The following is a 72,089-nucleotide window of genomic DNA, read 5'->3' as shown; positions in this document are numbered from 1 at the left end:
TCACTTGCATACAAGGTGTTTGGTCCAATGTGTTAGAAATAACTTTGTAGTTAGAATTTCAGATTTTCATTAGTGTTACATTTCGGCTGATCAGATAATAGTAGACTGATTTATTATTAGTAGTTGCTACATAAATCATCGTGGGACGATACTCTACTCACTACTCTATTACTTGAGCGGCTAGTGCACTTGCTAGTGTCACAATGAGCCACAGATCAAGTTTTTGGCGCCGTTGCCGGGGATTTATTGTAGCAATATTAGGAACCATTGGTCATTCTTAATATGATTTATAGCTTTGCATTCATTGCTGGTTTTCAATTCTACATCTTAAATTTCAATTTTGAATGCAATGGCTTCATTGATGGAGCCGGTTTCCTCTCTTAATACTTGATTGCTCCATCTTTAATTTCAGTTTTAGTTGAGTTTATGTAGATCTGATCAATTTTTTTTTAGCTTCATTATCTCAAAAAGGGTACAGATCTGATTGCATTACTTGTTGTTTCTTGAACTCAACAATCAGATCTGCACTCACATAAAAAGATTTTGGTTAGTTTACTTTCTTTTCTTTTAGTTTTCTTCCAGCTTAAAAGAAAAAAAAAATGGTATGTCTGCTTTCAAATCTGAGCTTCAAATCTGATCTCAGATCTGAAATTCAGATCTGAAAATGGTGTGTGTACAGGTCTGATTTCAGATCTGTAACTCACCCTCATTCGAAGATTCATCAGGACTGATGAGAAGCAAGCTAGAACAACTATTGTGCAGACCTAAGATCAGTGGTATTGCTTGATTTCAGACCTGATATACTGATCTCAGATCTGTATACACCAATACACCTTGCTGAATTCTCATATCAGCCCTGATAATTGTGGTTCTAGCTACTGAACTTAGCATCAATAGCTGCTGAAATGAAGGAGACTCTTAATCAGATTAGGAGATAAGCTCTTTAAGATCTATTTAAATAGAGGAGGGCAAATTGCAAAAAGGTTCCACACTGCTTTCAGTTCTCCCTCTCCTTCTGCTCTTTAAGATCTATCTTGATTCTAGTTTTTGCAAGAAAAATCATATATGAATTTGTGCTCATCTTCCTTGCTTGATCCTTGCTGAAGGATTGTAGTTCTTGCTGAAGGATTGCATTGTTGATCCTGCTTCATCTCAAGCTGTGCCATCTTCAGTGGAGGCAGGATTTGGTACCCTCTTTGGGCGTGAACACCTACTTTGGGAGTTACACATGTAGATTCCGTATAAGGTATAACTCTCCCTTTATTTTGGTTCCAGATTTGATCTAGTTTGTTTTGAGAACGATTCTTGAAAAATGCAATTTTTCTAAATCTGGGAATACAATTCCTGGAAGGGAGAAAATAAATTTTTTAAATTTCGCCCAACCACCCTGCATGGTTTAGCCATCCATATGATGGATCTCCCTTTCCTTCAGTGGTATCAGAGCTAGGTTCAAGTCTTGAACCAAATTTAGAATAGATCTGAAGCTGCACAAATTGGCAGAAACTATTCTACCTGATTTGCGCAAATTTGCAGTTTTTCTGAGAATTCGGTTCTCAGATTTGGGCGTTTGATCTGGAATTAATTCTTTATTATTCTGCAATAATTATGGAATGGTTTTGTTATTATTTCTTGAATTTTTGGACTGTTTGTGTGATGGAGATCGAATTCTTTTATGGCGCAAATATCTGTGCACCTTGCCATCTTTATTCTATTCTTTTGGTCTATAAATAATTTTTTTTAGTTTTAGACAAAATATATAGGATTCAATCTGATGTAATTAATAGAAAATTAGATTTTTCTATTTTTTTTACATTGCAAGACTTGTTGGAGTGCGCAGAGGAGAAGAAGAAATTTTGTAGAAAAGAAATTTGTAATCCGTGATTTGCAAAAAACAAATCTGCAATCTACAATTAACCCTTTTCTTGGAGGTTTGCAGTTTGCCCGAATCATCACACTTACAACCCCATGATTATGTTTTCTTGCTGTTCTTGATTGTCAATTTTGGCTATAATTAATTTCAGATCATAATCTTGATAATTACATCATGTATAGGACACCAAATCCTAGGCCGAATTAACCTAGTTTGGTTCAAATTGGTTGGACCGAAGCCATGGTTCGATGGGGTCTATTCTCAGCCCCATGGGTCACGTTTTAGGTCACCCAAATTTGGTTATGGGCCAAGGGTTTGATGGCCCATCACATGCAATTTGGCCCACCCCTATAAAACCCTATTTTGCTTTGTTAAAGCAGCATCAACCCATTTTCAGCATAACATCTGTATGGGCCGAACTGCTTTTTGCAGTTTAGCCCATATACCTAGATGATATTATTTGATAATAGATGGGCCTTAATGGGCTTATAATGTGTTAACTTTAATTAATTAGGGTTTTATAGATTATTTAATTGATTGGATCAATTTATGCATGTGGATGTATGTGATGTGTTGAATGTGATTCATACATGGGCCATAAGTACTTGGCCCATGTTTAATCGTTAGTGGCTCTCTACAAACACCATGGATGAATGCAAATCATTGCCATGGTGCCCTAAAGATCATTGGATTATCTCCCTTCTCAAAGAGCCCCATATCAGCTTCTTCCCCAAGAGGAACCGTGCAGAACCCTAACCCGTTTTTGGCCCATTTGAATATGACTTTATGAAAGTCAATGGGAGTCACTTTGGTTTGACCTAAATCAGATCTACGTACGTTTTAATTTGTTCCCTCTAGTTAATATAAGTGCAAGTGAAAGGGAATTTCATAAGATGAATTCTCTAAAGGCCTTCCATCATTAGCATGAAGATGGGCCATATTAGCAATGAGGAGATGCACCATAAAATTGGGCTTATCCATTTGCTGGTCTAGTTTGTTGGATGGCTTCATAAGATAATAGGGGCGTCATAGGCCGATGTGGGAGGGGCCCATCCTAAAATGGAAGGCTCTCTCATGGTACCTTGGGGTCCATGATATAATGGGTCAGCACTTACTGGACAGAAAGGTTTAACCTAAAATGGCAACGAACCTTGTCTGATAGAGGCCAAAGGGAAAGCTCATTTGATGAGTAGATAAGATCCTTCACAGAAAGTGGTGGGGTTTTGCAGCTGAAACAGTTGGCTCCATGCACTTATGTGATTTTCCACATTTCCAGAGACATAACCGAGTCTCTGTCACTGAGATAGGAGGGAAATCTCAGAGATGAAGAAATTGAAATGGAACATAGATAAAAGAGCTTTTTATGTAAATAACATGAATCAACTTTGGTCGTGGACTAATTTATGTTGCCTTTTATCAGAAATGGCAAACGAACAATTTTCCAAATTGTTGGATGACAATAAACTTAAGGAACCTAATTATGCTGACTGGTTCCATAACCTTATGTTGCTTTTGATGTCCAAAAAATTGGACAAGGTAGCTAAAAACCCTACACCAGAACGTTCGGGTGACAGGGCTTCCAAGGCCTGTAAGAAAGAGTATCATGAATGGGAGGAGAAGAACTCTCTTGCTTGGTATTTCATCATAGCATCCTTAGACAATCCGATACAGAGACAGTTCGATAAGATCGAAGTATCCAAGGATATCATGGATAGTTGGAGGACATTGTATGAAGAGAAGAATCATTCTATTCAACAGAAGGTCCTCAAATTGTTGATGACCACATAGATGTCTGAGAGCTAACTAGTTCATGACCATTGTCTTAAGATGATGGGCTACATTAACTAACTGGAGGCTCTCGGCTCTGGGCTAGATGATGACACTAAAATTGATGCCATCTTAAACTTTATGCCTCCCTCCTTCAATCGGTTTATTATGAACTATAACATGAATAAGCTAAAGGTTACCCTTCAAGAACTCAACAATATGTTGCAGAGAGCTGAAGAATTGATAAAGAATGATAAGTTAATAGCCATGCTTGTTGAAGTTGGCAAGTCAAACAAGAAAAAGAGGAAGGCTAGGAAGAAGCCTCAGAAGAAAGCTAGCAAGCCTAAAAAGCAGAAGAAAAACAAAGCATCGGATGCATGTCACTTTTGCAGGCAGACCAGACACTAGAAGAGGAACTGTCCTCAGTATCTAGAAACCAAGAAGAAAGAAGGTAATTTCGAATCTTTTGTCATAGAGACCAATATATTGGTCACTTCTGCTTCCTAGTGTATTGACTCTGAGGCTTCTACTCATGCATGTAACACATTGCAGGGGTTCAAAATAAGCAGAAGGCTGAGTATCGATGAAGTGATGCTTTACTTGGGGACTTCTTCAACAGTTGCAGCTACAGCCATAAGAACTGTAAATTTGTATTTCAGAGAAGGAATTGTTGGGCTTAAAGATTGTCTTTATGTACCTACTTTGAGAAGAAATCTAATTTCTATTTCCAAATTGTGCAAGGATGGTTATTCTATTTTGTTTACTAATACGATTACTATTAAACTGAATAACAAATTCTTCACTTATGAAGAACTTTAGAATGGTCTCTATGTCCTTCGTCCTTCTCTGAAAACAAACATAACCAAAACAACATCGGAAATTATCACCAAGAAAACATCACGTGATATAGTTAATCCCACGTGCTTGTGGCATTCCCGATTTGGCCAAATTAATATAGATCATATCACAAGGTTGGTAAAGGATGGTCCTTTGGATTTAATAATTGTAGAAGATCTTCCAACTTGTGAACGTTGCTTTCAGGGTAAGATGACGAAATGGTCATTTGCGGGAAAGCCTGAAAGATCTAAGGGCACACTTGACCTGATACATTCTAATGTATGTGGTCCCCTGAATGTTGGGGTACACAACCAGCACGTTTATTTTATAACTTTCACCGATGATCATTCTTGGTATGGTTACGTGTACCTAATGAGACATAAGTCTGAATCATTTGAAATGTTCAAAGAGTTCAGACAAAAGGTTGAGAAATAGTTGGGGAGACAAATTAAAGCCCTTCGATCAAATCGAGGAGGCAAAATATCTCTCTGATGAATTTAGGGACTACTTAAAGGACAATGGAATTGTATCATAGTTAGCTCCTCTTGCTACACCACAATCAAACGGTGTATTGGAGAGGAGAAACTGGACTCTATTGGATATGGTCCATTCACTTCTCATCCACTTAGAACTATCTATATCGTTTTAGGGATACGCATTAGAGACTGCGATATACGTGTTGAACCAGGTTCCAACCAAATTTGTTCCTAAGAATCCATTTGAGCTTTGGACCGATAAGAAACCAAGTGTAAGATACTTCAAGATTTGGGGTTGTCTGGCACATGTTAGAAGAACAAGTGTTGATAAATTGAAATCCAAGACCAGTTGTTGAGTATTCGTAGGCTACCCCAAAAGCTTTGTAGGATATTTCTTCAATGACCTAGGAGAGCAAAAGCTGTTTTGCAGTCGAAATGCCTACTTCTTGGAAGCAGATTACATTCTAGACAATCATCGTCAAGAAATTGTTCTTGATGAGGAGAGCCCAGAAGTAGTGGCAGATGTCCCAAAGGCTCCAGATAACATCCAACTGAGAAGATCTACCTGCGTTTCTGAAGGGATGAGAGATTCATCCCATGGACGCCCAAAGATTGCGAAATAAGGGGTGAATTTCAAAAAAATTTTTCTCTCCCTTCAACTGGGAATCGCATTCCCTATTTAGAAAATCATATTTTCAAGGATCATTTTTGAACCATAAACTGAACCAGATCTGAACCAAAAGGAGTAGGGGAGGATTATACCTGATACGGAGAAATAATATCCCCCAACGAAGGTGTTCACGCCCAAGGAAGGATCCAAAGACTACTCCCAATGAAGATGGTGCAGTGTAGGATGGAGCAGAATCAACAGTGTTCTTCTCCAAGAACTCTGTCCTTCGCAAGAAACAGCAGGATGGTATGTGAGCACAGCTTCATTTCAATCCTTTCACAAAGAACTGATGTCAAGATCAAATCTTGACTTCTCCCACAACTGGAGATCGAACTGGCAAATAGGGCGGCAAGAACAGGGAGGCGGCAAGAGAGTATTCGCAGAGTGCGGAATTCTCTCTTCTTGTGATTTCAGCACTGAAGAAAATCAGATGTGTGTATTCTAAAGGCGGTCGCCCCTTTCTTCTTTTGTTAACCTAAAAGACAATCAGATGTGTGTATTTGGATCAGCCTTCCCTTCAGGAGATAAGGATAAACCCTTATCTTATCTGCAGATTAGATTAGCTTTCTCCTAATCCTATTAGGAGGTTTCTAGATCTGAATCACATTTAGATATGGAATCTTTGAGTAGATAGGGTCAAGACCCTATCCTATCTACTAATCCATCTCAGAATTCACCCCATTATTAACTAAATAAATAGCCTAGTTCGAAAAGGGCTTTAAGCCCATTAAGCTTATGTACTCACTTAACCTTCCTAACTGCTACCCAGTTGGGCTTCCTTGTATGGCGTGGGACCCAAGCATTGATCTACACATCAGCCACATGGGTTCGGCCCAGCCTTTGTTACAAGACCTGGCCGAATACACTATTAAGGACAGTGCACCCCCTGAAACCCATCAAATGGGCTCTATGGGCCCAACACTTACCCTAAGTGGTCCTTGGGCCAAGCCACCTTGCAACACCCAGGGACTGTGGGCAGATGCAAGATTAGCCGATCAGGTATTATCCTCAATGGTCTTACACTTAACCTCTCAGGCAATAATGATCATACACTGCCCGACAAGAGAGGGCCTCTCCCTTGGCTGCAAGTAGGGAGTGGTCTCCTACTTCCTCTTGAAGTTTATCTTACAAGAATAGTAAGTCCTATTCTAATCCTACTCTTATCTCTTTATCTAATGAACTCAATCCCTTTATCGTTCTAAGATTACATCAAGAATTTAGATCTGGAATGACTCCTCTCAGTTTCTTGTTCTTGGATTCGTATTAAACCTCCTCTGTGAATTGGGCTTCAGCTAGGCTTTTCTGCAAGTTGGGCTTCAGCTGCGGATTGGGCTTTCCTACGAATTTGCCCCAACTTCGGGCCCGGATTTGACTTTGATAAAGGCCGAATCTGCGAAAGCCTAAAATGTAAAAGTTGTGGCTTTTTCTCTCATCTTTCCAGTGGGTCTTGAGTAAGCCCAATCGGAGTTCGGATACGCGAGTTAGGCCCAGCTTACTGAACGATGTTGAAATTGTGAAAAATCATCCGATTTGTCTTTCTTTGCTCCTGATGCCTTCTTTCATGCCCTGAACCAAAATACAAGAAATATGAGTCTATTTAAGTACTAATTCAGTATAAAAGATAGAATATTAGGGGATAAAATATGATAGATTTTATTCTCATCAAAAAGTAAAAAAATAAATAAAAATACAGAAATAATAAAAAATTTAAATAATATTTAAAAATTTTTGCATTTGCATTCCAACATTTAGGGTTTGATACTCTAGAGCATACATCATATAGGATTATTTAATTGTTGAAATTATCTTGTTAGTTGTGAATGTTTTAGGTTTTCTTTTTTTTATTTTTATTGTTCCTTTTGCTGAATTAGTTTTATTTTATTATTTTATGTTGAATTGCTGATTTGCATTTTAGAAATAATTGTTCGTGCGTTGTAATTAGTTGCATTTATTTTGTTTATTGTGTTTTTCTGTTAATCCATTTAAGGGCAATCCAATTTAAATAAGATAAGGTGGGGATTTCATCACCCTTCCATGGCCCAAAAACCACCATCCTTTCATGTGCGGTTCACCCTAAACCCTAATTTGAAATCTGTATAGTAAGATCCTTTAGGGAGCCTCACATTTGGTTCAAAAGTGTGTTGAATTTTAGGGAAGCTTGTAATTACTTTCCATAACCGGCGGTTGGTGTCTAAGGAAAGAGGTTAAACGGCTAAGCCTAAGCGGGTTTTGTGGTTGCTTAATTAGGTCCTTGCAAAAGCAAGGGGAGCTTCCCACATCCCCACCTCTTACCTGGGCTAACCAAAGGAAGTGGCATAATTCCAAGTGAACCTAAGAGGATTCACATTGGTTGAGCCACTAGTTTAGGAAACCTTAATTTAGCTTGTAGGTCATGTGTTTGAATTGCTTTCATTTTTTTATATTTAAAAATTCAAATTTGAATTTAAATTTCAAAATCTGAATTTGAATTTAAATTTAAAAAATAAATAAATTTCAAATTTAAAAAAAAAAGAAGAAAAAGGTTGTTAAAACAAAAAAAGATAAAATGAATTCAATGGGCAGTGTTTGTGGAATGAGAGACTACTTCCAACCTGAGCCATGGATAGATTGGAACCAGGTGTCTCAACAACTGGATAAGATTAATGGGATGGCCCAAAGACTTGATCAAGTCCTTGCATTTCATCAACAAAGTGGCCCATACCCACCCTTGTCATCTTATCCAACATGTTCCATCTGTGCAAGCCGAACCCATCATATTAGCCAATGCCCTTGGCGGACCCATGTCAACCAGTCATTCAAAACCAAGTACATGCGCCCAACAAATTTTTCCAACCCAATGCTAACCCGTTCTTTCACCCATATAACCTTAGATGGGAAAATCAACCCAACTTCACTTATAGGGCCCAAATCCAAGAAACCACCTTGCCAGATATTCACTCTTAATGGTCTGAAGCCTAAACTCACTGTGTGTACAATGATTACCCTGGGACTCAATTGGCTCAACCATGTCAAACATACACACAGTCCCAACAACACCATCCATCTAACTCCATGGCCCAACAATTTCAGAGGCCACAAGTGTAGAGCCAATTCCAGCAGATGTACCCTAGGAATCAACCGGTTCAACCTTGTCAGGCTTACCCACAGCCTCCTCAGATCCATACAGTTGATGACCAATTCATGCAGCTTCAGCAACTGATTTTAACTCAGCAGCAGTCCATCAATAGATTAGAGAGCCAAATAGGACAGCTAGCTGAAGCTAAGGCGAGGAGAGAAGTAGGGAAACTATGAGTCAACCGGTTGTGGATCCTAGAAATCAGCCATCGGGTTTTCCTCCATATTAGATTCAACCACCTCCTAAGAACCCCCATTTTGAAATTACCAAGGCTATTACAACCTTAAGATGTGGGAGGATTTTAGATGACCCATATGAGAAAAAGAAAGTTGAAAACATCAGTGAAGAAGAAAAGGAACAAGAAGACCATAAGTTGGGGGGGGGGAAGGAAAAAGGAAAGGAAAATTTAGAAGAAGAGCCTATAGTGAACCAACTTGTAGTTCCCTTTTCAACTGCACTCACAATCGGGTCGGTGCAAAAGACGAAAGAGACTCACAACAAGGAGATCAGGGAGTTATTCAAGCAAGTCCATATTAGCATCCCTCTCCTCGACGCGATCCAACATGTCCTGGCCTATGCCAAGTTCTTGAAAGAGCTATGTACTCAAAAGAGGGAGCCACGATTGACCCCACAAAAAGTGAGGCTCTCGGTAGATAGTACGGTTCTCCTAAACCAACTTCCTCGAAAAATGAAAGACCCTGATGCTCCTCTCATATGCTGTGTAATCTCTAGAATCACTTTCAATCAGGCCCTATTGGATCTTGGGGCCAGTGTAAATCTACTTCCCTCTCAATGAGTTAAAACCTACCCCGGTAATTCTACAACTCGCTGATCGATCAGTCAAAACTCCTCGAGGTGTCATTGTTAGGATAGATGATTGTTACTTCCCAATAGATTTTGTTGTCCTAGACATGACCCCAACAGAGGAACTGAACCATAACCTGATAATCTTAAGACGTCCATTTCTAGCAATGGCCAATGCAAACATCAACTGTAAATCAAGAGAAATGGACATTTCATTTGGGGAGCAGAAAGTTCAGCTAAATGTATTTAGTGCCACTAAGTATCCAAACCTAGGGGAAGATGAGTTCAAGGTAGATGTAGTGGATGATCTTTTAGATGCCCTGTTTGACCCTTGGTTAGCCCAATATGAGCCCTGTCTGTGTGAAGAAGAAAACGAGTTTGGGAGTGTAGATAAGAGAAGTGCATGAATGTGTCCGGCTAAAGACGTTAAACTTAGCGTTGGTTGGGAGGCAACCCAATGTAGTTTTTATTTGCTTTTAGGATTAAAGTTTTTCTTTTCTTGATTCGAGACCAGTTGGCAGCCTTTGAACCCCTTGGGAAAACCCTCTTGATTGTTCCCTTTGGCTCAATTCCTTTGCAACATCCTAGTCATGCCATTAGGGACAATGGGACTTAAGTTGGGGGTGAGGAAAGAGAGAGAGAAAAATCATAAAAAAAAAGAAAAAAAATTTGAAGCTAAGCCTTTAGAAATGTAGAACTAAAAATTTCACTGAAAATTTTAAAAATTCTTTCCATTAAAAGAGATTCCCAAACAGAAAAAGTTGAGGAAACTAATAGAAGAATATTGAATTTTGTATAAATTAGTTGCAAGTGATAGGAGTCAAAATTGGTCTTATTTGAACATTGTCAAAACCATTTAGAAATTGGAAAATACTCCCAAGTTTGCCCCTGTAAAGATAAGAAGAGAAAGTTTGAGAAATTAAACAAAAAAATTCTTCAAATTGTTAGAGATAGTGGACTACCCTAAGTAGTGTTTCAAAAAAAAAGAGAAAAAAAAAGTGGTCAATTGACATCCTAGACCAAGTAACCGGGTCTCTTCACCTAAGTTAAGTGTTGAGATTCGTGTCAAACGGAAAGGGAATGCGAAAGAGAATCACCTAACACTTAATAATCGGGTCTCTTCACCTAAGGCAAGTGTCATGATTTGCGTCAAACGGTGGAAGGTAGAAATAAAAAATAAGTGTGCATCTCAAGTTCAAAGGTAGAAATCCACTGTCAGAAATGATAAGAAGAATACCCGCCTGATTTTAAAATCAATCTCAGCTTATCGAGATAGTTTGCAAATGGAAGGGTATATAAGATTTTTATACCAAGTTTCTGTAATGTTCAATGTAAGACAGTTTTACCCCCTTAAGCCCAATACTGATTTATACAAAGTTTGAGAATTCCGAAAACAGGATACTTGGCTAATTTTGTCAAGGATGATCTTGCAATGGAATGATCTCTTTACTTAGTGTAATTTTAAGGTTGCATTGCTAAGGGACAAGCAATGGTTAAGTTGGGGGGGTGTGATAACTCTGTAGTTGATGCCTTAAGTGCATCATTTCAGGGTTATTTTAGGCCTTAGAATAGTCAAAATGCCCCCTTTTCCGAGTTAAATTCAATATTGTGACCTCTAAGGGTCTCTGTGCAAATCTTTAGAAAAATTGGGGAAGTTTTAAGGCTAAAATGCAGTTTTTGGGAAGCTAGTGTGAAGTCCAGCAGAGAGAGGGGGTGTTTTTGTGAAAAACTGAGCACAGGAGGGCGCCTCCTACCTGCTAAACCTAGAATGGCGCCCCTCTTACTGTATTAGCATACTCCCCTCTCCCTAGCAAACCCTAGGGCTGAAACCAAATTAAGGGAGGGATATACCAGATACGGAATCCACGCAAGAATGCTCCTCCCAACATAGGTGTTCACGCCCAAAGAGTGTACCAAATGCTCCTTCCACTGAAGATGACACAACTTAGGATGAGGCAGGATCAGCAGGTAGTTCTTCAACAAGAACTTTTAATTCTTTAAAAAGAATCAAATGGGACATTGAGCACAACTTCTAAATTGTTTCTTCTGGAAAAAACAATATCAAGATCTAATCTTGATCAAATCCAAGAACTAGAGATCGAATAGGGTAGGGCGGCAAGAGCAGGAAGAAGAAGAGCAGAATGCAAGAACAGTCTAACTAAGTTGTCTTCTTCCTGTATTGAGTGAGTGTATATTCAAGGTTCACCCTACTCTCTTATTTATAGCCTTAAAGAGAATTTCCTAACCTCATTAGGAGTTTAGATTTGAATCTAGACTCCTTAAGTGATAAGGATAATCCCTTATCTCATCTATAGATAAAGAATAGCCCTCCTAATCAAATTAGGAGTTCCTTTGATCCAAATCTTTATTTGGATCCGAACTCTTTAAGTGGATAAGGATAATCCCTTATCTGCTGATCCAAATACCAAATCCACCTCTATTTAATAAATCTAATTAACCCAGTTCGTAATGGTCTTTTAGGCCCATTAAGCTTCTAGGCTCACTTCCTCTTTAATGCTGGCTAGTTTGGCTCTTTGTATGGCCTGGGACCCTATCATTGATCTACACATCAGCTACATGGGTTCAGCCTAGCCTCTGTTACAAGGCCTGGCTGAATTCACTGCTGAATATAGTGAACCCCTGAGTTCATCACTATGGGCTCTTAATGGGCCCCACATTTACACTAAATGGTCCTTGGGTCTAGCCATCTTATGAAGGCCCAAGGATTGTGGGCAGATGCTAGATTAGCCCATCAAGTATAATCCTCAATGGTCTTACACTTAACCTCTCAGCCCTTAATGATCAAACACTGCTTGACAAGAGAGGACCTCTCCCTCGATTGCAAGGTACAGCGTTGCACTCTCTACTCACATGAATCCCGGGAATTAAAACCTTTTGCAAACATTTTGAAACCATAATATATATATGTATATCTCTATATAAATATATTTTGCAAAAACAAATTTCAATAATTGAACTCAATTGCCGGCAGTTTAGGTTTCCATCAGAGAGAGTGCACCCCCGACCATTCACTTTATCCGACAAAGGGGCTGATCCTGTCTCTATGATCACCCACTCAGATGAATTCTCGGACTGTCCCACCATGCCCAAGTTTTGATACACTCTAAGGATTTCTCTGATTGGCTTATCAAAGACAGCCCAATCTGACATATAGTGCAGTATCATAATCGAGTCTAGGGGTTAGGTGTAATATTCCATTTTTTCCCATCTATCTCCAAGGTCTAGGACAATACTGGAATTTTGGTCCGGTTAAGGGTTTCAAGAAAAACCCACACCGCATGTACCTCAGATCTCACCCTGGCAACTAAGACAAGCCACCACAACCAACTTGGCAGTACATTAGTGTCAGCCTTGGCAGGATAAATCAGCCAAGATCTATCCAACAGCTATGATGATTCTAAACTAACACGAGTCTCATATGTGTCCTGTTTAAGGGTATTACACAGAAACACACCATAATAACATGAATCAAATATGTACTTTATTCATTTACAATAAATGTCATAATGTACATCATGCTGATTGGAGCTAAGGGCATACACTGTTTAACAGTTTCAATAGTTTTCAAATCATTGTCTTAGTTTGTTTATTAGTCTTTTGTTGACTTAGTCCTTTTTCTTGCAATTTGGAAATTGTTTGGATCATTAGCTTAGTTAAATATTTTATTTTATCCATCCTTTTCTTAATTGATTTTCTCCTTTCTAGCATTATCTTGTTGTTTATGGCTAAACCTTTTTTTTTATATTAGTTAGCTAATTTATTTTCTTAAGCCCCAATTTATTATGTCTTCCTTGGAATATTGGTTAAGTAGAGGCCGGTTCAACCGGGCATGTGTGGGGTGCCTAACACCTTCCCACACCATACCTTGGTCCCCATACCCTAAGAATCTCATCTCCCTTGGGTAATGAGTCACTAAGAAAACCAAAATGTTTTCTTGAAAAATCCCAAGTTTTCCTAAATTCCCAATTCCAAAAATTTAGGTAGCGACTCCAAACTCCATACTCATAATCCATCCCCCCCACCGGGTCGGGTAGCCACATCATATAGTGCATGGAGCCAACTGTTTCAACTGCATAACCCTACCACCTTTTGTGAAGGATCATATCCACTCATCTTATGAGCTTTCGCTTTGGCCTCTATCAGACAAGGTTCATTGCCATTTTAGGTTAAACCTTTCTGTCTAGTAAGTACTTACCCATCATATTCGTGAATGCCAAGGTATCGTGAGAGAGTCTTCCATTTTAGGATAGCCCCCTCCCACAACGGTTTATGACGCCCTTATCATCTTATGAAACAATCCTACAGATCCAGCAGCAAATGGATAGCCCAATTTTATGGTGCATCTCCTCATTATTGAAGGACCCATCTTCATGCTAATGATGGAAGGCCTTTAGAGAGTTCATCATATGAATCTTCCTATCACATGTACTTATATTTTCAGGAGGGAACAAATAATTACGCCCTAGTTTATTTCGGTCAAACCAAAGTGGCTTGCACCAACTTTCTCAAAGTCAGATTTAGATGGGCCCTAAACGGCTAGGGTTCCGCACGGTTCCTCTTAGGGAGGAAGCTGATGTGGGGCCCATCATGTAGGGAGATCAACCAATGATCTTGTGGACACTGTGGCAATGATGTGCATTCAGCCATGGTGTGCGAAAGAGTCACAAACGTATTTACATGGGCCAAATGCTTATGGCCCATGTTCGTAGCACATCGCATCACATCACATACATCACATGTATGAACATCCATAATTGATACACAATCAATTAATAACTATAAAACCCACAATTAAAGCCCATTTAAAACCCATAATATTACTAATTAATATTATCTAGGTATATGGGCTAAACTGCAAAGAGCAGTTCAGCCCTTATAGCTTTTATGTTGTATTGGGCTTATGTAGTTATAGCAAATTAAAACTGGGTTTTACAGATATGGGTCGAATTGCATCTTGCAATTAGCCATCAAACCCTTGGCCCATATATGGAATTTTAGGACTGCTAACAGCCCTAATCGAACCATAGGATCGGTCCAACTAGTTTGGTCCAATTTGTGTCGAATAGGTCTAGGGTTTGATGTTTAATTCAAGATCCAATTCTTAAAACATGATTTGAAATTAAAAATTGATACATGGCAATCAAGAATCAGTAAACAATAGAAAGAGGACTGTTCGTAAGGCTGCAACCCTACAAAACATAAGTTAGTTCACAGTTTGCAGTTTCCAAAACTGCAAATCACAGATTGCCGAACCCAAATCTACAAAGTTTCTCCTTCGCGCTTCCAGTAGTTTCTTCTGATGAAAAATAAAAGAAAAAACCTAATTTCTCTATTAATTACATCAGAATCAAATTCCTATACATTCCGTCTAGAAAAACAAAAAAAATGTAATTATTTACAGACCCATAATGAATAGAATAAAGTAGTAGATGCGTAGATTCACAACGCCTAAAGAAATTCGATCTCCACCGTACAAATAGCCCAGATTTCAAGAAATATAAATAGAACAATTCTAAATATATTGCAGAAAATAAATAATCTAACTTCAGATCAATCGCCCATAGATGAGAACCGAATTCTTAGAAAAAAAAACTTAATATGTGCAAATCGAGTAGAACTGATTCTGCCTATTTGCGCAGGTCCAGATTAGATCTGATTTTGGTTCAAGAATGTGAACCTGGCTCTGATACCACTACCGGGATGAGAGATCTATCATATGGATGGTCGAACCCTATAGGAAGGTTGGGCAAAATTTCAAAAGTTTCTCTCTCTCCCATCTGGAAATCGCATTCCCTATTTTAGAAAACTACATTTTCAATGATCATTCTTGAATCCAAAACTGAACCAGATCTGAAACCAAAAGGGTGGAAAGGGATATACCTGATACGAAGTAACAGTAACTCCCAATGAAGGTGTTCACACCCAAGGAGAAGACCAAAACCTGCCTCTACTGAACATGACATAGTCTGTGGTGAAGTAGGATCAATAGGACGGCTCTTTAGCAAGAACCAAAATTCTTCAGCAAGAATGAAACAAGGGCTGGTGAGCACGACTTTAGAATGTTTCTTCAACCAAGAAATAATATCATGAACCTTTCTTGATCAGATCCACAAGTGGAGATCGAATTGGGGAGGGATGGCAAGAACAGGAGAGAACTCTGCAGATTATTGTGTGTAAAACTGAGGAATTCGCCCCCTATTTATAGTCTTCTTTGGATCAGCCTCCTAATCTAATTAGGAGAGAGTTTCTTGATCCAAATATGATATTTGGATCTGGAATCTTAAATGGATAAGACTTATCTTATCCTTTAGCTAATCCTAATTAGATTATAAATAAGATCTTGCCTCTTTTAATTAACTAACTTAAGCCCCAGTTTGAATTGGGCTTTAGGCCCATTAAGCTTATGTGCTCACTTACTCTTTAACTTGCTGCCCAGTTGGCTCTCTTTGTATGTCGTGGAACCCTAACATTGATCTACACATCAGCCACATGGGTTTAGCCCAGCCTTTGTTACAACGCCGGGCCAAATTCACCATAAGAGACAGTGAACCCCTGAGTCCATCACCATGGGCTCTTAATGGGCCCAACATTTACACAAAATGGTTCATAGATCCAGCCACCTTATGAAAACCCAAGAATTGTGGGTAGATGCAAGATTAGCCCATCAGGTATTACCCTCAATGGTCTTACACTTAACCTCTCAGCCCATAATGATCAAGCAATGCCCGACAAGAGAGGACATTTCCCTCGGCTGCAAGGTATGGTGTTGCACTCTCTACTCACATGGATCCTGGGAATTAAAATCCTTTTGCAAACATTTTGTGAAAACATAATATATAAGTATATCTCTATATAAATATATTTTGCAAAACCAAATTTCAAACATATTTGAAATCCACTACCGGCATTTTAAGCTTCCATCAGAGAGAGTGCACTTCCCCAATCATTCACTTTGTCCGACAAAGGGGCTGATCCTATCACTATGATCACACATTTAGATGAATTCTCGAACTGTCCCAGCATACCCAGGTTTTGACCCCCTCTAAGGATCTCACTGATTGGCACATCAAAGACAGCCCAATCCGATACCTAGTACAGTATCATAATCGAGTCTAGGGGTCAGGTGTAACATTCCAGTTTTTCCTATCTATCTCCAAGGTCTAGGGCAATACTGGAATTTGGTTCGGTTCAGGGTTTCAAGAAAACTCACACTGCATGTACCTCAGGTCTCACCCTAGCAGCTGAGACAAGCCACCCTAACCAACTTGGTGGTACATCAGTGTCAGCCTTGGCAGGATAAATCCCCCCAGATCTATCCAACAGCTGTGAAGATTCTAAACTAACACTAGTCTCATATGTGTCCAGTTTAAGGGTATTATACAGAAACACACCACAATAACATGAATCAGTATATTGTACATCATGCTGATTTTTCCTTTTAATTCAAGAATCTTTGGAAAATTATGGGTTTTTTCAAAGAAATGTTTAGATGAAAGGCTTAAATGGGCTGACTATCGTTTGAATGAATGATAAGGGACCGAGGGAAATGATCGATTGAAAATGGCCTCCAGTCCTTTCTTTGATCAATGAGCAATTGACAGTGGTTTTGATGCCTTGATTTATGCTAACTTAGGAGTAGCTGCTGCAAAGTCGATTTAACATCCTATTGCCTTTAGTGCCTGTGTTGCCTAGGGTTGCCCCCTTCTCCGAAAATTTCATTTTTTTGAATTTTCATTCAACAATCAACTTTTCTCAAGAACATATTGATGAGACTTGTTGCAAGTTTTCAATCATCACATTTGGGTACACTAAAAGGATAAGTTGGGCTCAGTTGAATTCGTTGTTTTGTTAGGAGTAAGCATTGGGACACAAACATAGATTGATAAAAGACGCAGAGCAAGATTTCATTAAGTAAAAAGAATGAGTACACTAAGCTTTAAGGCACAAAGAAAAACAATGTTTAATGCAAATGTGCTTTAGGTGGCAGCATGTCCATAAGCTTGAGCTCAGGGTTGTATTGCCCATCATCAATGAGGCGTTGGATAGCATACTTCAATTGCCAGCATTCATTGGTCCCATGTCCTAGTCCTTGATGGTAGGTACAGTAAGCCTTTTGGTTGAAATTCTTTGGATCTATAGGAGGCTTCCAAGGCAGTAAATGAAGATATCCTTTCTTGACCAAGATGGGCAAAAGTTGGGAAGGTTGGAAAGGTAACAGACTGAACTTCTTCACTTCTTTCTTGGATGGTTGAGGCGGTGGTGTAGGATTCGAAACAAAAACTAGTGGTGTTGCCCCTGTACGGAAGATTAGCTGATCAACTTTCAAAGTTAACATGTTCACTACTTTTCGAAATTCTTTAATCTCTTGTTGGATATTAACTTGATCTCCGGTGGTGTGGTCATCTTTCCTATTGGAAGCATTAGACTTTAAATGAAATGCACCATGCATGGAATGAATGCATAATATGTGTGCATGTGATACAGAGATGATGCAAGCAATGCCTAGACTATAAGGGTTAGTACGTAGAGGGTGTCTGTGTAGAAATCTTAGGGTTTTTAGGGGAAAAAATTGTTTATTTGAGAATCCTAAGGTTTTATTTTTATTTGATTATCCGAGTCACACCCAAGCGCCACTGCCCAGGTTGCCTATGTACCCCTTGTGAGGGATCAAACTAGTCATAGTTTTTGAAAATGTTACAAATTTGATTACACATTTTAGTTAGGTTTTAAGGGATATTGTTCAGCAATGATTAGATCTTGGATGTTGACTTTGAGAACTGTGTGATTATTTGTCGATTGCCCTGGTCCTAGGTGATAAGCACAATACTTGCCCAACTTGAAGCTCTTAGGTAGGGGATTTGGGAATTGGTTTAGGTGACAAAGGTGTTAGATATCCGCTCTCGATCGGGTGAGGAAGAAATTGAGACTATGGAGGGAGGGAAGCGAAACATCTCTTGACTCTTTCTTTTAAAATGATTAGTTAAAGTTCGATGTTTCTGTGTTGAAGAGGAGGGTTGACGTATGGTGGCAACTACAGTAGGTTCTTTGATCTCAACTAGTGGATTTTTGGATGCTATGTGGATTTTCTTGTCCTTGACTCCCCATTTGATGTGCGCATCAGCCTTGATAAAAGTCTTGGAATGCTTGTCCTATAAGTATATCTCTATATAAATATATTTTGGAAAACAAATTTCAAATACATTTGAAATCCACTACCGACAATTTAGGTTTCCATCAGAGAGAGTGCATTCCCTGATCATTTACTTTGTCCAACAAAGGGGCTGATCCTGTCACTATGATCACCCACTCAGGTGAATTCTCGGACAGTCCCAACATACCCAGGTTTTGATCCCCTCTAAGGATCTCACTAATTGTTATATCAAAGGCAGCCCAATCTGACACCTAGTGTAGTATTATAATCATGTCTAGGGGTCAGGTGTAACATTCCAGTTTTGTCCATCTATCTCCAAGGTCCAGGGAAATACGGTGCGATAGGTGGGTTCCAAGGTGCGATGAGAAAGTTCTAAGGTGCGATGCGCAGGTTCTAATTTGCGATGAGATTGAACTAATTTGTGATTTTAAGCTCCTGGGTTGCAATGAGATTAGGTTGAGTTGCGATGAAATTCTGGGTTGCGATGTGATTGGGTTGACTTGGAATGAGCTTCTGGGATGCGATGAACTTCTGAGTTGCAATGAGCTTCTAGATTGTGATTAACTTCTAGGTTGTGATGGGCTTCTGGGTTGTGATGAACTTCTGGGTTGTGATGAGATTCTAGGTTGCAATGATCTTTTGGATTGCGATGAACTTCTTGGTTGCGATAAGCTTCTGGGTTGCGATGAACTTCTGGGTTGTGATGAGCTTCTGGGTTGCGATGAACTTTTGGGTTGCGAAAAGCTTCTAGGTTGTGATGAGCTTCTGGGTTGCGATGAACTTCTGGGTTGCAATAAACTTTTGAGAAGATGCTATTTGGATTTTTGAACTACAATGAAACTGAGGAAAGGTGTGGTTTTGGACTTTTAGTACAATGAAACTGGGAGGGGTTTTGTGTGAGATGGAGGTAGAGATGCATTATGAGTTGTAATTTCAAAAGAATCTGGCTCAGAAGTCAAATTTTGCAAGTTGATTTCAGTACATACTTCTGCTCTGCTTGTTGCAATTGATTATTGTTACATTCAACTTCCAGCGTGTCTTCTGATTTAGATGTATCAATGCCTTCAATTGCATAGATTTCATGTTCAAATGTGTTGGGACATTTCATGTTTTTAAATACATTAAACACCACTTCCTCACCATTGATTCTAAGAGTAAGTAGACCTTCTTTCACATCAATTAAAGCATTACCCGTAGCAAGAAAGGGTCTCCCTAGAATCAATGGCATTGTCTTATCTTCCTCCATATCCAACACAATGAAATCAGCAGGAATGATGAAATTACCCACTTTGACAAAAACATCTTCTACTATTCACCTAGGATATTTAATACTTTGATCAGCTAATTGCAGATAACAGTTGTAGATGTTAGTTCATGCAGTCCAAGTTTTTCAAAAATAGAATAAGGCATTAAATTTACACTAGCACCTAAATCGCATAAAGCTTTTTCAAATTTTGTATTCCCTATGGTGCAAGGTATAGAAAAACTCCCTGGATCCTTAAGCTTTGGGGCCAATTTCTTTTGAAGAATGGCTGAACATTCTTCATTTAGTTTTACCATCTCACCATTCTCCCACCTTCTTTTATTAGTGACGGGTTTGTCGAAGCCCTCAAAATTAGTACTAGTCCCACAATAAGATATTTGCAGTAAAAGTGGTGCTAGCTCGAATCCCACAGGGAGTAAATCAGTAATCTCTTAGCCGAATGGATAAAGTAATTGAGTGGAAAATTTAATAACTAAAATTTAAAAGAATAAGAAAGCAATAACAAACTAAACAAACAAGAAAAAATCAGTCTTACCGAATTCTGGTTCAAGGGTTCGGGTTGAATCGATTGGCTATCGATCCTAGGTACATTTCAGCATTCTTGCAATTCAAGCATTTAACATTCGATTTATTAGGATAGCCATAATAAACCTTGTGTTTTCCTAATTTAGTTGATCAAACCCAACATTCGATCAACACTTATCACCACTCAACTGGGTACGATAGCATCCATGTTAAATAGTGATAGCATTAAAATTTGTGAAAACAGTTAAACCAAAATAACAATAATTGAGATAGCTGCAATTACTGAATCTTGTTCCATCGATTCCTTTAGGTTGAACCATGTTAAAACATTGGTCAAAGGTTGTCACGAATAATTGACCCAAAAAGATATCAATCTAATTGCTACTTGTACCATTATTCGTGACAATTACAGATCACCGAAATCATGGATAGCAGTAGGAAAATCAACATTAATTCAGTTTGTCAAACTAATTAACATCATCATCCAATAAAAATATGTACAAGAATCAATGAATACTTGAATTAAAAAACAAGAAAATAAATTAACTACAGAACCTCACAATGACACAATCGAACCTCCCCCCTTGAACCAGAAAAAGAAGCTTAGCTGCTCATGATCTGCGCAATCTCCATGCCTTGCTTCTCCATAGCCGAATTGCTTTCTTGAGCTTCTTGGTCTTCTTGATGATCTCTTGGATCTGGGAGTGAGTGATGCTAGAGTTGGTTCGCCCCCCTCTTTATATAGCTAAAGGAGAGGGCTATTTTCCAACTCATTCTAGGAGATCATCTTATCTTTAGGGAGTCTTGATCTTCTTTGAACTAATCCTATCATATCTCTTATCTAATGATCTAATCTAAATCTTCTTATCCCTCTAGGATTACATTCAAGACTTTAGATCTGATAAGACTCTGTCCTTGGAGATTACATTCGAGATTTGGACTCTTGACTCTTGAATTCGAGTTGGGCTGCTTTAAAACTTGGGCTGCTTCAAGGTACTTCTGCGAGTTGGACTTAAGTTGTGAAATGGGCTTGACTACGAACTTGCTCCAACTTCGGGCTCATTTTCGTACTCAATTTGGGCCGAATATGTCCAAATCCAAAACCTAAAGGTTTTGGGCCTTCCTTTCATCTTTCTAATGCTTCTTGAATTGTCCAATTCGGAGTCCGGAATTGAGAGTTAGGCCCAGATTACTGACTGTCTCCGAAATTGTGCAAAATCACCCGATTTGCCCTGTTTTCTTCCAATTGCCTTCTTTATTGCCCTGAATCGAAATACAAGTGTAATGAGTCCATTTAAGTGCTAAAGTAATGTAAAAAGATGAAAATTAGGGGACAAAAATAGGGTTCTTTTCAGTCTCATCAAATCCCCCCACACTTAAACTTTGCCCGTCCTCGAGCAAGGCAAAAACTCATGTAACACAAAAGAAACCAACTACTGATTTTCAATCTTTCTTTTTCTCTACATGAGGCCTGGTTCATTGCATGCTTAGTCCAGACTTGGTAACCTTCCCTCTTTATATCTCTTTCTCCCCTTCTTCTCGTCCAAGAGTGATTGCAAATCACCATTCCCCATGGTCCCAGGTTAAATCGATAATCTAGGAGACTAGCCTTCCCGGCTGAAGCATCCTTGGCTGAATGGGTACTCGTTGCTTTAACAAACCAATACAACCAGATTCACTTACCTTTCTTTGTTTCTTAAGCCAAAACAAGGTGTGCTTATTGCCATAAGTTTGCTATGTATCACATCTCCACCACTTAGTATGAATTCCTAGGATCTGAAGGTGAGAATGGGGTTGGGGTTCTAGGGTGAGTGCATTTTATGCTACATCTCACCCTTGCCTTTGTTTCAAGATGTGAGTGTATTTTATGCTCCATTTCACACTTGTTTTTGTTTCTATATGTGAGTGCATTTTATACTCCATCTCACACTTGCTTTCGTTTCTAGATGTGAGTGCATTTTATGCTCCATCTCACATTAGTCATGATTTTAATTTCAAACAATTTTTTTTTTCACAAGAATCATAGGGTTTCACCGCCTGATCCATGAATTCATTGATCGTGGTCTCTGTATGCCTAATATAGCAAGTTTTAGAATAATCAACCCATGTTTGACAGATAATTATGTGAAAATCAATCAAACCCTTACGCATCTTGCCTATTTATCGATTAAAATCATGAGGTACCATATGCAGCCAAGAAAGATTCAGTTAGTCATGCTTGCATCCTATCTTATCTTTTCAGCCTAAGCACATGATTCCTAATAAGTTGAAATCGTTCAAGGATAAGTTTCCGGGAGCAGAAATTTCAAGTAAGGTATCCCAAATTTCCATCAGATTTTCCTAATCCCCCTACACTTAAGTTATACATTGTCCCCAATGTATGTGATTATGCATAAAGTAGAAGGATTTGGGGGTACTTCCTTGTTTGTCTTGTTGGGTCCTACTAAACACAAAAATCAAAACCAAACAAAATAACGAAATTAACTAAACACAATAGGTTGCCTCCCACAAGCACAATTGTTTAACGTCGTTATGCTCAACGTCCTCCTTTGCTACTTTAACTCTCGTGGTTGCAGCTTCCGGTGTGCTCCCCTTCCATCCATCATGGGTGGGTTCAAATCTGGAATAGGGGCCTTCGTATCCAATTGTGCACTCGATTCTAGCTTTTCATTCATGTCTTTTTCAAAAATTTCCTGCACAATTGGATCAATAGTGTCAACCAAATAGATCGAATGGTCTTCATTTGGGTACTTCATAGCTTCAAAAATATTAAATTTAATAGTCTCCCCGTCAAACTCGACGGAGAGGGTACCCTCATCCACATCTATTTTGGTCTTGGCCATTTTCATGAATGGCCTGCCTAATAGAAGTGGGGCTGAATTTTCGATTGTGTCATCCTCCATCTTTAGAATGTAAAAATCAGCTGAAAAAATTAAATCGTTAACCTGCACCAATACATTCTCAACAATCCCTTCTGGGTAGGCATTAGAATGATCAGCTAATTGGATAACAACTTTAGTTTCCTTTAAAGGACCTAATCTCAAAGCATAGTAAATCGAGTATGGCATGACATTGATAGATGCACCTAAGTCTAGCATGGCATGCTTGATTCGCTTATTGCCAATCACACAAGGTAGGGTGAACATACCTGGATCAGCATGTTTTTCTGGTAAGGTTCTCTTGATCATGGCTGAAACGTTCTCTCCAACTCCTACCATAATGGGGCTTTCGTTTGAGTCCTGTACCTCCTCTTCTTCCTGTCTTTTATCCGCCTTCCTTGGTGAGGTGGGTTCTAGTTGCAGTTCCTTCCCACTTCTCAGCACCACTGCACTTACATTTTCCTTGGGGTTGACTACCATTTGTGATGGTAGTTTCCCGGAGCTCTGCACCTCCAACTTGCTAATGGAAGTGGCAAGTTGGCTGATTTGATTCCCCAAATTCTGAATGCTGGCTCTTATTTCCTACTGAAATTGCTGAGTATTAGTAGCTAGAGCCTTAACTATATCTTCTAATGATGTACCTGAATTCAGGGGTTGGCCTTGCGCTGTGATGGGTGTTGAAAACTGGGGCTGTCGATTGAAAAAATGGGGCTGATATTGTTGCTGTCCTCCTTGGTTCCCGTAGCTTAAATTTGGATGATCTCTCCACCCTGGATTGTAATAATTGGAGTAGGGATCATACTTTCGTTGGGGCTGCCCCGGGAATCCTCCTACGGCGTTTACTTGCTGCATCGATCCATCTTGCAATGATGGACACATGTCTGTATGATGGCCAGGGATCGAACAGATACCACACACCCTAGCAGTTTGTAATTGTCCTGCAGCTAGTTGCCTAACCAAGGCAATTAAGTCAGAAATCTGATTTTCTAAATTTACATGGCTTACCTCATTTGCATGCCTAATGGGACCATCTGTCCTTGCACCGAACTGCTGTGAATTTTTGGCCATGTTTGAAATTAATTCCCTGGCCGCTTCAGGTGTCTTGTTCACTAAAGCTCCTCCACTGGCTGCATCGACCATACTTCTATCCATGGGTTGAAGCCTTGCATAGAAGTATTGGATCAAAAGCTGTTCGGGCATTTGGTGGTGTGGACAGCTAGCAACAAGTTGTTTAAATCTTTCCCAATATTCATATAGCATCTCACCATCAAATTGCCGAACTCCACATATTTTTTTTCTTATATTTGCAGCCCGGGATGCAGGGAAATATTTATCCAAAAATATCCTATTCATCTCATCCCATGTGCGTATTGAACCAGGAGGAAGAATATAAAACCAATCCTTTGCTTTATCATGTAAAGTAAATGGAAAGGCTATAAGTTTTACCTGGTTCTCAGTCATACCATGGGGTTTCATGTTCAAACAGACGACATGGAATTCCTTTAGATGCTTATGAGGGTCCTCACCTGGAAAACCATGAAAAATAGGCAATAATTGAATCAAACCAGATTTCAATTCAAAACCTACCTCAAGAGTGGGATACGTGATGCATAGGGGTTGTTGGTTCATAATTGGCGCAACTAACTCTCTCAATGTCCTTTCTCTGTCATCCATTCTTTCTCCTCCTTCGATGATGGGTAGATCACAATCTGAATTCACCTTCTTTGGTGAACGATCCTTCCTTTGTTTTGCCTCCTTCCTTAAACGATGGGTGGTCCTCTCAATTTTGGGGTTGTACTCGAGTTCACCTCGTTGAGAAGCACGAGTCATAAAACAAAAGAGGTTAATAAAGAGAAGAGAAGGTAATAGCTAAGAAATTAAAGTTGCTCTCTAGCAATGGCGCCAAAATTTTGACGGGTTTGTCGAAGCCCTCAAAATTATTACTAGTCCCACAATAAGATATTTGCAGTAAAAGTGGTGCTAGCTCGAATCCCACAGGGAACAAATCAGTAATCTCTTAGCCGAATGGATAAAGTAATTGAGTGGAAAATTTAATAACTAAAATTTAAAAGAATAAGAAAGCAATAATAAACTAAACAAACAAGAGAAAATCAGTCTTACCGAAAATCAGTCTTACCCAAAAAGATATCAATCTAATTGCTACTTGTACCATTATTCGTGACAATTACAGATCACCGAAATCATGGATAGCAGTAGGAAAATCAACATTAATTCAGTTTGTCAAACTAATTAACATCATCATCCAATAAAAATATGTACAAGAATCAATGAATACTTGAATTAAAAAACAAGAAAATAAATTAACTACAGAACCTCACAATGACACAATCGAACCTCCCCCCTTGAACCAGAAAAAGAAGCTTAGCTGCTCATGATCTACGCAATCTCCATGCCTTGCTTCTCCATAGCCGAACTGCTTTCTTGAGCTTCTTGGTCTTCTTGATGATCTCTTGGATCTGGGAGTGAGTGATGCTAGAGCTGGTTCACCCCCCTCTTTATATAGCCAAAGGAGATGGCTGTTTTCCAACTCATTCTAGGAGATCATCTTATCTTTAGGGAGTCTTGATCTTCTTTGAGCTAATCCTATCATATCTCTTATCTAATGATCTAATCTAAATCTTCTTATCTCTCTAGGATTACATTCAAGACTTTAGATCTGATAAGACTCTGTCCTTGGAGATTACATTCAAGATTTGGACTCTTGACTCTTGAATTCGAGTTGGGCTACTTAAAAACTTGGGCTGCTTCAAGGTACTTCTGCGAGTTGGGCTTAAGTTGTGAAATGGGTTTGGCTGCGAACTTGCTCCGACTTCAGGCTCATTTTCGTACTCGATTCGAGCCGAATATGACCAAACCCAAAACTTAAAAGGTGTGGGCCTTCCTTTCATCTTTCTAATGTTTCTTGAATTGTCCAATTCGGAGTCCAGAATTGAGAGTTAGGCCCAGATTACTGACTGTCGCCGAAACTGTGCAAAATCACCCGATTTACCCTGTTTTCTTCCAATTGCCTTCTTTATTGCCCTGAATCGAAATACAAGAGTAATGAGTCCATTTAAGTGCTAAAGTAATGTGAAAAGATGAAAATTAGGGGACAAAAATAGGGTTTTTTTTAGTTTCATCAATTAGACATCACCTCCTTCAGGAATTTGGCATACTTCGGCATCTGTGACAATACATCAAGAAGAGGAAGGTTAATATGGATCTTTTTAAACACTTCCAAAAATTTCTCAAATTGTCTATCTAATTTAGCCTTCAAGACTCTTCCAGGGTAGGGGATAGGAAGTTTAATTTCATGTAAATTCAGTTTAGGGGTGCTTCCCTTATTCTCCTTTTGTAAATCGGCCATTTCAGCTTTCTTGTCATCTTCTGGGGCTTCGCCGACTGTCTTCCCACTTCTTAAAGTTGTGGCGTTTACTTGCTCTCTAGGGTTCTTCTCCGTGTTGCTGGGTAGCCGTCCCTCTTTTCTTTCCGACAACAGATTTACAGTATGCCCCACTTGAACTTGTAAGTTCTTGATTGATGCTTCTTGATTTTGGAACCTTGCTTCAGTGGCATTAATGAACTTAAAGATCATTTCCTCCAGATTGTTCTTTTTTTCTTGTGGGGGCGGCTGTGGTTGGAAACCCATGGGTGCCTTTTGCTGATTGTTACTCCATGAGAAGTTTGGGTGATTCCTCTACCCTGGGTTGTATGTATTGGAGTATGGGTTGAAGTTTGACCTGCTAGCATGAGAGATAAAATTAGCATTCTCATGGGAAATAAAATGACTATTTAATTGACAATCAGAATTAGTATGTCCTATTTGACCACATAAATCGCATGAGATGCTAGATGGTGTATTAATGGCTGCAATATTAAAAGCATCAAACTTCTTATTTAGACTAGCAAGTTGCGTAGATATGGCTGCAAGGGAATCGATATGGTGTACTCCCCTTTGATTGGTTCGATCATTGCTCCACTGGTTGCTGTTTGACACCATCTCCTCTATTAGGTCATAAGCTTCCTCCGGTGTTTTCCTCATGATCGTACCACCTGCGGCTGCATCAATAATAGATCGATTAGAGGGGTTAATACCATTGTAAAAAGTCTGAATCTGTCACCAAGTTGGTATCCCATGGTGAGGACACTTCCTAAGCATCTCCTTGAATCGTTCCCATGCTTCATACAAGGATTCCCTCTCAAATTGAGCAAAGGTAGTAATATCATTAATTAACTTTGCTGTTTTGGAGGGTGGGAAATATTTAGCCAAAAATTTCTAGGTTAGATCATTCCAAGTGGTGATACTTCCTGTAGGGAGTGAGTTGAGACAATCTTTAGCTCTATCACGCAATGAAAAAGGAAATAATCTTAGCCTAATAGCATCATCACTAACTCCATTATGTTTAAAGGTATCACATATTTCAAGGAAGTTAATGATGTGTGCATTAGGGTCATCACTTGGTAACCCACTAAACTGAATACTAGTTTGGATCATTTGAATAATTGCAGGCTTTATTTCAAAATTATTGGCATGGATGGTAGGCTTGCAAATGCTGGATGTCGTCCCATCAATGTTTGGACAAGCATAGTCCAAGAGGGTGCGATTTCCTTCTGCCATCTCTCCTTCTATCTCTATAGCTGGTTCGCAAATAACAACCTCTTCTCTTGCTTTTCCTTTGTTGGCCCTTTGCAACAAGTGAAGGGTCCTCTCAATCTCAGGATCGAATTCTGCTAATCCTTCCTGTCTAGTGCATGTCATGCACTAGTAAATCTGAACCAGCAAGAATTTGAACAAATAAATAAAAATAAAAATAATAACAGAAATAAAAACAAAATAAAAACAAAAATAAAAGGTCCAAATTAATCAAGGTTAACAAATTCTAATATTATTTTAGGATTAAATCCCCGGAAATGGCACCAAAAACTTGATATCTATAAATATATAACCCTAGCAAGTGCACTAGTTATCAAGTAGTATAAAAAATATCGTTCCTACGGGGATTTAACAAAATAAGTATTAGAACCACAATCTTCCCTAATTATCTGGACAACCGAAAATCAGAATTGAGCAAGAATTATTGAAAATAAAAATTAGCATAAGAAAGTAAAAGCGAAGGTGATCACTAATCGAATTTGCAAAGGATGGGATCGCTAGGGCTTTTGGTCCACCTAACCAATGCAATGAATATTTATGGGTTTGATTTACCAAGATTAGTTGTCATTCTCATAAGCAGAAGTCTTACCAATTTTATTTAATATTCTCTCTCGAGATATACTAAACCCATGCCCATCAGGTAGCCCTTCGATCTCTCGAGTAGAACTCTCAAGATGGGAGTGCATTAAGTCCAAGAAGACCATGAAATTCAGATGAATCATGTATATATATCTCTATATACCATTCAATTCACACTATGAATTATTCAGTCGATTATGTGAATTTCTCTCTCGATTCATTCACATAACTCAAATCAATTAAGAGATAGCCAAGCTCTTAATTGCATTAAGCATAATAATTCATAGACTATATGAAAATCACAATCTTGGATAAATCATAAAGATAAAAATATATTCATTAACATAATTAGGCTTTTCTCAGCCCTAGCAAAAAACAAATCAGTTCATGATAGAAGAATTAAAGCAAACAAAGGGAAAGAAAGAACTCTTAGAATCGCCCATGATGCTAAGATCTCCTCCTCTTGCCGCCACCTTCTTCTTGAATTCTTGCTCCTTTCTTGATTGATTGCTCCTTGCTTCTTGATTCAATCCCCAAGATTGAGTGATTGTTTGATGCCTAAAGCTGGTCCGCCCCCTCCTTTATATAGCTTAAAGGGGAGGGGGTGGTCTCCTACTTCCTCTTGAAGTTGATCTTTACAAGAATAGAAAGTCCTATCCTAATTCTAATATTATATTTTTATCTAATGACTCAATCCTTTTATCTCTCTAAGATTACATCAAGAATTTAGATCTGGAGGGACTCTTCTCAGTTTCTTGTTCTTGGATTCATATTAAACCTCCTCTGCGAATTGGGCTTCAGCCAGGCTTTTCTGCAAGTTGGGCTTCAGTTGCGGATTGGGCCTTCCTACGAATTTTCCCCAACTTTGAGCCCGGATTTGACTTCGATGTAGGCCGAATCTGTGAAAGCCCAAAGCATGAAAGTTGTGGCTTTTTCTCTTATCTTTCCCGTGGATCTTGAATCAGCCCATTCGGAGTTCGGATACGCGAGTTAAGCTCGGATTACTGAACAATGTCAAAACTATGAAAAATCATCTGATTTGTCTTTCTTTGCTCCTGATGCCTTCTTTCATGCCCTGAATAGAAATATGAGTCCAACTAGATGCTAATTTGGTATAAAAGACATAATAATTGGGGATAAAAATATGTTAAATTCTACTCTCATCAATGACACAGCGTAGGGTGGAACAAAATCAGCAAGTGGTTCTTCACAAAAACCGAATCCTTCAGCAAGAATTCGATGGAGGGTATGTGAGCACGACTTTAGATCAGTTTTTCACAAAAAACTGATATCAAGAACCTTTCTTGATCGCTCCTACAGGTGGAGAACGAACTGGCAAGGGCGGCAGCCGGAGGAGAAGACAAGAGCAGAAAATGGCACAGTCTTACTATTGCTTTCTTTCTCTCTTGTATCTGAGATTAGATTGAGTGAGTTGGGGTTCACCCTCCTCCTCCTTTTATAGCCTTAAGAGAACTCCTAATCTTATTAGGATTTTGCTAATCCAAATCCTTATTTGGATCTGGACTCTCTTTAAGAGATAAGGATAATCCCTTACCTTATTTGCAGATCAAGATCAGCCCTCATAATCTCATTAGGAGTTTCCTGATCCAAATTTCTATTTGGACCCGGACTCTCTGAGTGGATAGGGATAACTCCCAATCCTATCTGCTAATCTAAATCCCAGAACCACCCCTCTTTAATTAATCAAATTAAACCAGTTTGAATTGCGCTTTAGGCCCATTTAGTCCATGTGTTCATTCGGCCTCCAAACTGCTGCCCAGTTGGGCTTCCTTGTATAGTGTGGGACCCAAACATTGATCTACACATCAGCCACATGGGTTCAGCCTAGCCTCTGTTACAAGGCCTAGCCGAATTCACTGTAAAAGACAGTGAACCTCTGAGCCCATCACCATGGCCTCTTAATGGGCCCAACACTTACTAAGTAGTCCTTAGGTCAAACCACCTTATAAAAACCCAAGGACTGCGGGCAGATGCAAGATTAGCCCATCAGGTATTACCCTCAATGGTCTTACACTTAACCTCTCAGCCCATAACGATCAAACACTACCCGACAAGAGAGGACCTCTACCTCGGCTACAAGGAACAGTGTTGCACTCTCTACTCACATGGATTCCGGGAATTAAAACCTTTTTGCAAACATTTTGAAACCATAATATATATATATGTATATCCGTATATAAATATATTTTGTAAAACAAATTTCAACGATTGAAATCAACTGTCGATAGTTTAGGTTTTCATCAGAGAGAGTGCATCCCCAATCATTACCTTTGTCCGACAAAGGGGCCGATCTTGTCACTATGATCACCCACTCAGATGAATTCTCGGACTATCCCAACATACCCAGGTTTTGACCCCCTCTAAGGATCTCACTGATTGGCATATCAAAGACAGCCCAATCCGACACCTAGTGTAGTATCATAATCGAGTCTAGGGGTCAGGTGTAGCATTCCAGTTTTGCCCATCTATCTCCAAGGTCCAGGGCAATACTGGAATTCTGGTCCTGTTCAGGGTTTCAAGAAAACCCACAGTACATGTACCTCAGGTCTCACCCTGGCAGCTGAGACAAGCCACCCCAACCAACTTGGCGGCACATCAGTGTCAGCCTTGGCAGGACAAATCTCCCTAGATCTATCCAACGGCTGTGAAAATTCTAAACTAACACGAGTCTCATATGTGTCCAGTTTAAGGGTATTACACAAAAACACACCACAAATAACATGAATCAAATATGTACTTTATTAATTTACAATTGACGGGTTGTCGAAGCCCTCAAAATTAATACTAGTCCCACAACAAAATATTTGCAGTAAAAGTGGTTTTAGGTTGAATCCCACAGGGAGCAATTCAGTAATCTCTTAGCCGAATGGGTAATGTAATTGAGTGAGAGAATTTAAATACTGAAATTAAAAGAAAAGAAAATAAATAGCAACTTAAACAAGAGAAAATCAGTCTTATCGAATTCTGGTTCAAGGGTTCGGGTTGAATCGATTGGCCATCGATCCTTGGTATATTTCAGCATTCTTGCAATTCAAGCATTTAACCTTAGATTTATTAGGATAGCCATAATAAACCTTGTGTTTTCCTAATTCAGTTGACCAAACCCAGCATTCGATCAACACTTATCACCACTCAACTGGGTACGATAGCGTCCATATTAAACAGTGATAGCATTAAGATTTGTGAAAACAGTTAAACCAAAATAACAATAATTGAGATAGCTGCAATTACTGAATCTTGTTCCATCGATTCCTTTAGATTGAACAATATTAAAACATTGGTCAAAGGCTGTCATGAACAATTGACCCAAAAAGAAATCAACCTAATTGCTACTTGCACCATTATTCGTGACAATTACGGATCACCGAAATCATAGATAGTAGTAGGAAGATCAACATTAATTCAGTTTGTCAGACTAATTAACATCAACATCCAATAAAAATATGCACAAGAATCAATGAATACTTGAATTAGAAAGCAAGAAAATAAAGTAACTACAGAACCTCACAATGACATAATCGAACCTCCCCCCTTGAACCAGAAAAAGAAGCTTAGCTGCTCATGATCTGCGAAACCTCCATGCTCTGCTTCTCCATGGCCGAACTACTTCTTGAGCTTCTTGGCCTCTTTGATGAACTCTTGGATCTTGGAGTGAGTGATGCTAGAGCTGGTTCACCCCCCTCTTTATATAGCCAAAGGAGAGGGCTATTTTCAAACTCCTTCTAGGAGATCATCTTATCTTTAGGGAGTCTTGATCTTCTTTGAACTAATCCTATCCTATCTCTTATCTAATCCCCAACCTTCTTATCCTTATAGGATTACATTCAAAGTTTAGATCTAATAAGAATCTCTCCCTCTTGGGAGATTACATTCGAATTAGGACTCTAGACTCTTGTATCCGAGTTAGGCTTCTCTGCTACTTGGGCTGCTTCCAGGTTCTTCTGCGAGTTGGGCTTCAGCTGTTAAATGGGCCTGGCTACGAACTTGCTCCGACTTTGGGCCCAGTTTCGTACTCGATGCGTCAGTCAAACCCCAAAACATAGAAGTTGTGGGCCTTTCTTTCTTCTTTCTAATGCTTCTTGAATTGCCCAATTCGGAGTCAGGAATTGTGAGTTAGGCCCAGATCATTGACTGTCGCCGAAACTGTGCAAAATCATCCAAATTGGCCTGTTTCCTTCCAATTGACTTCTTTATTGCCCTGAATCGAAATACAAGAGTAATGAGTCCATTTAAGTGCTTAATAAATGTAAAAGTGTGAATATTAGGGGATAAAAATAGGGTTCTTTTTTGTCTCATCAACAATAAATGTCATAATGTACATCATTCTGATTGGAGCTAAGGGCATACACTGTCTAACATTTTCTTTATGGGCTTTTTGCTCTAATTTATGTTTTATAAGTTTAGTGCTGATGTGGATGCCTACTTAAGGGCCTCCTTGTAATTTATGTAACTTAAGTTTAATAAAAGATTAGTGTAGGGGAAAGAGGAGATATTCAAACTCCTCCTTTCTTTCTCCTTTCTTCTCCAATCTTCCTCCTTCTTGATGTCTCCTTCTTCTTCTCTGATTTTTTTTCTTTATTTTGAAATATTCTACTGATTTTATTGGTTTGAATCACATCTTGGTATCAGAGTAGGTCTCTCTTCCGTTTTTCCTTTTTTCCTTTTTTTTTCCACATACCTTTTTTCTGATCGAAAGGTGTATGGAGAGATAAATTGCTGATTATTCAGAGATCTTGTTTGCCTAGTTGGTAAAGGGTTTGGAGAGTCAGAAGCTAGTTGAAGATTGCCAAGAAAGTGGGACTACAATTTTTCTTCCAAAACCATAGCCAACTAGAGAATTTCCAATCATGGGTTGAAGAGGCTGTTTGGGTGTGGCGCTCAAGGCTTAGAGGGTTCCTTTTTATCTCCAAAAGTGGGCGGCTGCAGTTGGAAGTGGTTTGGATAGCTCTGGTTTGAACGGCTACCTCTTATCTCTTTCTCCCAAGAGGCCAGGTACAGTGAAACCCTAGTTTTGGGGCTTTTGAGTGCTTAACTGACCTTAGTTAGGTCTATAAAGGTTAAAAACATTGTTTTTTTATTTTCATTTGATTAATGGAGCAATCTAGAAGTGAGGTGAAGAAGATCCCAATGTCAGAGGTTGGTCTCGTAGATTCATTTTTGACAAGAGTGACTACAATTAAACTTGACGGAATAAATTACCTTGCGTGGGCACAATCTATTAAGATCCATGTTTGTTATAGAGGTAAACTAGGGTTTCTAATGGGTAGTAAGGCGATGTCAGATGAGTCTGACCCTACATATGAGAAATGGATACAGGATAACTACACAGTTATTGGGTGGTTGGTAAATTCTATGCAGCCCCATATAAGTCAACACTATCTGTGGATGACTTCAGCCAAGGAGATTTGGGATAGTGTGACAGAGACATACTCTCAAAAATTAAAATGTTGCAAGGGCCTACAAATTAAAGAGTGATTTGAATAATTTAAGACAGGGAAGAAGAGTGTGGTTGTCTATTATTCGATGTTGAAGTCACTATGGCAGGAGTTGGATGTTATGGAAGCATTTGTATGGGAAAGCACCAAAGATGCCAAAACTTTTAAGAAATTTGTGGAAAAGAAATAGGGTGTCTCCTTCTTTCTTTCTCCTTTCTTCTCCAATCTTCCTCCTTGTTGTCTCCTTCTTCTTCTCTGATTTCTTTAGCTTTATTCTGAAATATTCTACTGATTTTATTAGTTTGAATCACATCTGGTGGGACTCTAATTGCAATTTCGACAAAGGTATAATTCTGGGTCAAGTTTTAGGCTTTGATCTTGGCATGGGAATGGCTTCAAGTGATTGCACTGGAAAAGTCTATCGCACCCAACCTTCTTGAGGTGCGATTTTCAATCACCAACCAACAAATTTCAGTCTAGGCCTTACAACACACAACAACTGAATGCGAATTAAGCCAAAATGTCTCCCAAAAAAGGTCCTTAAAAAAGTTCCCAACGGAGTCACCAGTTGTGAGTTCCGGGAAGGTCATGGCCGGCTCAAAGAGATGGAGTCGCCACCCATTTTTTAGAGGAAATGGGCCCTCATTTTCAGATTAAAAACTCGATTTAAGTCTTTGATAGTGACTTCGTACTCCATAGGAAAGGCACTGAACCAAGAGGTTTTGGGTCCAAAAGATTGGGAGAGGAAAGGTGTTAGGCACCCCTCTCTCCAAACTGCTATAGCAGCCAAATACGGGAGTTGTTCAGGCTTAGTTTCTTTTAGAGAAAGACAAAAATGGTTGCAGGAATTTTTTAAATCTGGAAGAACATGCTTTCAACTTCTCCTAAGACCAATTTTGAGGTGACGTTATCGGGTCTTAGGTACTGTTTTCCCTAAGGCCTTTGCCTCTTTGCCTCAATTCTCAATCAAGAAGAAATTGAAAACAATGTCTCTCCAACATTTCAAAACCTCAAGCAACCCAGAAAAACTAAAAAAAAAAAAGACTTACCTTTTGTATGTACCTTGACGGGAGTTTTCCAGTAGCTCAAAGGACTTCAAACGAAACTTGAGCAAGGCAACTGGGCTGAGTGATTCTGGTGTTAAGTTAGAAAACAGGGGATGAGGCTTGAGCTTGTTTTTATAGATTTCAGGATTTCAAGCAAGATGGATGTCTCATAGAAGTTGGGAAAGAATGCCTTCTCTCTCTTTTTCTTTCTCTAGGGACCTCTCTTAGGTTTCCTCCCTTTAGTCCCCCCCCCCTTTTGAGCTCAAATTAGGTCAGTATTTATAGAGAATGGGAGGGGGGTCAAGTCTGAAACTTGTCCATCTACAGTGCTTGGGGTTCAATAGAGGTTTTTCACAAAAATAGGTAAAGATTCTTCAAAGAAATAGGTGCCCACTCAAGCTTTCCTGTTTGGTGAAATATTTTCTCCAATTTGGGGGTGGTTTCTCATGGATTTCATGCGTCCAATGAAGGCTTGGGGCATGCCAGACATTGCAGCCCCGTATTTGGGGCTGACAATGGCAAAAAACGTAAATTTGGTGAACTTTAAAATGCTATTTTGTCTTTTCTTGGTTTCAATTAGGGGTTTGTTTGGTATTTTGAGATTTTTAAGCCTATTAGAATCAAGTTCACTTGTCCAAGTGTTCTAATTGGCCAAGAATGGGTTTGACATCAGCCATCACCCTTTTGAGGCTTCAGGTTGGGACAGATGATGTGGCAATTTAATTTAGTGCGTCGAAATGACATCTTTCTAGTTTAATGGTCAAATGGGTGAATTAGGATGTAAAATTTGACATGCTAGGGTTTTTTGGGTATCTGAACAAAGTGGTGATGTCTGATTGATCAAATAGGCTCGAGATGATTGAGATCTATGGTTGACAAGTTCGGATTAATGATATTTGCTGAAATAGAATCTTTGTTTGATGAAGGGTCAAATGGGGGAATTTTGGTATGAGATTTGGTGGGTTGGCACTTCTAAACATCTTGAATCTAATGGAAACTATGGATCTTTGATTAGAGTCTAGATTAATAGATTTAATTTAGATCATGGTCTTAGCTTATGGTTTTCCAATCAATGAGAGGGCCTGAAATGGAATCTTACTTTTTCGATGATCAAATGTAGGTATTTGGTTGTGAAATTTGACATGGTGGGTTTTTTGGGTCTTTGAACACTATGGTGATGTCTGATTGGTCAAATAAGGCTTGGATGAAGGAGATTTGTGACAGGTGAATTTTTTATCAATAAAATTCACCAAAACAGAAGCAAGGCTTGATGTTATGTCAAACAACGGAATTTTGAGCTACAATTTGGTAGGTAGTCATGGATTAGGGTGAGGAGTTAAGTGGATGGTTCTGATATGAGAAAGATATGGTCAACCTTGGTAATCATTCAAGGCCATCAGAAATGTGATCTTGATGTTTTTGTAGTTGGTTGTCATAAATTCGTGTTGCAATTCACTTAGTTGATTGTTTCATAAATTGAGGTGATGGATATGTTGGATTTGATTTTGAGGAGTTGGAATTTGAATATCGCATAGATCGGGGCATGATGAATAGTGGATCTTTGGAGTTTAGTCATGACAATTGATGTGTAACTTAGTTGTAGTTTTCCAAGTCTCGGAGGGTATTTTCGGATTTTGCAAAGTTTAAAGTTGATCTGGTTATATTTCTAAGTTTTTGGTGTCTAAGAGGGGGGTACAAAGAGGTAGGGTGAAGGGACCGAGCAAAAATTGAGTGCTAACATTTGGACAAGTCATAAATTTGGAAAATATACAGTAAAGGAGGGACACCAAAAGAAACAATTAACTCCCCTTCCAAATTTTTTCTTTGATCTTATGTTTTGTTTATCTAAAATCTAGAAACTTACTATTCCCTTGCGTTATCAATTATTTTTCTAGAGAGTGATTATTGATTTTATTCTAGTAAAGGATCTACTCTATGGAAATTTCAGATAAGTTCTATGTTCTTTGTAATGGGGAAGAGGAATCTCTAACTCATCTCTTTGTCCATTGTTAATTTTCTCAGACCATTCTGTTTGGAAATCCTTGGAACTTACGTTTGCATAACATTTTTCAAGGATCCTAGATTTCATGTATAAACAATTTATATAATCAAATTTCTGATAATCAACTATTTATGAGAATCTTAGGGTGGATAGCTATTGCTTATTATTATATATGTTATGCTCGAAATGAGAAATGCTTCAGAAATAGGTAACTTTTACCACAAAAAATTAGTGTTATTATCAACCAAACGTTTCAACAATCTAGGGATATACAACATGAACCTACATCAGCTAATATTTTCTGAGGGTCATAGAATGCAACTATCCATGTCTAATGCTACTGAACTGATTATATTCACTGATGCAGGGAAAATTTCTGACTCCTTATTCAATTTTGGTATTATTATGCTATCTAGAAGTTTAACTTGCTTAAAGATTATTGGAGGCCGAACTTCTTGACCCACCTTTATTGGCCAAGCTGAATTGTTTGTGATTATGCAAGCTATAATGGAGCTCCAAAATTGGAATTATGAAGAAATTTGCATATGCTAAAAAAATAGTGCTAGCTTTAAAGAAGAATTGCTTTGAGATCGGGATCCATTGCTCCCATCTCTGCTGATTTACTTACAAAATATTTTGGGAAGTAGTTTTGGTTTTACACATGGGAGTTATTTGATTTCCCCTTTTCTTATAAAAATGTCTCTGTATTTAGATTTCGCCGTTGCTTTGACTTCTTGGTGCGTATTATACTCAACTTTGGTTTCCTACTTCACTTAACCTGGTTTACATCTCTTCATTTTCTTGCCTTTAAATTTTAATCATCTTTTCATTTTGCTGTTGCGTTCTGTGGTGGATAAAGGTATCAAAGACGTCAAAGTAGACAGTGGCAACGATAAGCTAACTATGGTAGGGAAAATAGACCCATTGAAAATTCGAGAGCGAGTAGAGTGGAAGATGAAGAAGAAGGTGGAACTCATCTCCCCCATACCCAAGAAGGAAGACAAGAAACTAGAAGAAAGGCAATAAAGAAGAGAAGAAGGAAGACTACAAGAAGAAAAATACTACAACAATTGTAGAAGGGTAAAGGGTTGAAGGTCATGAACGATAATGGTGCCGCAAATAGAGACTTAAACACATGGAGGATCTTATTGGACAAATAGGGATGATTCTGGTATTTTGAAATATTTTAATGACGCTTTGACAATGGCAATTTTGTAATCTTAATAGTTTTCTGTGTCAATGATGGAAGGGAGATTTTTGTAATCTTAATAGTCTTCAGGGCAGGTTTTTGTTAAAGTAAAATTATAGGGGAGGCTTTTATGATTGTCAAAAACTTCAGAGAGGCTTTTGTATTTTACCCAAAAACACACATCACGTTCTAAACCTCTGACAAGCTGGTTTATGGTTGTTGTACTAACTTCCAAACTCGGCCCGGCCCGAACGGCCCAACCCAAAATATTTAGAATTTTAGATGGGCTGAAATTGGGCTGGTTTTTTCCAGGCCCTAGTTCCTCATGTGGATAAGTAAATGGATATAGGAGCTCTCAGTAAATTTCAAAACCCTAGAAACTCCTATTCAAAAACCCTAGAAACTCAAAACCCTATAGGACGATGAATCCATCAAGTGATGCCGACGGCGACGATTACTCACCATCTGCCACTGTAATCACCTTTGATCATCCCATTCCTTTACTGAGAGGACCTATACCTGCTGGTTTATCAGATGATCCCTCTATTGGTCCTTTCGTTCTAGCTTTCAGAGACGCAAGGATCTGGAAATCGGCGCTTCAGGCCTGTGAGGCCAAAGTTATAGAGCAATGCGAGGTATTCTTACATCACTTGAATTTATGTCATCTTCTGTTGCAACGTGCAATGACCATGAACTTAAGGTTTAAAAGTTACGGTTCTGGGTAGCTCCGTTTGTTTAGGTATCGAAAGGCGTGACTAAGTGTACTTGTTTCTGGATGGTTGCTATATCTACAGCTCCGCGAAAATAAAGAGATGGGTTTAGATGTATTTTTGTTAGTGTTTTATAGCTTATTTATTAAGTCTATCATTTCTAATCGAAGCAGGGAGGACATTCATCCTGGTTATACATATTCTGATTATATCTTGATTATAATTGTTTCCACAAGGAGAAGATGAGCAGATGAGTTAAGCTTGGAATATCCAGGGGAATTGGAGAATGAATAAGCAAACTTGAAAAAAAGTTGAAGTTTTCTGTGTAACAAATAAACTAAGGAGCCTCCTTATATCATCATTTTGGTCGCTTTGTTGAATATTTCTCTCTTCTTCTCTGATAAATTCTTTTACCATCTCTCATGTTTTCGTGTTATGCGTTGAGAAAGGAACTAGTGTGGTAACTGCTGTACATTCACTAACACTGCTTTGATTCTTAAACTCCTAGAAGAAGTGAAAAATGGATGCCTTAGTTGATAGGAGGATGCATTTTGCATTCTTACAGTCAAATGTACTTGTAGCCGTATAAGATATGCTTATTAATTGTGTTATTGAGAGAGGCTTTGAAGAATTTTTTTTGCAGCTGGCCGAGCTGGTTGGCTTTAGAATTGCCAAGCAGTAAGTTACTCAGCTGCACAAACTAACATATGGCACAAAACCAGCTCTTGGCTGCAGGTGTTTTAGCAGTTGGGATTGATGCTGCTGTACATTTTTTTTGATAGATTGCTGCTGTACATTTTCTCAAACCAATTTCATTATTAAAGCTAATATGCCTAAAACAGGCGGACAAATGGAAACCTTGATTTGGGAACTCAGAAGAGTTCGGTTAGAGCCCTTGTAAGTTGTATCTCACGTGGTATCTTCACGGCAAGAATGTAAATTAAGAGAAGACTTTATATTCTTGCATGGAATTTTTCAGACTTGTTATGCTCCTAGTATTCTAAAAGAAAGAAGTGCAAGGGGCTCCTAGAGCCTAGGGGTGAGCATAATTTGGTTAAAACCGAAAAACCAAACCAAAATTCCGGTTTTGGTTCAATTGGTTCGGTTTAATCGGATTTTGGTTTGGTTTTGGTTGTGAAAATTGGTTTCAATATATTTCAGCTTTAAAAACCGATTTACTTTTAAAGCTATATAATTTTTTTAATATTTTTGGTTGTTTCTAGTTTGATACCTTGATGCATGGGACACAAAATAATTACAGTCCTATCTGTTGGAACTCAGTTGCATGTAATACTTATTACTTTATTAGTGGAAAGTGGAAATTATAAAGCCGAATACTAGGAAACTTAAATGTCAAGACTCAAGAAGTTTAACTAAAGAGGGAGAACTAAAATAAAGTAAAAAAACCCTCTGCAGTCCTTCCTTCGTGAGCACGTCTAACCCCCTTCATCTTCTTCTCTTCGTCCAACTCCAACTCTTCAAGTCTCCAATGCTGTTGTCTATTTTAGAGTGCAGAGAGCCAGAGACTGGGACTGCAATCTTCCCAACCTACGTCTCATACTCTCATCTCATGATCTCACTCTCACCTTTCAAACTGGAGTGAGAACTCAGAAGAAAGTGAGAGACCAACACGACAGCAGCTGCAACCAGATGATAGAGATTGCAAGATTGCTACCTGCAACCATCAATTCGGATTTCAGAGATTGGAAGGCTTCCAGAGTTCATATTCCATGATCCAGATTCCAGAGTGCATTGTACCATCATCCGATTCAGGCATTCACGTTCGGTTACAAGCTACAGGTAATTTCGAAATCTTTCTCTTCTTCTTCTTGGGGCTCTTGTTATTGAGCTGTGCCAAAGGTCCAATGCTTTTGGTTGGGTGTGGATTTCTATTTCGGTTTTTAACCAAAACAACCAAATAAAAATTTGGTTTGGTTTGATCAGTTTTAACAAAAAACAGCTTTGGTTCGTTTTTTTGCGTATGGTAGATCAGTTATTAGAATTTCAGTTTTTCGGTTCGGTTTTGAACTGAACAAACCGAATGCTCACCCCTACTAGAGCCTAAGCTGCAAAGTACAAAGCAAAAGAATGCTCCTGAGCAAAGTGGGTTGCCACTTTGGAAAAAATGAAAAGAAGAATTAGCCTAGGTGGTAGTTTCCTATCACATAGGACTTTAGACATACCACTCCATTTAGCCCACCTGGCTTCAATTTCATGGGAAACATTCTCTTCAGTCTCTCCCCTGTCATGGGTTATTGTAACAAAGTAGTGAAAAAGGTCAGATTGAGATCTCTGTCTCCAATCCTAATTGTTTCCTGATCATTTCTCCTTTTAATAAATTGACATTGTATTTATTCTATTTTAGTCCTAATTATTTTAAAACTTTTTAGTTTGAGGCATATCTCCACAAATCTAATTTCTCAATAAATGAGCTCATTAGCAAGGTGCCAATTGGTTGGTTGGTAAGGTCTCCTGCTGGTTGTAATGGAGACATGGGATTGAATCCCACCTGCACTTGGGTTGGGGGGATGGACTACCCCCTGTTGTGTTGCCCCTTGGAGCAAAAAAAAAAAGAAACCCAGGATAGTCCAATTATTACCAAAAAAATAAATGAACTCGTTTTATATTTCCTTTAAAATTTAGAAATGTCTCCATTTCAGAAGATGAAGTAGTGCATTCAAATGCAATGGAAAACCACCATGGAATACTCTCATATCAAATTGTATACAAAGATGTTATTTTGCATATGTCAATATTATATTTTAAAAGCATGGCAGCAGTCTTATTATCTTTTGACTTTGTCACATTCTGAGAAATCTTGTTCATACTTGGAAGGCTGGCATAAGGATTGGGTGTTCAATCAGTGCTTCTAGCAAGTGCAAACCACCATGGTGGCGAACCCTGTTTGGTGGAGCTCCTGTGGATTTTGCAGCAAGAGAGCAATGCGAAGAGCATGAGATGGCAGCTTGTCTTGCTGCTTCCAAAGGATCCTGTCTTAAATTGGCAAAAGACAAGTGCTTACCTCCATTTCGAGATGCACGTATTGCCTTGAGTGATAAGGAGATTTCAAAATTTATTTTCTGGGCATCTCCTTCATCAGAAGCAAGAAGCATGATTTCCAAGCCAGTTGGGTCAAGCCAGATGCCCTCCTACCTTTCATCTAAATGTGATCTCCAAGTGACAAATTACAGGGGAACTGATCTGTTAGAGTCTAGTTGCGGTACTGAAAATTTTCCAGGTGATGAAGTTTCACCAAGGTAATAAAGGTTCAAGAAAACACTTGGTCAAAAGCTCATTCCAATTGGGAGGAGCCACTTAAGATGTCACCTTTGGTAGATGTGATCATTCTTTCAGGGCATGTAGTAAATGATCTTGCAGAAGTGCCAAGAGACTAAGAGAACAGACGAGTTTCTTGGCACTTCTGCAACTGCAAGATCCTTCTTTCTGGGCATGGTGTAAATGATCTTGTAAACTACTGCACCAATTGTTGATGAAAGGAAAAGAGAATACAATGACAGGCTAACTAAATGCATCATTTTGTTGAAACTGTTTTGGGTGCAATAATGCAATGGACTTAGATTAGCTCAGTTTCCTGTTTAATTTTGTCAGTATTTTTTTTTCTAACTTCTCTGAGTTGGTAAACATAGGGTGTCAATGGATTGGATTTTTATCGAATCTAATCTGATAATGTTGGATTTGCAAGCTCGTTAAATCTAATTGGATTGAATTTGATTGCGAATAATAGTCCAGTTTTGTTATTGGATTAAGTTGGATATTGCTCGTTCAATCTGTAGTAATCTGATCTGGAATCAATAACTCATCATTTGAATAATATACAAATTTGACTTTGTGGTTAGTGTTTTTCATCAAAGCTAGATGGTGAAGATCTCCGTCTTGAGCTTGACTGCTTGAGCAATGGTAATCAGTTGCAGAACCTCCAATTATAAAGAAAAGGAAAAAAAAAATCAGTTGCTCTATCCTTTGACATGATGATGGCTAGAGTCAGAGCTGTGCCAACTGGTACAGCCCTTCTCTGTTCTCTTCTCAGAAAATCCCTTCTCAGCCCTGATTAACATTGAGTTTCAGCACACTCAAAGTCTAAAGAGTGTTGTGCTGATGACTTAAATAGTTAAATGGGTTATCAATTAAGGTGTGTGTGTGTGTGTGTGTGCGGAATCCCCACTAATTGTGTCTATTTTCACGTTTCAGAGCTTCCCCTTTTTGAGTATAATTCAAAATATCAAATTGCTCCATCAAAGGTATCATGGAAACTTATGTTAATAATCTTAGATTTAGACCTAGGAAAATATATACACGATACTTTAAATGCTATTATTCTTTATAATATGTTGGTGATTGCTCTACTGTCATCCAGCCCTTATCCCAGCTTTATGGGGTTGGATGCGTGAATCTTGTTTTGCCATTCTGGTCTGTTTAGTATCATCCATTATTAAATCCACTGATCTATTTGCAAAAAAATCACTACTTTGATGTACTTAGAGATGATGGGAAAGCGAGGATCTTCAAATCCTTGGGCTGCCTCATATAAATGTCCTCAAAGATCACAACGTGTAAGAAAGTGTTGCTGATATCTAGTTAGCGGATAGACCAATCAAGAGAAACGATAAAAAAGCATAAGTTTGATAGTTATTTTTAATGTTTTAAATTTTGTAAAGTATCGGATTGTATAGGCTGATACGTATCTTTTGAAAGAGTTCTGATACACAAAATATATGATTAGATAGTTTCGTATTTTTCATCCCTATTGGATCGATACGGATTTGTATTGGCCTCATTAATACCAATTTTAATAAAGCCTTTAAGTTTGAGACGTCACTAAATGCTATTATTATTTAATTAAATGCTCATTTGTAGCAAGTTTCAAACCCAAGTCAAGGAGAGCTATCACGGTATTCACCCAAACACCAGATGAACAAATTCATGAGGCTTGGGAGAGGATGAAAGAGTTAATGAGAAAATGCCCACACCATGGTCTGTCCCAGTGGCAAATTGTCCAGGCCTTCATATGAAGGCCTGACAAATCAATACAGGCAGATGGTAGATGCATCGTGGGGGGGGGGGGGGGGGGCATTTATGAGCAAGAGCGAGGATGAAGCTTATAATCTTTTTGAAACCTTGAGTGAGAATTCTATCAATAATGCGTCTTTGTATTCCTATGAAAGGTCAGTGGGACCCTCAAAGAGAGCAGGGCTCTATGAGGGGCTCTATGAGGTCAAAAATAATATAGAGCCCAAGGCAAAAATGGATTTGAGTGCCATTTCTAGAAAGTTGGATAGGGTAGACCTTCTAGCCCAGAAACTCAACCAGTTTTTCACTCTTAACCAACAATCGGGCCCATCTACCTCTTATCCCGAAGTATGTTCCATTTGTGCCAGCCCGGTCCACCAGGTTGATGATTGTCCTATTGCGGCCCAGTTTCCACATTTTATCCAAGAACAAGTCCAGGCAGCCCAAAGTTTCTCAAGGCCCATTAATGATCCATATTCTAATACTTATAACCTTGGGTCGAGAAACCATCATAACTTATCTTGGAGGACACATCAACCCAATGTACAGTGCCATCAACTTTCGTTTAACTCCATGGCCCAACAATTTTAGAGGCCAGTAGTACAAAACCAGTTCCAGCAGGTGTACCCTAGGAGTCAACTGACCTAACCATGTCAGGGCTACCCGCAACCCCTTCAATCCCGATCAATAGACGATCAATTTATGGAGCTGCAGTAGTTGATCCTAAATCAATAGCAGTCCATTGCTAGGTTAGAAAGCCACAGCTAGCTGAAGCTAATGCAAGGAGGGTAGTGGGGCAACTACCGAGTGGATCGGTTGCAAACCTTAGGAATTAGCCATCGGATTTTTCTCAACAATTTCAACCACCTCCTCAGAATCCCCAATTCGAAAATGCTAAAGCTATAACAACTTTAAGGAGTGGGAGAATTTTGGAAGACCCGCATGAGAAAGAAAGTAAAGAAGAAGAAAATGAGTTAGAAAACCCTAAGTTGGGGGGGGGGGGGGAGAAGAAGAAAGGGAAAACTTAGAAAAAGAGCCTAAAGTAAACCAATCTGTAGTCCCCTTTCCTACCGCACTCATAGCCGGGCCGTCGTGGAAAAAGAAAGAGATTCACAATGAGGAGATCAGGGAACTTTTCAAACAAGTATACCTTAACATCCCGCTCCTCGATGCGATTCAACATGTCCCGACTTATGCAAAGTTTCTAAAAGAGCTATGCACACAAAAGAGAGAGCCACAATCGGCCCCACAAAACGTGATGTTCTCAGCAAATGTGAGTGCGGTCCTCCTGAACCAACTTTCCCGAAAAATGAGAGACCTGGGTGCTCCTCTTATTAGCTATATAATTTCTAGAATCACCTTTGATAGGGTCCTATTGGATCTAGGGGCTAGTGTGAACTTGCTTCCGTCCATTATTTATGAAAGGTTCAAGGTCGGCGAGTTGAAACCAACCCCAATAATTTTGCAACTCGCTGATCGGTCAGTCAAGACTCCTCGAGTTGTCATCGAGGATGTCATCGGTAGGATAGAAAATTGTTATTTCCCTGTAGATTTTGTTGTCCTAGACATGACCCCAACCGAAGAACTGAACCACAACCCGATAATCTTAGGATGACCGTTTTTAGCAATGGCTAATGCAAATATCAACTATAAATCGGGGGAAATGGACATCTCATTTGGGGAATAGAAGGTCTAATTAAATGTTTTTAATGCCTCTAAGTATCCAAACCTAGGGGAAGATGAAGGTAGTGTGGACATAGTAGACAATCTAGTGAATGACCTATCTACCCCTTTGTTAGCCCAATCTGGTCTTGGTTGGTATGAAAACGAAAGTGAGTATGAGAGTTTGGATGAGGGAGATGAATAGTTGCATCTGGCTGAAGACGTTAAACTTAGTGCTGGTTGGGAGGCAACCCAACGTAATTTTGGCCCAAATCTTCTTTGCATCATTCTAGTCATGCCATTAGGGATAATGGCATTTAAGTTGGGGGGTGAGGAAAGAGAGAAAAATTGAAAAAAAAAATTATGAAGCTAATCCTTTAAAGATGGAGAATTAAAATTTCACTGAAATTTTTAAAATTTTCCATTAAAAGAGATTCCCAAACAGAAAAAGTTAAGGAAATTGGTAAAAGAATATTGAATTCTATAGAAATTGGTAGCAAGTGATAGGAGTCAAAATTGATCTTGTTTGAATATTGTCGAAACCGTTTGGAAATTAAAAAATACTCCCAAGTTTGCTCCTATCAAGATAGGAAGAAAAAAGATTGAGAAATTAGACAAAATTCTTCAAATTGTTAAGAGACAATGGACTACCCTGAACAGTGTTGCAAAAAAAAAAAAAAAGAAATAAGAAAAAGGGGATAAAAGGTTAATGGATACCCTAGACTTAGTAACCAGGTCTCTTCACATAAGTCAAGTGTCGAGATTTGTGTCAAACGGAAAAGGGAATGCCAAAGACACTTACCTAACACTTAGTAACCGGGTCTCTTCACCTAAGGCAAGGTCGGGATTCACATAAAACGGTGAAAGGTAACAATAAAAATAAGTTCAGGGTAGAAATCCGCTGTCAGAAATAATAAGAAGAATACCTATCTGATTTTAAAATCAATCTCATCTTATCAAGACGGTTTGCAAACGAAAGGGTAAATAAGATTTTTCAAGCCAAGTTTTTATTAATATTCAAAACAAGATAGTTTTACCCCTAATGCCCAATACCGATCTATACAAAGTTTGAGAATGCTGGAATCAGGATGCTCGATTAATTCTGTTAGGGATGATCTTGAGATGGGAATGATCTATGCTCAGTGTAATTTTAAGGCTGCATTGCAAAGGAACTAGCAATGGTTAAGTTGGGGGTGTGATAACCATGCATTTTGATGCCTTAAGGGCATCAATTCAGGGGTATTTTCGGCCTTAGAGTAGTCAAAGTGTACATTTTCCCAGCTAAAATTAATTATGTGACCTCTAAGGGTCTCTGTGCAAATTATGTAGAAAACTGGGAAGTTTTCATGGCTGAAGTGCAGTTTTTGGGAAACTAGTGTGAAGACCAGCTGAGAGATGGGGTGTTTTTGTAAAGAACTGAGAACAGGAGGGCGCCTCTTATCTGCTAAACTTAGTTGGCGCCCATCTTACTGTATTACCATGCTCCCCTCTCCTCACCATGCCCCAACTGTGTAATCTCCACCATCCATTTTTGGGCTCTCCTTTGTAGCTTTTAAACCCTAGGGCGCCTCCTATTCTGCTAATCCTCACCATTCAGCTCCCCTACCATTAAATCTAAGCCACTCTCTCCATCTTATATCCCAACCATTCAATCTAGGGCGCCACCTATTCTTTTAATCTTAACCTCTCAACCCTATATGTTCTAATCTACACCCTCCATTTCTGGGCGCCCAAATCTCAACCCTACATAATATTGGGCACCCTGTCCTTTCATTCTCAGCCATAGGATCACCCCAAAACCATCTAAGCCATCCATTAGAAACCCTAGGGCATCCCTAACTTTGCTAAATCCCAACTGTCGCCCCCCATCTTTCTCCCTATTTCCAGTTGTGTCCACCATTCTCTATAAAAAGGGTCCCAAGGGCCCTGTAGAAGGGGTTGGATTCTGCCCCCAGGTAAAACGAAAGGCTGATCTTGAGAAGTTCAAGGGTAGAGGAAGAGGAGGACACCCAAGCAAGAGGAGGGGTTCCTACTTGCAGTTCACCAACACCACTACTACGACATCTAGAATCGGATCCCAACCACTTTTACTTTATTTCAGTTTTAATTTCTGTTCTTTCAATTCTAGTTTCATTATTTCCTTTCTGCAATTTATTTCATTCTGTTTGATCTTCATTTTCTTTTCTACAGATCTGTAATTCGGCCAAGTAAGACGGAAGGCCTAGCTCGAGAAGTTCGAGGGTCAAAGGAGAGATCCGGAGACTGCTACCTCTGATCGGATTACAAATTTTTATTTCATTTCTTTCGTTTATTTATTTCTGTGTTTATTTATGTTTTTGCACATTTAACTTTCAGTACTATTCGAATTCTATATTTTCATTAGTTTAATTAATTAATTTTTATATTTCTATACTTCCCTCTTGTGTTCTCTTGTCCGGATTTGAGTGTATATTAATTTTTCCCTTGCTTCCCTGTGGATACGACTTGTTCTCATCCCTTTACTGCGTTAGTAGTTGTTTAAGAGTCGAAAAAATTATAAATGTTTAAACTAGTGTTCCGAAGTGTTAGACAGTGTATGCCCTTAGCTCAAATCAGATTGATGTACATTATGACATTTATTGTAAATGAATAAAGTACATATTTGATTCATGTTATAGTGGTGTGTTTCTGTGTAATACCCTTAAACTGGACACTCATGAAACTCGTGTTAGTTTAGAATGTTCACAGCCATTGGATAAGTTTGGGGAGATTTATCCTGCTAAGGATGACACTGGTGTGCCGTCAAGTGTTGGGGTGGCCTGTCTCAACTGCCAGCGTGAGACCCGAGGTACATGCAGTGTAGGTTTACTTGAAACCCTGAACCAGACCAGATTTCTAGTATTGCCTTGGACCTTGGAGATTAGTGGGCAAAACTGGAAAGTTACACCTGACCTCTAGACTTGATTATGATACTGCACTAGGTGTCGTCGGATTGGGCTGTCTTTGATATGCCAATTAGTGAGATCCTTAGCGGGGGTCAAATCCTGGGTATGTTGGGACAGTCCAAGAATTCCTTTGTAGGAGCGATCAAGAGGTGCCTTGATATCAGTCTTTAGAGAAAGGCTGATTAGAAGTCGTGCTCACTGCCTCCATCGAATTCTTGCTGAAGAATTCGGTTCGTTGGACGAACCCTGCTGATTCTGCTCCACCATTCACTGTGTCATATTTAGTGAGAGCAGTCTTTGGAGTCTTTCTTTGGATGTGAACACCTTCATTGGGAGATAATGCATCTTCGTATCCGGTATATCCCTCCCCTACAGTTTTGGTTCAGATCTGGTTCGGTTCTTGGTTCAAGATTGATCCTTGAAAATGCAGATTTTCTAAAACAGGGAATGTGATTCCCAGATGGGAGAGAGAGAAATTATTGAAATTTCGCCCTACCTTCCAGTAGGGTTTGGCCATCCATATGATGGATCTCTCATCCCTTCAGTGGTATCAGAGTCATGGTTCAAATCTTGAACCAAATTAAATCATATCTGAACCTATGCAAATGGGCAGAAGGCGTTCTACCCGATTTGTGCAGATTAGGGTTTTTCTGGGAAATTGGTTCCCAGTTTAAAGGGCGAATGATCTGAAATTAAATTTTTATAAATCTGGAATTTATCTAGAACTGTTCTTTATTATTTTCTTGATTTATGGGCTATTCGTACAAATGGAGATCGAAATCTTGATTGGCGTAGTGAACCTGCGATTTGTAGTTCTGTTTTTACATTCTGGTCTGTAAATACTTTTTTTTTTTTTCTAGACTGAATGTATTGGATTCGATCAGATGTAATATTAATAGAAATTAGGTTTTCTATTTAATTTATTTTCTTGATCAAAGATGGCGGCGCAAAAGGAGATTTCACAGATACATAAATCGCTATTTGCGATTTGCAACTGCAAACTGGGTTCTGACATTTGTTTTGCAGGATGGAGATGTGCGAACAGCCCTATGACTGATTCTTGCTTGTTCTTTAATCAGTAAATTAATTTCAGATCGTTTCTTGAATTAAATTTTTAATTAAAAATCAAACCCTAGACCCATTTGAACCAGGTTGGTCCAAACTGGTTGGACCAAACCTGTGGCTCGATGGAGGCTGATTGTCAGCCCTAATTTCCCACTTTTGGGTCAAGGGATTGATGGTTAATTAAGAGACTTAATTCGGCCTACACCTGTAAGGCCCAGTTTTAAGGTGTTAAAACTACAAAAGCCCACTAATTGCAAGAAAGCTATATGGGCCGAACTGCTAACTGCTATTCAGCCCATATACCTACATAATATTAATTGGTAATATTATGAATTAAAATGATCTTTATTAATGGGCTTTACAGATATTAATTGATTGGATCAATTCTATCCTTCCATGTGATGTATGGATGTGTGATGTGCTACGTACATGGGCCATAAGTACTTGGCTCATGCAGATACGATAGTGGCTCTTGCGCACACCATGGCTGAATGCACATCATTGCCATGGTGTCCCTAAAGATCATTGGATGATCTCCCCTAGTGGTGGGCCCCACACCCCTAAAAAGGATATGTGCAGAACCTTAGCCGTTTAGGGCCCACCAGAAATCTGGCTTTATGAAAGTCAGTGGGAGCAACTTTGGTTTGACCTAAATCAAACTAGGGCATAACTTTTGTTCCCTCCTAAAATATGAGTGCATGTGATAGGGAGATTCATATGATGAACTCTCTAAAGGCCTTCCATCATTAGCATGAAGATGGGTCATTTAGTAATGAGGAAACACACCAAAAAATTGGCTATTCATTTGTTGCTGGATCTATTGGAGTGTTTCATAAGATGATAGGGGCATCATAGACTGATGTGGGAGGGGCTTCACTAGAAAATGGGAGACTCTCACGGTACCTTGGCGTTCACGAATATGATGGGTGAGCACTCACTGGACAAAAAGGTTTAACCTAAAATGGCTCTGAACCTTGTTTGACAGAGGCCAAAGGGAAAGCTCATACGATGAGTGGATATGATCCTTCACAGAAAGGTGGTGGGGTTATGCAGCTGAAACAGTTGTCTCCATGTACCCTATGTGATTTCCCACATTTCCAGAGACAATTCACAGTCTCCATCACTAAGATAGGAGGGAAATCTTAGAGATGAATAAATGGAAATGGAACATAGATTAAAATTCATATCTATGTAGATAACATGAATCAAATTAGGTTGTGGACTGATGCTTGATCTTTTATCAGAAAATGGTAAACGGACAATTTGCAAAGCTTTTGGACGACAATAAGCTTAAGGGCCCAAACTATGCCGACTGGTATCGTAACCTAATGCTGGTCTTGACCTCTTAAACCAATTTGTGTCATAGAAACCAATTTGTTGGTAGCTTCTACGTCCTAGTGTATTGACTCCGGGGCTTCAACTCATGCGAGTAACTCACTGCAGTGGTTCAAGGTAAGCAGAAGGCTGAGTGAAGGAGAAGTAATGCTTTACATGGGGACTTCTACAAGTGTTGCAGCTACGGCCATAGGAATCGTAGAATTAATTTTTAGAGAATGATCCATTGTACTCAAAGATTGTTTTTTTGTACAGAATTTAAGAAGAAATTTGATTTCTGTCTCAAAATTGTGTGCGGATGGAAATTCTGTTTTCTTTAGTAATACGATTACTATCAAAAGAAACAATAAATTCATCGCATATGGGGAACTGGAGAACGGTCTCTATGTTCTACATCCTTCTCTAGAAACTAACATAGTCAAAACTACGTTGGTTGATATCCCCAAGAAAAGAATCTGTGATACAGTTAATCCCACGTGCCTGTGGCATTATCGACTTGGCCATATCAGCATTGATCGTATCACAAGGTTGGTAAAGGATGGTCTTTTAGATTTTCTAACTGTAGAAGATCTTCCCACTTGTGAGCCTTGCCTTCAGGGTAAGATGACGAAATGGCCATTTAACGGTAAGCCTGAAAGATGTATGGGCATGCTTGACCTTATACATACTGATGTATGTGGTCCCCTGAGTGTTAGGACTCATAACCAACATGTGTATTTCATTACATTTACCGATGATTATTCTCGGTATGGTTACGTGTACCTAATGAGACATAAGTCCGAATCTTTTGAAAAGTTCAAAGAGTTCAGACAAGAGGTTGAGAAACAGTTAGGGAGAGAAACTAAGACCCTTCGATCGGATCGAGGTGGCGAGTATCTCTCTGACGAATTCAGGGACCACTTGAAGGTCAATGGGATATTATCACAGTTGGCTCCTCCTGCTACACCACAACTAAACGGTGTTTCAGAGAGGAGGAATAGAACCTTATTGGATATGGTCCGGTCACTTCTCGTACACTTAGAATTACCCACACCCTTTTGGGGTTACGCATTAGTGACTGCGATATACGTGCTGAATTGGGTTCCAACCAAATCGGTTCCGAACACTCCATATGAACTTTGGACCGAAAAGAAACCAAGTATCAGACACTTGAAGATCTGGGGTTGTCCTGCGCACGTTAAAAGAACGAGTGCGGACAAATTGGAATCTAAGACCAGCCATTGCCTATTCGTAGGCTACCCCAAAGGCTCTGTGGTTTACCTATTCTATGACCCAGGAAAACAGAAAGTGTTCTATAGTCGGAATGCCCATTTCTTGGAGGATGACTATATCCTGAACAATCATCGTCAGGAAGTTGTTCTTGATGAGGAGAGCTCAGGAGTAGTGGGAGGTGTCCCACAGGTTCCAGGTATTGACCAACCTAGAAGATCTACCCGGGTATCCAGGCCACCAGTCCGTTTTGGCTATGATCAAGATAGTTACTTGGTGGAAGCCTTGACTAGTGAGGAGGATCCCGTGACTTATGAGGAAGCTATGTTGGACTTAGATTCCCTAAAGTGGGTAGATGCCATGAGAGCTGAGATGGACTCGATGGAGACCAATGGAGTCTAGACTCTAGTAGATCTGCCCCCGGGGTAAAAAGCAATTGGTGGCAAATGGATCTATAAGAGGAACAAGGGCCCCAATGGTAAGGTTGAGACCTACAAGGCTCGTCTGGTGGCGAAAGGGTATACTCAGAAAGAGGGCATCGATTATGAGGAAACCTTTTTGCCCGTGGCCATGCTTAAATCCATTCGGATCCCGCTAGCTGTAGTAGCATACCATGACTACGAGATTTGACAAATGGATGTCAAAACCGCGTTCCTAAATGGAGATCTTACTGAAGATATATATATGCAGCAACCACAGGGTTTCATAGCTGCGGGTCAAGAGCACATGGTATGTAAATTAAATAGATCCATATATGAACTTAAGCAAGCTTCTAGGAGTTAGAACATCCAGTTTAACTCTACCGTCAAAAAGTTTGACTTTGAGCAGAATTTGGATGAGCCCTATGTTTACAGGAAGTCCAGTGGGGATAAGGTTACATTCCTGGTTCTGTATGTAGACGACATTCTACTCATTGGGAATGACGTAGGAATGTTGACTACGGTGAAAGTATGGTTTTCACAGCATTTCTCCATGAAAGATCTTGGAGAAGCCTCCTATATACTGGGTCTTCGACTCTATAGAGATAAATCGAAGCGGATAATAGGATTATCCCAATCTTCTTACATTGACAAAATAGTCAAGAGATACAACATGGAGAACTCCAAGAAGGGAAATGTTCCTTTTAGGCACGGAGTCACTCTCTCCAAGAAGATGTCTCCCAAGACTTCTGAGCAGATTGAGGGCATGAAGGACGTTCCTTATGCCTCAGCCGTAGGGAGCATCATGTATGCCATGCTGTGCACTCGCCCTGACATTGCTCAGGCAGTGAGTGTGGTAAGCAGATTCCAGGCCAACCCAGGGCAGGAGCACTGGACTGCTGTGAAAAATATACTTAAGTACCTTCGAAGGACAAAAGAGTTTTGTCTGGTATTCGATGGTAGCTCACTACAGATCCAGGGGTATACTGATGCTGATTTCCAATCGGATTCAGATGATAGAAAGTCTACATCTGGGTATGTTTTCACGATAGGATCGTGTGTTATTTGCTGGAAAAGCAACAAACAGGGGTCCACGACAGACTCCACAGCCGAAGCCGAATACATAGGTGCAAGTGAAGCTACCAAGGAAGCCGTGTGGATGAAAAAGTTCATTAACAAATTGGGAGTAGATCCGTCCAACACATCACCCATCCCGTTGTTGTGTGACAACAATGGAGCTATAGCTCAGGCTAAGGAGCCACGAGCCCACTCGAAGTCGAAGCACATCGAGAGGAAGTACCACGTACTGCGGGAGATTGTTGGTAGAGTGGACGTCTTGATTCAGAAGGTAGCATCAGCGGAGAGTGTAGCAGACCCATTGACTAAGCCACTCACACAAAAAGTGTTTGAGAAACATGTTGAAAGTTTGGGACTCCGGCTTATAACAGATTGGACCTAAGTGCAAGTGGGAGCTGTTAGACAGTGTATGCCCTTAGCTCCAATCAGATTGATGTACATTATGACATTTATTGTAAATGAATAAAGTACATATTTGATTCATGTTATAGTGGTGTGTTTCTATGTAATACCCTTAAACTGGACACTCATGAGACTTGTGTTAGTTTAGAATGTTCACATACGTTGGATAAGTCTGGGGAGATTTATCCTGGTAAGGCTGACACTGGTGTGCTGCCAAGTGTTGGGGTGGCCTATCTCAACTGCCAAGGTGAGACCCGAGGTACATGCAGTGTAGGTTTACTTGAAACCCTGAACCGGACCAGATTTCCAGTATTGCCCTGGACCTTGGAGATTAGTGGGCAAAACTGGAAAGTTACACCTGACCCCTATACTCGATTATGATACTGCACTAGGTGTCAGATTGGGCTGTCTTTGATATGCCAATCAGTGAGATCCTTAGCGGGGGTCAAAACCTGGGTATGTTGGGACAGTCCGAGAATTCATCTAAGTGGGTGATCATAGTGACAGGATTAACCCCTTTGTCAGATAAAGGTAATGATCAAGGATGCACTCTCTCTAATGGAAACCAAGACTGCCGGCAACCGATTTCAATCGTTGAAATTTGTTTTGCAACACTTGCAGAAGTCCCCAAGTAAAGAGTTACTACTCTATCACTCAGTCTTTTGCTTATCCTGAACCCTTGTAGTGAGTTACACGCCTGAGTTGAAGCCCCGGAGTCAATACACCAAGAAGTAGAAGTTACCAACAAATTGGTTTTTATGACACAGGATTCGAACTTACCTTGTCTCTTGGATTCTAGGTACAGAGGATAGTTCCTCTTCTATTGGTCGGTCTGTCTGTAGAAGTGACAAGCATCTGATGCTCTGTCCTTCTTCTGCTTCTTGGGCTTAGTAGCTTTCTTCTGAGGCATTCTCTTTGCCTTCCTCTTCTTCTTGCCCGATTTGCTAGCTTCAACAAGCATAGAAAGGGGCTCATCTTTCTTTATCAGTTCCTTGTCCCTCTGCAACATATTGCTGAGTTTCTGGATGCTAACATTTAGCTTGTTCACATTGTAGTTCATGATGAACTGATTGAAGGTAGAGGGTAGAGAATTTAGGATGGCATCCACCTTCGTGACATGGTCAAGCCCGATCTAAGAGCCTCAAGTTCATTAATATACCCCATCATCTTGAGACAATGGTCATGAACCTGTTGGTTCTTGGACATCTGCGCGGTCATGAACTGCTTCAAGACCTTCTACCGAGTAGAACGATTATGCTCTTCATACATTGTCAGACTATCCAATATATCCTTTGACAATTCAATCTGATTGAACTGTCGCTGTATCGGATTATCCAAGGAGGCTAGGATGTAGCAGCGGGCTAGGGAATTCTTCTCTTCCCATTCCTGGTATTCCCTCCTACGGGCCTCAGAAGCCCTATCACCCAGACGCTCCGGGGCAAGATTCTTAGCTACTTTGTCCAACTTCTCAGAAGTGAGGACCAGTATAAGATTACGGTACCAGTCAGCATAGTTTGGGCCCTTTAGTTTGTTGTCATCCAACAGTTTAGTGAATTGACCATTTGCCATTTCTGATAAAGGGCAAAACAAGATATCAGTCCACAACCTAATTTGATTCATGTTATCTACATAGATATGGCTTTTAATTTATGTTCCATTCCCATTTCTTTGTCTCTGAGATTTCCCTCCTATCTCAGTGATGGAGACTGCGATTATGTCTCTGAAAATGTGGGAAATCACATAGGGTGCATGGAGCCAACTGTTTCAGCTGCATAACCCCACCACATTTCTGTGAAGGATCATATCCACTCATCATATGAGCTTTCCCTTTGGCCTCTGTCAGACAAGGTTCATTGCCATTTTAGGTTAAACCTTTCTGTCTAGTGAGTGCTCACCCATCAAATTCATGAATGCCAAGGTACCGTGAGAGAGTCTTCCATTTTAGGATAGGCCCCTCCCACATTGGTCTATGACGCCCCTATCATCTTATGAAACATTCCAACAGATCCAGCAGCAAATGGATAGCCCAATTTTATGGTTACTGAATGACCCATCTTCATGCTAATGATGGAAGGCCTTTAGAGAGTTCATCATATGAATCTCCCTATCTCATGCACCCAAATTTCAGGAGGTAACAAAAATATTACGCCCTAGTTTAATTTAGGTCAAACCAAAGTGGCTCCCACTGACTTTCATAAAGCCAGATTTCGGTGGGCCCTAAACAACTGGGGTTCCGCACGATTCTTCTTGGGGAGGTATGGGGCCCACCATGAAGGGAGATCATCCAATGATCTTGAGGGACACCATGGCAATGATGTGCATTCAGCCATTGTGTGCGTAAGAGCCACTATCGTATCAGCATGGGCCATGTACTTATGGCCCATGAACGTTGCACATCACACATCCATACATCACATGTAGGGATAAAATTGATCCAATCAATTAATAACTGTAAAACCCATTATTAAAGCCTAATTTGATCCATAATATTACTGATTAATATTATCTAGGTATATGGGTTGAATAGGAGTGAGCAGTTTGGCCCATATAGCTTTTAAACAGTTAGTGGGCTTAAGCAGTTTTAACTCTTTAAAACTGGGCTTTACAGGTGTGGGCCGAATTAGGTCTTGCAATTAAATATCAATCTCTTGACCCATGTATGAAAAATTAGGGTTGAGAACAACCCCCATCGAACTGTAGATTCGGTCCAACCAGTTTGGTCCAATCTGGTTCGAATGGGTCTAGGGTTTGATTTTTAATTCAAGAATTGATCTAAAAAATAAATTACTAATTAAAGACAATTAACAATCAGTACTAGGGCTGTTCGCACATCTGCTACCTGCAATACAGATGTTAGATTATAGTTTGCAGTTTCTCAAATTGCAAATCGTAGATAGCAAATTCTCAATCTGCGAAATCTCCTCCTTCTGTGCAATCAGCTTCAATCTTGATTGAAATAAAATAGAAAAACCCTAATTTTCTATTAATATTACATCAAATCGAATTCCTATACATTTAGTCTAGAAAATTAAAAAAAATTAATTACAGACCATAATGTAAAAGAACTACAAATCGCAGTTTTACCACGCCAATCAATATTGCGATCTCCACCGTACGAACAACCCATAAATCAAGATAAATATAAAGAACAATTCTAAATATATATCAGATTTAAAAGATTTAATTTCAGATCAATAGCCCTTAATCTGGGAACTGATTTCCCGGAAAAACAATTATCTGCGCAAATCGGGTAGAACACCTTCTGCCCATTTGCGCAGTTTCAGATCTGATCAATTTCGGTTCAAGATTTGAACCTGGCTTTGATACCAATGAAAGGGCAAAATTTCAAAAATTTCTCTCTCTCCCATGTGGGAATCACATTCCCTGTTTTAGAAAATCTGCATTTTCAAGGATCAATCTTGAACCTAAACCGGACCAGATCTGAAACCAAAAGGTAGGAGAGGGATATACCTGATACGGAGTAGCAGTAACTCCCAACGAAGGTGTTCACACCCAAGGAAAATGCCAAAGACTGCTCCCACTGAAGATGACACAACATAGGGTGGAGTAGAATCAGCAGGAGGTTCTTCAACAAGAACCGAATTCTTCAGCAAGAATTTGATGGAGGGTGAGTGAGCACGACTTCAGATCAGTTTTTCACCAAAAACTGACATCAAGAACCTTTCTTGATCGTCCTACATGTGGAGATCGAACTAGCAATGGTGGCAGCAATAGGAGGAGGCAAGAGCAGAAGACGGCGTCAGTCCAACTGTAGCTGTCTTCTCTCTTGAATCTGTAAGACTGAGGATGAACTGGGGTTCGCCCTCCTCCTGTATTTATATATCCCTAAAGAGAGGTTCTCCTAATCTCATTAGGAGTTTCCTAATCCAAATCTTGTATTTGGATCTGGACTCTCTTTAAGAGATAAGGATAATCTCTTATCTTATCCGTAGATAAAGATCAACCCTCCTAATCTTATTAGAAGTTTCCTAATCCAAATCTTTATTTGGATTTGGACTCTCTGAGTGGATAGGGAGTTATCCCTATCCTATCTGCTAATCGAAATCCCAGAACCGCCCCTCTTTAATTAATCATATTAAACCAGTTCAAATTGGGTTTTAGGCCTATTAAGTCCATGTGCTCATTCATTCTCCAAACTGCTACCCAGTTGGGTGTCCTTGTATGACGTGGGACCCAAACATTGATCTACACATCAGCCACATGGGTTCAGCCTAGCCTCTGTTACAAGGCCTGGCCGAAATCACTGTAAGAGACAGTGAACCCTGAGCCCATCACCATGGGCTCTTAATGGGCCCAACACTTACACTAAGTGGTCCTTGGGTCAAGCCACCTTATAAAAACCCAAGGACTGTGGGCAGATAAAAGATTATCCCATCAGGTATTACCCTCAATGGTCTTACACTTAACCTTTCAGCCCATAATGATCAAACACTACCCGACAAGAGAAGACCTCTCCCTCGGCTGCAAGGAATAGTGCTGCACTCTCTACTCACATGGATCCCGGGAATTAAAACCTTTTGCAAACATTTTGAAACCATAATATATATATGTATATCTCTATATAAATATATTTTGCAAAACAAATTTCAACGATTAAAATCAACTGCCAGTAGTTTAGGTTTCCATCAGAGAGAGTGCATCCCCGATCATTCACTTTGTCCGACAAAGGGGCTGATCCTGTCACTATGATCATCCACTTAGATGAATTCTCGGGCTGTCCCAACATACCCAGGTTTTGACCCCCTCTAAGGATCTCACTGATTGGCATATCAAAGACAACCCAATCCGATACCTAGTGTAGTATCATAATCGAGTCTAGGGGTCAGGTGTAACATTCCAGTTTTGCTCATCAATCTCCAAGGTCCAGGGCAATACTGGAATTCTGGTCCGGTTCAGGGTTTCACGAAAACCCACACTGCATGTACGTTAGGTCTCACCCTGGCAGCTGAGACAAGCCACACCAACCAACTTGGCGGCACATCAGTGTCAGCTTTGGCAGGATAAATCTCCCCAGATCTATCCAACGACTGTGATGATTCTAAACTAACAGGAGTCTTATATGTGTCCAGTTTAAGGGTATTAAATAGAAACACACCATAATAACATGAATCAAATATGTACTTTATTCATTTACATTAAATGTCATAATGTACATCATTCTGATTGGAGCTAAGAGCATACACTGTCTAATTGTTCAGGCTCAATTTCTTTCGGAGAGAAACATAAATGATTAAGAATTTCTCAAATCCGGAGGAACATACTTTAAATTTCTCCTAAGACTGATTTTGAGGTGATGTTATTGGGTCTTAGGTATTGAATTCCCTTAGACCCTCACCTATCTGCCTCTATTCTTAGTCAAGAAGAAATTGCAAACGATGGTTCTCCAACATTTCATAACCTCAAGCAACCCAGGAAAACTAAAAAAAGACTTACCTTTCATATGTACCTTGTCAAAAGTTTTCCAACAGCTAAGAAGACTTTAATGGAACTTAAGTAAGGCCGAAGCTAGGCTGAGCATTTATAGTGTTAAGTTTGGAGGACAAGGGATGATGTTTGAGCTTGGCTTCAGGGATTTTGGGATTACAAGCAAAATGGGTATTCTACAGAAGTTGGAAAACTCTCCCTTCCTTCTCTCTCTTTCTTTCTCTAGGAACCTCTCTCAGGTTTCCTCCCTTTAGTCCCCCTTTTTGAGGTTGAATTAGGTTAGTATTTATAGAGAATGGAGGGAGATAGGTCTGAAACTCATCCAGATACAGTGTTTGGGATTCAACAGAGGTTTTTTCACAAAAAAAAGGTAAAAATTCTTCAAAGAAATGGATGCACTGTTAAGCTTTCCTGTTTGGTGAAACATTTTCTTTGATTTGGGGATGGTTTTCATGGGTTTTGTGCATCCAATGGGAGCTTAGGGCGTGCCAGATGTTGCAGCCCCGTATTTGGGACTGACAGTGGTAAAAAATGTAAATTTGATAGACTTTTAAATATTGTTTTGTCTTTTCTTGGTTTTAAGTAGGGGTTTATTTGGGTTTTTGGGATTTTTAAGCCTATTAGGCTATATTTCACTAGTCCAAGTGTTCTAATGGGTCAAGAATGGGTCTGACATCAGCCATCCTCTTTTTGGGACTTCAAGTTGGGACAAATGACGTGGCAATTTAATCTAGTGCGTTAAAATGACATCTTTCTAGTTTAAAGGTCAAGCTGATGAATCTAATCATGAAATTTGATGTGCTGATTTTTTTTTTGGATGTCTGAACTCAGTGGTGATGTCTGATTGTTCAAATGGGCTCAGGATGAGGTATTACATAGGTGGGAACGCATACGAGCTCGAGATGCTTAAGGATAAGGTATTACCGTGGACATGGAACGTGGACAACTTGCATTGATACTATGTCTAAACAGAGTTTCAGGCAGCTCGCCAACCAACAACCTATTCAGTAGTGATAAATCAATAGTCACACACCGAGCTCGCCGGTGCTAGCTGAATGCCCGCTTATCGGTGATAAAGCAAAACTAGCCCTGTAACGAAAAATAGATGAACCACATTGATCAAGCAAGTGTAAGATACAAAAAGAAACAATTATTTCCATTGGCAAAAGGGGAAGAGGGCCAAAATGACCTTACAAGAAGCAGGCCAAGTGGCCACTTAAAAAAAAAGTTTCAACCGGTTCGAATAATATGAGGCACGCAAGCCCTAAAATCTTACAGGAGCATAAAGCCCACGAAATAGTAGAAAAAACCACCAACACCACCACAGAGCTACTGGCCGAGCTTGAGAGTGGACTACTCATCACCACCAATATCCTCCTGAGCCTCCTCATTGCCTTCTCCTTTGACCCCCTCTTCATCATCCTCCTCCTCCTCTTCTGGGGTCAAAGGTTACTTGTCCACTTGTGTGACGCGCTCGTGCGAGACCTTCTGTTACTTGTCCACCTATGTGGTGGCATAGCTTGAACCCCTTCTTCATCGAAGGGATACCATCTAATGCCTACTGCTTTTCATACACGGGAGACTCCAAGTAAGAAGTGATGGCCTCCTCCCTAGCTTGGTCAGCCCCTGGATACACCTTCTGGGTACACTTTGTTCTCAATTCAGTCAGCTCACGTTGCAAGTTTAGGTTTGGATTATACAAGCGTTGGCGTTCCACACACTCTTCCTCCGAATCCAGCTTGAGTTTTTGCACCTCGGTGTTGAGCAAACCAACGCTAGCTTGTAAGTTAGCCCTCTCCTTCTGACTAGAGTAAGCACGATCCAGCATGGCTTAATCATAAGTGTTTGCTTGCGAAAATAAAGCAGAAATATGGCACCTTGCAGAAAGAAACCAAGATACCCCATGGAGAAAAAGGCAGCAAAACCTGTATAATGCACTGGGTCATTCGAGCCCAAGCTTCCTTAAGATCCATCTTGCTAATTTGACGCATATCCTTGGGAAGAAGTATGCCCCTACCAATCTGGAGTGCCACTTGAGTATCACTCGACCGATCAATCACCTCCACATCTGGAATGCAAGGAATGAAAAGAGGGATGTCAAAAATATAAGGGCCCACCTCCCGTGCCTCCTTGGCGAGCTGGGGATCAGAAGAGCCTTGCTCAGTACTCATCGGGTCTCCCTCCCCCTCCAGGTCAATGATAAGAGGAGTCCCCGACGAAGAGACTCTCCCCCTGGACAACCTTCTTTCAACTCCGCTCTTCTTATGAGAAGACGTCATCTCCTCGTCAGCAGACATCATAGAAGCCAAGCTCACCATGCCTATAGAAACAAAAACATCAGTTACCGAGCTAGAAAAAAGAAAAACAAATAGATATGCGATATGAACAAAACATGCAATGTGCACCGACTCGGCCAGAAAATCCTCAATCCTAAACGTGTTCCTGGGCGAGCCACTGAACAACAGCCCGTAGTTTGTCATCCTTGCATTTAGCAACTTTCTGAGGACTATTGTACCAAGAAGTATTGAAATCCCAACCGCCCTCCTTCTCAAGAAAAAAGAATCTCTATCTCCAGTCCCTAACTTTGTTGGGGGTGCTAAAAATTTTCCTCCCGCTGCAGAAAGGAAAGTTGAAACAAAATGGGCCAGGAACTCTTTTCATATGCACTAGAGCTAAGAAGGTCTCAATACTCAAGGGGAAGCCACAGTGATGGAACAAGATAATTAGCACAACCAACGTCCTATCCCTGTTAGGGATGAGCTGACCTAGTAGCACCCAGTAATGTCTCAACACAACAATGATAAAAGGATGAAGGGGGAAGTGGAGGCCAACCACCAAGGACTCCTCATAAACATACAGCCTCTCTCTGCCGTGGTTCCAAGGATAATGATTAGAAGCAGGTGTGATCCATTGGTACTCATCAAGAATCTCGTATCTATGGCACAACTCAACTATCTCTTCCATGGACAGTTGGATTCACCCAAATGAGCTTATCGCAGCCTCAACCTCATCTCCTTTATATACCAAGGCCCCACCGAAAAAGAACTCCAAAGTATCTTCGCTGGAGGAGCTAGACTCCTCTTCCGACCCACAACCGTATACTCTATCATTGGCGGAGTTATAAGACATGATGAGGAAACAGTAGGAATACTCACCAGAAAACGCAAAAAGGAACCTCTAAAGATAGCAACCAAACTCGAGAGAAGAAGGAATCAAAGCTTGCCGATGAAAAACGGAGCTCGCCTTAGTAGACCAGCACCAGAAACCTACTCGCAGACCACTCTCCTCTGTTTAGAAAAATCCAAAAACAGTGACAGAGTGGGGACCTTGAGGGGCCCCATATTTAAAGCTTGCAGATGAAGAGATCAATGGCCCAGATGAAGAGTCACAACTGGTAGAAGCGCACTACCAGAGATCCAACGGTGCTAGTACACGATAGCCTATCTATAGCAAGAATTCGGCATGTGCGCTCAACCCACTAGTGTGCCCAATTTCAAAAATTCAAAAGAGGCGTGCACACCTTCAAAATTCAAAAATCCCACCATCTCGCACACGTGAAAATCATGCCCTTAGTGCTAAAACATTCCGAAAGAGACGTTCCTGACCAAATCCGAACCGGTGTTAGAAGAAAGATGAGCCAGTAATAGGAGTGAATTGAATCGGCAATTAGAGCGAAGCAAGCCCAAACACCCCCAAAGGTTCTACTCTCTTTGCCTACTAGATAACAATTTGAGAGTGGGGGGCAATTGATGAGAGGCATTTTGGTCCCCTACACAACTACCGACACGTGAACACTACTGGCAACATAGCATCCAACACAGTAAGGCAGCTCGACAAACAAACACATGGCAATCAGTGCCAGGTATGCAGCCGAGTTGGGGCAAGCTTGGCTGCCAATAACACTAACTTGTCCGAAACCGCCCCGCATGCCACCCCGCATGAGCACCATTACCGCAACTATGGGAACAACTCACCAAACCGTACGCCACAAGACCCACAGATGACCTATAATCGCCGTGCGGATCTATCAACTGACTAACCAACATACCCTAAACTATGGAAACAACTCTGTAGAAGAATTAGAGACTTTGCCTGATGGCAACTAAACCTCAGATAGCTATAAAAGGACCGTAGGATCACTCTGAAAGGTATGCACACTGAAGCTCTTGAACTCTCTCAAGGATTCTCACTAAATCTCCTTACTGACTTAAGCATTGGAGTGTCTTCCTGGGTAAAACCTACCCAAGCACTCTAACTCTTCTCTCTTTTATAGACTTTCTCAGCTCGGACTTACAGTTTCTAGCTCGGCGATACAGCTTGACATTGCCAGATCAGAACTTGGTTCGGGCCCACTTATTGGCACAAGGGAGCGATCAAATAGTGCATCATCACATAATAAATACATAATACATAATACATACATACATTCATGTACACACGAGATCAGATCTACGCCCCACAATGTCCCATAGCACATCCCCACCGTGTATTGGTAATATCTCCAAATGATGACATCATCAGTTCTGGTACTATCATCAAGAGATGTTACCAATACATGACGGGGATGTGTTGTGGGACATTGTGGGGCGCAGATCTGATTTCATAGACACACACACACACCTACACACATATAGGAATATATATAGAGGCTCGATAGTCTCACGAGCTTAACGAGCCAAACTTTAAAATGTTCGAATTTGGCTCGACTAATATACGAGCCATACATAAGGCTCAAATTTGGTTTGAAGCTCATGTTGGGTTGATCAGAGCTAAGCTCAAATAGCTCGTGAAAAGATCAGTTTGTGTCCACCCTTATTCTATGTAAGGCATTAAATTCGGATGTCATTGCCTCATGCCAATGAATAGATTTAGATGCTTGAGAATAGCAGCTTGGTTCATCATCGGGAGATAATGATGAGAGAAGGGCTGAAGGTAGTGGTTGCTTGGTTGCCAAGTTAGATCGAGGCCTACTAGTATTCTCCATTGATCTAATGATCATTGTGGGTTGATGACTCATGATAGTATGAGAGGTGTCAGATACGGCTATTGGTGAACAACAGGTTGAGTAGCAGCATAAATATCTTGAAGAGAGTAAAAGATTTTAGTAGCAAATGAAGTAGTCTCTAAGCTTGAATATGGTGCAATAGTAAAAGATGAAGAAACATTTTCGGAAGCACTAATAGATGGGGAAATCACTATCTATAGGAGGAGAAGTATCAATAGATGAAACAATTGATGGCAATGTTTGATCATGAGATGAAGTTGAAGAAATAATAGGCAATGAGAGAGGCACAATAAGTGAAGAACAACCAATAGGAGTAAGGCTAGGTGGCCGTGAAGAGAAGTATCCTAAATATCGGGGAAAAGTTGTTCATCAAAAACCACATACCTGCAAATATATAATCAGCCAGAAAAAGAAGGATGAAAGCATTGAAAGCCCTTCTGTGAGGCACTATGACCAAGAAAAATGCATTGAAGTGATTGAAACTCCATCTTGTGCTTGTTGTAGGGGCATAAAATGGGATAGCATGCACATCCAAGTATTCTTAATATAGTATAATCTAGTGGCCAATCGAATAGCTTCTCATATGGTGATTAACCATCAAGAATTCATGTAGGCAGCCTACTATTAATTAGAAATATTGAGGTCTCAAGAGCATCAGTCAAAAAATGCATGGGAAGAGAGGAAGTAGATAGTAAGGAGAGCATGGATTCTATCAAATGATGATGCTTCCTTTCAATAGAACCATTTTTCTCCTGTGTATGAGGACACATACGATGATGTTAAATACCTTAAGAATCAAGATGAGTGGGCCTATAGTCTCCACCCCAATCACTTTGGAGTGCTTTGATTTTAGTGGAAAACATCAACTCAATATGCTTTTGAAATTTAAGAAAAACATAAAATGCATTGGCTTTGGTGGTAATAGGAAAATTCCAAGAAAATTAGCTATAATCATCAACAAGAAGAACATAACAATGATTCCCATTATTAGATACTATAAGGACTGGACCCCAAACATTAGAAAACCCTAGTTGAAGTGGTGCATTAGACCTAGATACAGACAATGGTAAAGGCTGTTAGACAGTTTTGTATGCCCTTAGCTTCAATCAGAATGATGTACATTATGAGTTTATTGTAAATGAATAAAAGTGCATATTTGATTCATGTTCCCTTGGTATGTTTCTGTGTAATACCCTTAAACTGGACACTTAATGAGACTCGTGTTAGTTTAGAATGTTCACAGCTAGTGGGTCGGTCTGGGGAGACCTATCCTGATAAGGTTGACACTGTGGTGCCACCAAGTCGGTTGGGGTGGCCTGTCTCAGCTGCCAGGGTGAGACCCCAAGCACATATAGTGTAGGATTAATTGAATCTATGAACTGGACCAAATTTCCAGTATTGCCTTGGACCTTGGAGATTGGTGGGCAAAACTGGAAAGTTACACCCGACCCCTAGACTCGATTATGATACTACACTAGGTGTCGGATTGGGCTGTCTTTGATGTATCATTCAATGAGATCCTTAGCGGGGGTCAAAACCTGGGTATGTTGGGACAGTCTGAGAATTAATCTGAGTGGGTGATCATAGTGACAGGATCAGCCCCTTTGTCAGACAAAGGTAATGATTGGGGATGCACTCTCACTGATGGAAACCAAGACTGCCGGCAACCAATTTCAACCGTTGAGATTTGTTTTGCAAAGTATATTTTATATGAGATATAAAAGTATATATATTATGGTTTCCAAAATGTTTGCAAGAACGTTTTAATTCCCGGGATCCATATAAGTAGAGAGTACAACATTGTTCCTTGCAGCTGAGGGAGAGGTCCTCTCTTGTCGGGCAGTGTATGATCATTATGGGCTGAGAGGTTAAGTGTAAGACCATTGAGGATAATACCTGATGGGCTAATGGTGGGTGCCGAACCCAACCAAAGATAAATAGTCTTGCTTTGGGTTAATAATTTGCAGATAGTGATGAGCAAGGTCATTCTCCACAGGGATTGGGTGGATTTATTTCCAAGTAGATGGATTAAGGGGGTTGTAAAGCTAATGAAAATAAGAAAATAGCAGAAAATAACAGGAAACAAAGATTAAATCGATGGGAGATGGCTTCCGGTTGAAGGGACAAGTTCCGCTTTGATTCGTAGCATTGATCCTTGATGCAAAGATAGATTCATATGCTTAAGAATAAATTGGTTATAGCTATTAACAAGCTCTAACAGCCAGCCTCTACTCTTATTATTCGACAACCAAAACAAGCTCTTTGATTGCTTCCCTTATTAATAGGCAGTCCTAAACAAGCTCTTAGAATTTAACCTATTAATAGCATTAAGAGGGGAGAGACCCAATTCTGGTCAGCGATCTCACAAGCTCGGATCGTTTAAACCAGATCATAAATTTTTCTAACATAGATCGAAAACCTTTTTGCAATCAATTTATGTTAGTTGCCACCATGATCGAACCTACCAATCATATATGAAACTGGAGGTTCAATCAGCCATGGATTATTTCCATTGAATGACCAAGGGGCCCTTCTTGCTTAATCAACAAAAATAATCCTCACAGTTAATTCACAGAAAACATATGAATACCCTTAAACAATGAACTGAAATAAAAATCAATTAAATCTCACAATGCTTACAAAATCAAGGTTTCCCTAACCCTTCAACCAGAAATAAAAACTTACAGACACTTCATGATGAAAACGCAGCTTGTAGACGAGAAAGGGGGACGAACTCTTGCTTCTTCCTCCTTGGTTGCTGATTTTCCTCTCTGAAGACTGAAGCTCTCTTGGAGGAATTGATGCCTTGGGTGCTGGTCCGCCCCCCCTTTATATAGATTTGGGGAGAAGGCTGCTCTCCAACTCCCTTAAGGAGATTATCCTCAAACTGGAAAGTCCTAGTCTAAATTGAACTTATCCTACCTAACTCTTATCTCTTATCTTTTTAGGATTACAATTTGAGAATTTAAATCTGATAAAACTCTTTTATTGAGATCACATTCAACTTCTATTCTAATGGGACTCTTGGATCTTGAATTCGAACTTGGCTTCTCTAACAATTCGGGCTTGCTTCAAGACTCATCTGCGAAATGGGCTTCAGCTTGTGAAATGGGCCTTGCTGCGAAATTGCTCCGACTTTGGGCCCGAATTCGTCTTCGATGCGGACCGATTCTGTCCAAACCCAAAACATAAAAGTTGTGGGGATTTTCCTTATCTTTCCAGTGCTTCTTGAAATATCCAAATTCGAGTCCGGAATTGAGATTTATGCCCATATCACTGATCGGTGCCGAAACTGTGCAAAAACATCCGATTAGCCTTGTTTTCTTCCAATCGCCTATCTGCTTGCCCTGAATCGAAATACAAGAGTAATGATTCCAATTAGGTACCAATTAAGTGCAAAATACTAAATATTGAGGGGTAAAGATATGACAAATTTTATTCTCATCAAATCCCCCCACACTTAAACCTTGCCCGTCCTCGGGCAAGTCAGAATTCAAGTAAAAATAGAACAAGAACTAACTAGCTATCCTACCAATTTTTAAACTCAACTCTCCTTCATCTTTCTCCACAAATATTCTAGGTTAATTATTGTGAATCATTAAATCAACACAACCGAGTCATACACGACTCATTCATCAGTCAATCCAATTTTTTGCTACTGCAAACCAGGCAGTAAATCAGGGAAAACCTTTTTATCTTCTCTCTCTTTTTACTTTCTTTTTGTCTCCTCTGAAGAAGTGAGTGCATTTTATGCTCCATCTCACTTTTGGATTACTTGGTCAGTAGGCACATTTTATGCTCCATCCTACTGTTTGAATTACTTGGTCAGTAGGTGCATTTTATGCTCCATCCTACTGTTTGAATTACTTTGTCAGTAGGTGCATTTTATGCTCCATCCTACGATCAGATGACTTGACTAGTAGGTGCATTTTATGCTGCATCCTACCATTTGTAGCAATGGTAAAGTATTTGCCCTGTTTACTTAAACCTGAATTTAGGACTAGCTAAAAAGGGAATGGCTTCAGAAAGGTCGTGTACTCCTTAATTGTGCCTCATTACTGGGTCCACAAGAATTTTCCCAAAATATTGTTTCAATTGATTTCAAAAGAGTTGGTTTTTTTTTTTTTTTTTTTTGAAATGAAACTGTTAAAGCCTGTACCCCCCCCCCCCACCCCCACACACACTTAAGACTTAATAAAAGGTGGAAACTAAAAGGAAAACAAGTGGAGAGAGAAAAAAAGAAAAGGAACAAACTTCCCTGATGTGGTGGAAGGTGGGTGGGGAGACAGAGTTTCATGCCCTTACTCTGCATAGGTCGGACTTTTGAGGGGTACTTCTTCCACATTGTATACCTGAAATCCTTCATAGAAGGGTTTTAGACGGTGCCCATTTACCTTGAACCTTTTGTCTGTGGTCGGACTCTAAATCTCAACTACTCCATAAGGTAAGATGTTAGTAACAGTGAAAGGTCCAACCCACCGAGATCGCAACTTACCGGGAAAGAGTTTAAGCCTAGAATGGAAAATAAGAACTTTCTAGCCAACTGCAAAATCTTTCCTTGAGATCATCTTGTCATGGAAGGCTTTTGTCTTTTCCTTGTAGATTCGAGAGTTCTCATAAGCGTCATTGCAGATCTCTTCTAGTTCTTGTAGCTGCAACTTCCTCTGTTCTCCTGCCTCATCCATGCGCATGTTGCATTGTTTGACCGCCCAGTGTGCTTTATGTTCCAGTTCCACAGGGAGATGACATGGCTTGCCGAATACCAAACGGTAGGGAGACATACCTATAGGAGTTTTATAGGCTGTTCGGTAGGCCCATAGTGCATCATTGAGTTTCAGACTCCAATTCTTCCTTCTAGGGTCAACCGTTTTTTCAAGTATTGGTTTTATCTCCCTGTTGGACACTTCGGCTTGTCCACTTGTTTGTGGGTGGTATGCAGTGGAAATTCGGTGGGAGATATTGTATTTCTTGAATAGAGCTTCCACCACTCGGTTGCAAAAGTGAGTGCCTCAGTCAATTATTATCGCCCTGGGCATTCCGACCTAGAGAAAATGTGGGATTTGACAAAATCTACAACAACCTTAGCATGATCAGTCCGGGTAGCTTTAGCTTCTACCCATTTCGAAACATAGTCCACAGCTAGTAGGATGTAAACATTACCGAAAGAGGAAGGGAATGGGCCCATGAAATCTATACCCCATACATCAAATATTTCACATATCAGTATAGGGGTAAGTGGCATTTGGTCTTTATGGCTTAAATTTCCTGTCTTTTGGCATTGTTCACAGGCCTTGCAGAACATATAAGCATCACGAAATAGGGTAGGCCAAAATAATCTGCACTCTAGTATCTTACGTGCTGTCCTCTTTGGGCCAAAATGGCCCCCACAGGCATATGAATGGCAGAAGTGAAGAATGGAGGGGATTTCGGGGTCGGGCACGCACCTTCGAAGGACCTGATCGGCGCATTGCTTCCACAGATATGGGTCATCCCAGATGTAGTAGTTGGCATCGCTTCTTACCTTATCTCTTTGAGCTCTTGTTAATTCTCCTAGTATGGTTCTAGTAACCAAATAATTAACTATATCTGCATACCATGGAGTTCCTTTTTGAATTGCAAAAAGGTGCTCGTCTGGGAACTCGTCTTTCAAGGGTGTTGCCTCTTCACTTGTAGTCAGCCTACTAAGATGGTCTGCAACCAAATTTTCTGCACCCTTCTTGTCACGGATTTCGAGGTTAAATTCTTGTAGCAGGAGAATCCAGCGGATAAGCCTCGGATTTGCTTCTTTCTTGGCGAGCAAATATTTTAGGGCTGCATGATCAGAATAAACAATCACCTTAGTACCCAATAAATATGAACGGAATTTTTCTAAGGCAAAAACTACAGCCAAGAGTTCCTTCTCTGTTGTTGAATAATTGCATTGGGCAGCATCAAGGGTCCTCGAAGCATAATATATTGCATGAGCGGCTCTTCCAACCCTCTGTCCCAGAACAGCACCGATGGCATAATTGCTTGCGTCGCACATAATCTCGAAGGGAAGATCCCAATTCGGTGGCTGGATGACTGGGGCTAAAGTCAACGATTCCTTCAGCTTATCAAAGGCTGCCCTGCACCCTTCATCAAAATCAAACATCACATCCTTCTGGAGTAATTTACATAAGGGGCGAGTTATCTTGGAGAAATCCTTGATGAATCTCCGATAGAATCCTGCATGTCCAAGGAAAGAGCGAACTTCCCGAATGTTCGTGGGATAGGGCAGGGATTTAATAACATCTACTTTTGCTTTATCAACTTCGATTCCCTTAGAAGAGACTACATGCCCTAGAATGATGCCCTGGTCGACCATGAAATGGCATTTTTCATAATTCAGCACGAGGTTCTTTTCTATACACCTTTCAAGTACCTTTGTAAGGTTAGATAAGCATGAATCAAAAGAATCCCCATACACCGTGAAGTCGTCCATAAATACCTCTATAATGCTTTCCACATAATCTGAAAATATACTAACCATACATCTTTGGAATGTGGTGGGAGCATTGCAGAGACCGAATGGCATGCGCCGATAAGCAAAGGTACCGAAGGGGCAGGTGAAGGTAGTCTTTTCTTGGTCCTCAAGTGCAACTGGAATTTGATGAAACCCTGAATAACCATCAAGACAACAATAATGAGATTTGCCAGCTAGTCTTTCAAGCATTTGATCGATAAAAGGGAGCAGGAAGTGGTCTTTTCGGGTTAACGAATTCAGCTTCCGGTAATCTATACACACCCGCCACCCATTTTGAATTCCGGTAGGCACTAACTCACCGTCTTGATTTTCGACCACCGTCATACCTGTTTTCTTCGGGACTACTTGTACCGGACTTACCCACTTACTGTCTGAAATGGGATAGATTATCTCGGCATCTAGAAGTTTTAAAACTTCTTTCTTCACTACCTCCATCAGCGGTGGATTTAATCGGCATTGGGCTCCGATTGTAGGTTTGGAGTCTTCTTCCTTGCGTTCCTTAAGTGCTTGAAATAGTTTCCTTTCTTCCAGTGCATCGAGTTTGGAGGAAACTATCACAGGTAGTGTCCCCCCCTTGCCTAGGAACATGTACTTTAGGTGCTTTGGTAATGATTTCAGCTCTTGCTGGGGTGCCTGCACAATAGATGGAAGGAGCCTTGTGTGAGATAGGGGTAAACTAATGAAAGAAGAATTATGGGCAAATTCAAAAGAGTTCAGTTCAGAAGTCAAAGTTTGCAGTTCTGAATTCAGCATAAACTTCTGCTTTGCTCGTTGCAGTTGATCAGGCCCATTGTTAAGTGCAACTCTCAGTGTGTCTTCATCTTCTAGCTCAAAAGTCTGCGGCACTAAGGAATCAATAACATCTATAGAGAAAATAGAATGCGCATCATCAGGGTATCTCATGGCATCATAGATATTAAAATTAATGATCTCACCATCGAATTCCATGGTAAGTGTCCCCTTATGCACATCGATTTTTGTTCTGGACGTCTTAAGAA

At 39.9% G+C, this 72,089-nt stretch overlaps 1 protein-coding gene, 1 long non-coding RNA gene and 2 other non-coding genes across 8 annotated transcripts in view; 3 read left to right on the top strand and 1 right to left on the bottom strand.

Annotated features, from left to right (window-relative positions):
- The window catches only part of LOC148789944 (uncharacterized), a 5,308-nt gene extending 936 nt beyond the window's left edge, over positions 1 to 4,372 (top strand). The window contains exons 2-3 of the long non-coding RNA XR_016079796.1: positions 1,107 to 4,088; positions 4,190 to 4,372. This is a non-coding gene — a long non-coding RNA (uncharacterized LOC148789944). The remainder of the gene's footprint in view (positions 1 to 1,106; positions 4,089 to 4,189) is intronic.
- Positions 4,373 to 27,509: 23,137 nt separating this feature from the next.
- Positions 27,510 to 27,616, top strand: LOC148789943 (small nucleolar RNA R71). The gene has a single exon (XR_016079915.1). It is a non-coding gene; the product is annotated as a small nucleolar RNA R71 (small nucleolar RNA).
- An 11,005-nt stretch (positions 27,617 to 38,621) lies between these two features.
- On the top strand, positions 38,622 to 42,602 carry LOC104589682 (uncharacterized). Of its 5 annotated transcripts, none has more exons than XR_016079244.1 (3): positions 38,622 to 38,940; positions 40,499 to 40,815; positions 41,851 to 42,602. XR_016079244.1 is itself a non-coding variant. In XM_088892640.1 (2 exons), the coding sequence occupies exons 1-2, from the start codon at positions 38,728 to 38,730 to the stop codon at positions 42,274 to 42,276; spliced, it is 639 nt and encodes a 212-aa protein (XP_088748766.1). In that variant the 5' UTR covers positions 38,623 to 38,727; the 3' UTR covers positions 42,277 to 42,602. The 5 variants fall into 5 exon arrangements, 1 of the variants encoding a protein (XP_088748766.1); XR_016079242.1 differs by having other exon boundaries at positions 39,045 to 40,815; XR_016079241.1 differs by having other exon boundaries at positions 39,031 to 40,815.
- Positions 42,603 to 43,905: 1,303 nt separating this feature from the next.
- Positions 43,906 to 44,011, bottom strand: LOC148789942 (small nucleolar RNA R71). Its single transcript, XR_016079954.1, has one exon. It is a non-coding gene; the product is annotated as a small nucleolar RNA R71 (small nucleolar RNA).
- Positions 44,012 to 72,089: the final 28,078 nt, after the last annotated feature.

The sequence above is a fragment of the Nelumbo nucifera genome, chromosome 8 (assembly GCF_055504915.1).
Source record: "Nelumbo nucifera cultivar China Antique chromosome 8, China Antique-T2T, whole genome shotgun sequence".
Lineage (NCBI taxonomy): Eukaryota > Viridiplantae > Streptophyta > Magnoliopsida > Proteales > Nelumbonaceae > Nelumbo > Nelumbo nucifera.
The sequence above is the reverse complement of the archived record's forward strand: the minus strand, read 5'-3'. Positions and strand labels throughout refer to the sequence as shown.

Coding starts and splice junctions, on each gene's coding strand:
- LOC104589682 (XM_088892640.1), top strand. CDS start 38,728: ATGAATCCATCAAGTGATGCCGACGGCGACGATTACTCACCATCTGCC. Junction 38,941..41,850: donor AAGTTATAGAGCAATGCGAG/GTATTCTTACAT, acceptor CATACTTGGAAG/GCTGGCATAAGGATTGGGTG.